Here is a 69,623-nt window from a genome sequence, read left to right on the forward strand (position 1 = left end):
AGGCCAAGGCGGGCAGATCACAAGGTCAAGAGATTGAGACCATCCTGGCCAACATGTTGAAACCCCATCTCTACTAAAAATACAAAAATTAGCTGGGTGTGGTGGCGGGCACCTGTAAGTCCCAGCTACTTGGGATGCTGAGGTAGGAGAATCGCTTGTATCCAGGAGACGGAGGTTGCAGTGAGCCAAGATCACACCACTGCACTCCAGCCTGGCAACAGAGCAAGACTCCATCTCAAATATAAATAAATAAATAATAAGGAAAACACCGAAGTATCGTGAGAATTACCAGATGTCACACAGAGACACAAAGCGAGCACAAGTTGTTGAAAATGGTGCTGATAGACTTTCTTGACACAGGGTTGTCACAGACCTTTAACTTGTGGAAAATGTAATAAAGCAAAGCCCAATAAAACAAAGTCTACCTGTATTTGAAAAGTAAAGTATGTTAAGTACTTTACATGCATTGTCTAATTTAATCACAACAGCCCCATAAAGTAGCTACTATTATTATGCCCATTTCCTAGATGAGGCATATAGACAGAAACCCCAGGCTGCACACCTTACTAAACTGTGTGAGCCTGGATTTGGCTGGGATTTACGTCTACTGTAGAAGCATCCTCGAAGATATTACCTGTCTTTGTGCATTTGTGTTGCTATAAAGAAGAGTTATTTTAAAAAGAGGTTTTTTGTTGTGGTGGCGGGGAGCAGTCTTGCTCTTGTCACCCAGGCTGGATGGAGTGCAGTGGTATGATCATGGTTCACTGTAGCCTTGTCCTCCTACACTAAAGTTGTTCTCCCACCTCAGCATCCTGAGTAGATGGGACTACAAGTGGGTACCACTGCACCTGGCTAATTTTTATTAAAAAAAAATTTGGGGGTGCAGGGCATGTTGGCTTACACCTGTAATCCTAGCAATTTGGGAGGCCGAGGCAGGTGGATCACCTGAGGTCAGGAGTTTGAGACCAGCTTGGGCAACGTGGTGAAATCCCCATCTCTACTAAAAATACAAAAATTACCCAGGCGTGATGACAGATGCCTGTAATCCCAGCTCCTCGGGAGGCTGAGGCAGGAGAATCGCTTGAATCTGGGAGACAGAGGTTGCAGTTAGCCGAAGTTGCACCACTGCACTCCAGCCTGGGCAACAAGAGTGAAACTCTGTCTTAAAAAAAGCAAAAAACAAACAAACAAAAAACCCACTATAAAATACATGACTGAATGAGTGATCAATCCAGGCAAGGGCGTAGTATTCCATAATAAGCACTATTATTGTTAAGCCTCATTTCCGGCTTAACTTTATGGATAACTTTTCTTTCTCCCTTCTACTTCATATTGCTTTACTCCATTTTGAATGGCTTGATAACAACCTAAGATTATTTTTGAAATAAAAATCTCAAACCAGGCACGGTGGCTCATGGCTGTAATCCCAGCACTTTGGGAGGCCAAGGCGGGCAGATCACCTGAGGTCAGGAGTTCAAGACCAGCCTGACCAACATAGAGAAACCCCATCTCTACTAAAAATACAAAATTAGCCAGGTATGGTGGTGCATGCCTGTAATCCCAGCTACTAGGGAGGCTGAGGCAGGAGAATCACTTGAACCCGGGAGGCAGAGGTTGCGGTGAGCTGAGATTGCACCACTGTACTCCAGGCTGGGCAACAACAGCGAAACTCCATCTCAAAAAAAAAAAAAAATCTTGGAGACAGGTGGCCACATACAGTCACCTCTCAGAGAAAAGCAAGCAAATATCTTTAGTCAGTGTATGCCATTTCTAGGTTGCTTTATCTGTAAGGAAGAAATTGAGGTCTAGGACTGTCCTGCCCTCGTGCTTTAATACATACAGATGTAGGGTCATCATCCTCCTGCACGACTTCTGGGACTACCTTTTTGGCCTTTGCTTTCTCATCCTCCCTGCCACTTTCCTCCTATCTTCCTCCTGTGATCTCACACCCCAAAAGCATCTCTATAGTAGCAGATCCACTTGGGAGTGAGTTAAAGCACAGGCTCCCAGAATTCATATCATAGAAAATTAGACTACACAGTCCAGGGGCAGTGGCTCATGCCTGTAATCCCAGCACTTTGGGAGGCCTAGGGGGGCAGTTCGCTTGAGCCCAGGAGTTGGAGACCAGCCTGGGCAACACAATGAGACCTCATCTCTACAAAAAATAAAAAGTTAGCCAGGTGTGGTGGTGCATGCCTGTAGTCTCAGCCACTTGGGAAGTTGAGGTGAGAGGATCATTTGAGCCCAGGAGGTTGAGGCTGCAGTGAGCCGTGATCATGCCACTATACTCCAGCCTGGATGACAGAGTGAGACTGAAGAAAGAAAAGGGAAGGAAAGGGAAGGGAAGGGAAGAGGAGGGGAGGGGAGGGGAGGGAAAGGAAAGGAAAATTATACTACATGGTGAATGACTATACTCAACACAGAGTTTAACAACTGATCAAAATTAAGTTACCTCTAAGGAACTTTTCTTTTCATCGTTAAGATCTAATGGGCACTTGCTTGGATAGACTCAAATTGGTGAAGGATTTTGTACGTACTCAGAAAATCATGGGATGTGCCGTGAAATCACAGGAAAACCTTCTTATGCTCAAAGAAGACTCTCTGCTCTGGTCTGTTATGACTCTAGATAGTTCCCAGTATATTGTAGTGGGTTGAGGCAGACAGGTCCCAGTCCTTCTCAGTAGGAGGGTACTTGGACTAGATGGTTGTGGGATGAAGTTCGATTTGGTAGGTATAACATGACATCAAAAATGAAGGCCATGGCCTGCAAAGTATTGTCCTGAAAATCTTGGCAGCAAGGCATTCCTCCAGGCAAGCAATGACCATAGAGTGACTGGGAATCCCCTGGCAAACATAAAGTAAGTATATCCACAGGTATAATGCTCCTGGTCTTCAGATTGGGGTTCAGGGACAAGTGTTTTTTGTTTTTTGAGACAGAGTTTTGCTCTTGTTGCCCAGGCTGGAGTGCAGTGGCGCAATCTCGGCTCACTGCAACCTCCACCTCCTGAGTTCAAGTGATTCTCCTGCCTCAGCCTCCCAAGTAGCTGGGATTACAGGCGCCCACCACCTTGCCTGGCTGATTTTTTGTATTTTCAGTAGACACTAGGTTTCATCATTTCATCATGTTGGCCAGGCTGGTCTTGAAATCCTGACCTCAGGTGATCCACATGCCTCGGCCTCCCAAAGTGCTGGGACTACAGGCATGAGCCACCACCCCTGGCCCAGGGAGAAGTCTTGAGTAAACGTTCAGCAATGTGTATGGGCAAGAATGAGGTAGAGCTGGGCGTTGTGGTTCAGACCCGTAATCCCAGCACTTTGGGAGGCTGAGGTGGGTGGATCACCTGACATCAGGAGTTCGAGACTAGCCTGGCCAACATGGTGAAACCCCGTCTCTACTGAAAATACAAAAATTAGCTTGGCATGGTGGCACGAGCCTGTAGTTCCAGCTACTTGGGAGGCTGAGGCAGGAGAATCACTTGAACCTGGGAGGCGGACCAAGCTCATACCATTGCACTCCAGCCTGGGCAACAAAAGCGAGACTCCATCTCAAAAAAAAAAGAGAGAGAGAGAGAATGAGGCAGAGCTCATTCCTTAAGGCACTCGTGTGGGCAGGTTCCCAAGACTCAGACATGGTCAGTTAGGGCCAAAGGGGATATGAGACTCCAGAGCAATATCAAAGGTCAGTCCTCAAAAAGGGGACACGAGGCCAAAGCTGGGCCAGCAACTGGGAATTGGGAAAGCACTTCTTACATTTCTCTTGCTTAAGGTGAAGTCCAGTCCTACAAATAAGATCAAGGTTAAGCCTATGTGGACCCAGTGGTGAAGGAAGGCAGGTTGCAAAGGTTGAGAATCAGGGAGAACCAGACAAAGAAGCTGAGATGGTTGCTTCGTCACAAAAAAGGTTGCTACGGGCTCTGGGAAACCCAACACAGTCTGGGTGAGGTGGCTCACACCTGTAATCCCAGCACTTTGGGAGGCTGAGGTGGGCAGATCACCTGAAGCCAGGAGTTCAAGACCAGCCTGGCCAACATGGCGAAACCTTGTTTCTACTAAAAATACAAAAATTAGCTGGGTGCCGTGGCGTGCGCCTGTAATCCCAGCTACTCGGGAGGCTGAGGGCAGAGAATAGCTTGGACCTGGGAGGTGGACGTTACAGTGAGCTGAGATGACGCCACTGTACTCCAGCCTATGTGACACAGTGAGACAAGAGAGGGAGGGAGGGAAGGAAGGAAGGAAGGAAGGAAGGAAGGAAGGAAGGAAGGAAGGAAGGAAACCAGGAAGGAAGCCCAACACGAGTTGTATGAATAGGATTTTTATTAATGGTATCTGGTCTGTGGCTACAATGTTATATTTTGCTATGCTTGACACATTTTTTACCATTGAGATGTTTATGGAAGAAAGTTTGAATTTGCTGCCAGGCATCTACCTGTGCCTTTGAGTGAGCCTTTGGCTCACCTCCATAGAATATTGCCTCACCCAAAACAGCATGCACAGAGGCTCTAGAAGGAGGAAAATAAGGTGGGTCAATACAGTGACCTGTTTCTGGGTAACAGATTATCTGGGGTCTTTCTTTCCCATGAGCTTGTAGCCTTTCAGAGGCTATCTGAGCATAGAATTCACTCTTCCAGTTTTGATCATCCATGCCAACAATAAACAAGAAGGGCCCCTTGGCCTTTTCCAGTGGAATAAGACTTTGGTGATTGCGTTCCTCCAGTGGATTGCTCCAAGTGTCCATAAAAGTGAGAAATCCTGACTTAGTAATTTTTACTTTTCCTAGATCATCAACAAGTTTAGGAATAATCATATCCTTGTAACGTAGAGGAGTTACTGTGTTGGCTACACAGGCATTGATAAGTACAGTGGCTGTGATGCCCTTCAAGAAAGAAGCCATTGAGAGACACAGGTCACCTCCTTTGGAAAATCCAAGAAGCCCAATACTAGGACCTTTCACCTGTTGAGGAAAAAGAGAAGGAAACAAGCTTAGAGTTCACAAATGGAGGACACAGACAGTGATTTTACATTCTCCAAGTAGCTTTCTTTTTTTTTTTTTTTTCTTTTTCGAGATGGAGTCTCGCTCTGTCGCCCGGGCTGGAGTGCAGTGGTGCAATCTTGGCTCACTGCAACTTCCACCTCCTGGGTTCAAGCGATTCCCCTGCCTTAGCCTCCCAAGTAGCTGGGATTACAGGTGCCTGCCACCACGCCTGGCTAATTTTTGTATTTTTAGTAGAGACAGGTTTCACCATGTTGGCCAGGCTGGTCTCAAACTTCTGACCTCAAGTGATCCACCCGCCTTGGCCTCCCAAAGTGCTGGGATTATAGGCATGAGCCACCGTGCCCTGCCAGTAGCTTTCTTAACTATCATTTGCTTTCCTTCCTTATCCAACAATCTGAAAAGTTCAAATATGTCTTCTAATAAGCAAATCAACTGATTTCCTAGTAATGGATCATCCCCTAATATTTATGAGGACTGGGTCAGGGGTATACACAGAGGCCCAGACACCCGATACCTAAATATTTCAAAATTATAAATCAAATAAACAAACTGTTAGACACAGTATATTATTTTCTCCTGCCTTGATAAATATACCACCATAACAATTCATAAGGTCAGGCTCAAATTTAAAATCTTGGAATCCACTGGAGTTCTGTACTGGAACATGACATACAGGAGAGGCCTGCCCCTGGGCCCTGCACCACACTCCTTCTCTTCCATCACTGGCTCCTTCATGGACCTTAAGGGGCCTCTCACACATGTGTGTGGACACCCCAGCCTGCATGTTTAAGGCCTAGGTGTATACACACTGACGAACCCAGAAAAGAGGCTTAGGGCCTGGAAGCAGGATCAGAGCTGTTTGGCAGAGAATTCTGGGGTGCCAGATCCCAAGAGCGTTGGGGGTTATAGGGGAGAGAACCCTGAAGAACATCTTATATCTTAACATTAGAATGTCTGGGTATCTTTAAACTTGGATGATAACAAAGAGTATATATCATTCAATTTTTAGTTACACCAAAATTTTTTGTTGTGGTTGTTGGGTTTTTTTTTTTTGAGATGGGGTTTAATGCTTGTTGCCCAGTCTGGAGTACAATAGTGTAATCTCGACTCACTGCAACCTCTGCCTCCTGGGTTCAAGGAATTATCCTGCCTCAGCCTCCTGAGTAGCTGGGATTACAGGTGTGCACCACCACGCCCAACTAATTTTTGTATTTTTAGTAGAGACGGGGTTTCACCATGTTGGCCAGGTTGGTCTCAAACTCCTGACCTCAGGTGATCTGCCCACCTCAGCCTCCCAAAGTGCTGGGATTACAGACGTCAGCCACCACACCTGGCCAAAATGTTTTAATTAATTGATTATTTCTGTTATCAGATAAGAACTTTCTGTACAAAACCATAATACCATTATCATACCCAACAAAATTAATAATGATTACTTCATATAATCAAATATACCATTCTTATTCAAATGTCTCCAGTTGTCTCAAAAAATATCTCTTTATGGTCATTTTCTCTATATACATTTACATTAATCTTATTAAGGAGGAAAATTGAACTCCAGAGAAAGTAACTGCCTTATTCAGAATCATAAGGCCACTCTGGTAGACACAGAGCCAGAACTCATTTTAGCCCTGTGCTCTTTGAATTTTGGTACACAATTACAAAGACCACTAAATAGTCAAGTCTTAAGGGATTAGAGAGAGATGGGAGAAAATGGAAGTAATAATCCTAGTATAAAAACTTCTTTTGAGACACGGGTCTCACTAAATATTGCCCAGGCTGGTCTTGAACTCCTGGGGTCAAGCAATCCCTCAGCCTCAGCCTCCCAGGTAGCTGGGACTACAGGTGCACATCACCATGCCCAGCTTCCATCCTAGTAACTTTTGAAGGAGACTTGGTATCTCCTGGCATGTTTCTAGTTCCCAGTGTTCTGGCAGGGCTTTTGGATTCAGCCCTGCGTCAGCTCTATCCCCTCTCTTCTACACTCAAGTGATCACCAGAACACACCTCTGGATGCTGCAGCATAAAGTCCACGGCTTCTTCAAAGTACTCCAGACGTACATCATTCAGATCTTCAGGGAGGTCTTCAAATCTGAAATAAGCCAGGGCAAGCACAGCAAAACCGTGTCCGGCCAGGAGGCTGGCCCTGTATTCACAAAGGCCACCACCACTCCCAAACAGATCAATGACCCCAGGAAAGGGCCCCTTGCCTGGAGAACATCACAAATCACAAGGAGCTTTAGATTCTCAAAAGACAGCAAGCAAACAAGTTTTTGAAGCCAAGGAGATTGGTGGCAGACAGATTGGCAGAAAAAGAACAAAATGTCTTATTTTCTCAAACAATAATAATAATATAGAGGGATAAAAAACTGCATATTGGGTACAATGTATACTACTCAGGTGACAGGTGCACTAAAATCTCAGCGTTCATTACTGTACAGTTCGTCCATGTAACCCCAAACCACTTGTACACCAAAAGTTATTGAAGTTAACTTTTTTTTTGACATTCTCACTCTGTCGCCCAGGCTGAAGTGCAGTGACGCAATCTTGGCTCACTGCAACCCCTGCCTCCTGGGTTCAATCAATTCTCCTGCCTCAGCCTCCCAAGTAGCTGGAATTACAGGCATGCACCAGACACCCGGCTAATTTTTTTGTATTTTTAGTAGAGACAGGTTTTGCCATGTTGGCCAGGCTGGTCTTGAACTCCTGACCTTAGGTGATCTGCCCACCTTGGCCTCCCAAAGTGCTGGGATTACAGGCATGAGCCACTGCAACCGGCCTAAACATTTTTAATGATATAAATTATTATCACACCACTGCACTCCAGCCTGGGTGACAGAGCGAGACTCTGTCTCAAAAATAATAGTAATAATAATAATAATAGAAATTATTTTCACAAACAAAAATAAACCAAGTTAGAAATAACATAATGAGGCCAGGCGTGGTGGTTCATGCTTATAATCTCAGTGCTCTGGGAGGTCAAGATCAGAGGATCACTTGAGGCCGGGAATTCAAGACCAGCCTGGGCAACATAACAAGACCCCTGTCTCTACAAAAATTTAAAAAAACTAGTTGGGCATGATGGCACATGCCTATAGTCTTAGCTACTCAGGAGGCAGAGGTGGGAGGATCATCTGAGCCCAAGAGTTCCAGTTTGTGGTGAGCTATGATCACACCACTGCACTGTAGCCTGTAGATCACTGTAACCTTGAATCCCTGGGCTCGAGTGACCCTCCAGCCTCAAGTAGCTACCCTCCCAAATAGCTAGGCCCCATTTTTAACTTTTTGTAGAAACAGGCTCTCACTATGCTGCCTGGGCTAGTCTCGAACTCCTGGCCTCAAGCAAATCTCCCACTGCAATACTCCCACCTTGGCCTCTTCAAGTTCTGGGATTTTAAGTGTGAGCCACTGCACTCAGCCTGTTTTTTTTTTTTTTTTTGCTTGTTTTTTTGTTTTTGTTTCTTTTGAGACAGGGTTTCACTCTTGTTGCCCAGGCTGCAGTGCAATGGTGCGATCTCACCTCACTGCAACCTCTGTCTCCCCCTAGGTTCAAGCGATTCTCCTGCCTCAGCCTCCCAAGTAGTTGGGATTACAGGTATGTGCCACCACATCGGGCAAATTTTGTATTTTTAGTAGAGATGGGGTTTCACCGTGTTGGTCAGGCTGGTCTCAAACTCCCGACCTCAGGTGATCTACCTACCTCAGCCTCCCGAAGTGTTGGGATTACAGGCATGAGCCACTGTGCCCAGCCTTGTTTGTTTCTTTTTGTTTTGTTTGTTTTTTGTTTTCTATCAGACAGAGTCTCTCTCTGTTGCGCAGGCTGGAGTGATGTGGTGTGATCTCGGCTCACTGCAACCTCTGCCTCCCAAGTTCAAGTAATTCTCCTGCCTCAGCCTCCCAAGTAGCTGGGATTACAGGTGCCCGCCACCATGCCCGGCTAATTTTTTGTATTTTTAGTAGAGACGGGGTTTCACCATCTTCGCCGGGCTGGTTTTGAACTCCTGACCTCGTGATCCACCCACCTCGGCCTCCCAAAGTGCTGGGATTAGAGGCATTAGCCACTGCGCCTGGCCACCTTGTTTGTTTTTAATGAAAGGTTTTAGTTGATTCTTGGTCAGTATTTTTTTTTTTTTTTTTTTTTTTGAGACAGGGTCTCGCTCTGTTGCCTAGGCTGAAGTGTAGTGGCATGATCTTGGCTCACTGCAACCTCGGCCTCCCAGGTTCAAGTGATTCTCTCACCTCAGCCTCCCTAGTAGCTGGGACTACATGTGTGAGCCACTATGCCTGGCTAATTTTTTTGTATTATATTATTAGTAGAGGTGGGGTTTTGCCATGTTGGCCAGGCTGGTCTTGAACTCCTGGCCTCAAGTAATCCACCCACCTCAGCCTCCCAAAATGCTAGGATTACAGGAGTAAGCCACTGTGCCTGGCCCAGACACTATGATTTATTGAACTCCTACTATAACCTTGCAAAAGCCTCTAGGAACATGGATATTTAGAAATCTGTAAGACCCAATTCCAGCCCCAGGAATTCACAGTGTAGTGGGCAGCCACGAGTTAAGGCTAAGAATTGCTGCCGGGCGCGGTGGCTCAAGCCTGTAATCCCAGCACTTTGGGAGGCCGAGACGGGCGGATCACGAGGTCAGGAGATCGAGACCATCCTGGCTAACACGGTGAAACCCCGTCTCTACTAAAAAATACAAAAAACCAGCCGGGCGAGGTGGCGGGCGCCTGTAGTCCCAGCTACTCGGGAGGCTGAGGCAGCAGAATGGCATAAACCGGGGAGGCGGAGCTTGCAGTGAGCTGAGATCCCGCCACTGCACTCCAGCCTGGGCCACAGAGCGAGACTCCGTCTCAAAAAAAAAAAAAAAATTGCTGAAGAGCCGTAAAAATAAAGCAAGTTTTCTTGTTTTGGAGAATCATCACAGAATTCAGTTTAAGGATTCTGTGTGCTGTTGCAACTCTAGAATTTTTTGTTGTTGCTGTTTGAGGCAGGGTTTCACTCTGGTGTCCAGGCTGGAATGCAGTGGTGTGATCTCGGCTCACTGCAACCTCTACTTCCTAATATCAAACAATCCTCCCACCTCAGCCTCCCAAGCAGCTGAGACTACAGGCGTGCACCACCATGCCTGCCTCAATTTTTTTTTTTTTTTTTTTTGTAGAGACAGAGTTTCACCATGTTACCCAGGCTAGTATTGAACTCTTGGGCTCAAGTGATCTGCCCACCTCAGCCTCCCAAAGTGCTGGGATTACAGGCTTGAGCCACTGTGCCCGGCTCAGCATTTTTATATGGTAGAGGTTTAAGTCAGGAATTTAGTTAGAAGGGATTAATCAGGAGCCTTCTTTCTGGGCTACCTTTACCTAGCAAATATCTTGTGTTTACTTAGACTAGGGTTCCTCAACCTCAGTAGTACAGACATTTTTTTTTTTTTTTTTTTTTTTTTTGAGACGGAGTCTCGCTCTATCGCCCAGGCTGGAGTGCAGTGGCCGGATCTCAGCTCACCGCAAGCTCCGCCTCCCGGGTTTACGCCATTCTCCTGCCTCAGCCTCCCGAGTAGCTGGGACTACAGGCGCCCGCCACCTCGCCCGGCTAGTTTTTTGTATTTTTTAGTAGAGACGGGGTTTCACCGTGTCAGCCAGGATGGTCTCGATCTCCTGACCTCGTGATCCGCCCGTCTCGGCCTCCCAAAGTGCTGGGATTACAGGCTTGAGCCACCGCGCCCGGCCAGTACAGACATTTTGAGCAAGATAATTCTTTGTTCTGGCGGTTGTCCCGTGCATTGTGGAATGTTTAGCAGCATCCCTAGCCTCTGCCTGCTAGATGCCAATAGCACCTCTCCCTTCAGGTATGACAACCACAAATGTCTCCAGATATTGCCAAATTTCCCCCCAAATCACTGCAGGTTGAGAACCAAGTACAGCATGTTTATGATAGAAGGGAGAGGACTGTCAGACAGTTTTGTGTGTGTTTTTAAACAATTAAAGGGTATTGCCACTATTGTGGATTTTAGCTTCTTTGGAAGTTTGATGTGAACTGAGGCAAAAATCACTCTTGCACATCAGCTTAAGGTTTTGCCCATATCGTATTCAAACAAAACCACATGGCTGGCACATAGTGGCTCTCAATAAATATATAATAAGTTGAATGCACTATTCAGCACAGAGCTAAAGTGGCAGTGCCTCCAGGGAGGGACGTGAAACTTAAAAAGGAAAGACTGGAGCAGCTACTCAGGAGGCTGAGGCGAGAAGATTTGAGCCCAGGAGTTCGAGGCTGCAGTGTCAACTATGATGCAGCCACGGCACTCCAACCTGGGCAACAGTGAGAGCCCAGAGACTCAGAATCCATGACAGACTCTGGAGCAAAGGAAAAAGTTCAGGGATGTTCCACAATCACGTGATTCCCAGGACTGGAAACGGGCAGGTGGGGGTCGCAGAGCTCGACCAAGTTTTGGGCAGACTACTCACCCGGCGGCAGGAAGAGTGCGGCGCGCACCCGGCCCGCGCGCACCGGCTCGCGCCGCATCCCGGGCTGGAGGAAGTCGCGCTGGTTCTCCGCCCGGCACAGCAGCCGACCGGGCTCAGGGTCGTGACCGTCCAGCACTTCCAGCTCCACGGCGAAGGGCGTCCGCACGTCGCGCTTCACCAGCCGCACCAAGGGTTTCTCGGGCTCCAACGCCCAGAGCAGCCCCATGGGCTCTAGCCCCGCGAAGCTGCCGCCCAGCGCGGGCGCGCGCTCCAGGTCCAGCTCGCCGCGGGCGTTGGCGCGGTAGCGCGCGTGGGCCCGGAAGAGCGCGCCCTTCTCGTCGTGCAGGGACGTGCGCAGCGTGACCCGCTGTTCCGGGGCCAGGCCGCGCACGGCGATGCGCACGGGCTCGTCCCAGCAGCAGGGGCCCGCGGGCTCCAGGATCAGTGTCGCTGCCATCCCGACCTGGGTAGAACGGGGACGACTCAGCTCCGCGGAGTCAGTGAGCGGGCCTGGCGGCTTTGCCCAGTGCTGGAAAGGAGTCGAGGGCGGAGCCCTTAACACTACTCCCATTGGTTGGACTTGGGGACAGGCTCCAGGCCGCTGCGTGGAGCGCCTAGAATTTGTGCAAATACACCAGTGTCCCAAATGAAGGAGTATCTGTTGAAATAAGAGTTAATGACCAATCCGGCCGGGCGCAGTGGCTCATGCCTGTAATCCTAGAATTTTGGGAGGCCCAGGTGGGTGGATCACACCTGAGGTTAGGAGTTCCAGACCAGCCTGACCAAAACAATGAAACCCCATCTCTACCAAAAATACAGAATAGCCAGATGTGGTGGCGCATGCCTGTAATCCCGGTTACTTGGGAGGCTGAGGCAGGATAATTGCTTGAACCCAGGAGGCAGAGGTTGCATTGAGCCAAGATCGCACCATTGTACTCCAGCCTGGGCAACAAGGGCAAAACTCCGTCTGGCGGGGGGGGGGGGGGGGGGGGGGAAGAGAGAGAGTTAATGGCTATTCCTGCAATCCAATGTGGTGAGTGTTGAAATAGAGGCACAAAAACCACTGAGAACTAAAGGACTGAGAGAGATGGTTAAAAAATCTAGATGTTGAAAAAGCATCCCAGGTGATTATTCTCAGGTGATCCCTTGGAGAAACATGGTCGTAATCCATCCTTTACCCCTCAGTCCCTTACCAAGCCTTTTTTCCAGAGCTAATGGTACCTGGAGCAAAGCTGATGTTTAGGGAGGCAGACCTAGCCGAGTTCCGGTCTGACCCTGATCCTTAATATTAATACCTGGTGATCTTTAGCAAGAAACATAACCCTCTAAATATCAGTTTTCTTATCTGAAAAGGCTTATTGTGACCATTAAATGGGCTAACGTGTAAAAACACTACACTGACACACCTGTAGGGTTAGTACCCAGTGAAAGTTTTGTTTCTTATCTCATAAATCTAATCACTGGCAGAGTTCCTTTTGGGTTGTGTGCATACAGAGTTCTGGCAATAAGCAAGTGGCACTCTCAGCCTGTGTAATTGAGGAGAGTTTTATAAAGGTACTATCTACAAAGGCATGGGCAAGATTCAGAAACAAAAACAATGAAACAAGTTTCAGTGTAGAACCCTGAATCTGAAGGTTCAAGGGAAGGGGGCAGTCTGATAGGAGATGTAGCTTTTCTAGAAGGAACCTATGGTTTGTGGCAGGAAGGAGGAGACTTGACTCCTCCTATCCTTGGAGGCAGAGGTTGTAGTCCTCCTCCTATCCTCCTAACCTATATCCCTTGACTCTCCTCTTGTTTTTCATTATCTTGCTAATGCCTCTCTTTGGCCAAACCCAACCACATAGCTCAGCCTAGCTGGGAACATAGCAGGATGGAGAAGGAAGAAGAGCATATAGTGATGGCCAGCTCAGTAAACATGTATAAACTGAGCAAAAAGGTATTAGACTATGAAGCAAGTTCACTGTATGCTGGTTACCAACTTGTCTGAGTCCAGTGAGAAAACACATTCATATATTTAATACAACAATTTACATGAACCGGATTTATTACTTACAGATAGGCAGCAAAGAATGACAGAAGCCTAAGAATCATTGGAAACCAGTCCCCCAAGACTCAAGAATGCTGCCTGGGTGACGGAGTCTCATGTGCGTGTGCCCCACTTGCACTGCAGCTGCCCTGAGTTTTGTACTCTGGGGTCATGTGACTGCTGGGCTAAAGCATTGAAAGACATCCTGTTTGTAGGGAGGGGCTGAAATAGAGCCAGGGCTATTCTAGTCAGTCCGTCGGTATCTCAGGATGTTACGGTCCCAGCACATTCTATGCTTAGGAACTACTAGTGAGAAAGGGGAGAACTGAGTCAGTCCAAGGCCAACCAGAGAACTGCCCTGCAGTCCATCCCCAACCCAGATATCTGCTTTAGCAAACCTAGTACATTTCATATGCCCTCCAGACCCCCAGGATCTGGAGGCAGAGGTTTGATCATATTAATATGGCACCTTGATCGGGCACGGTGGCTCATGCCTGTAATACCAGCACTTTGGGAGGCCGTGGGGGGGCGGATAGCTGGGGGTCAGGAGTTTGAGACCAGCCTGGCCAACATGGTGAAACCCTGTCTCTACTAAAAATACAAACATTAGCTGAATGTGGCAGCATGCACCTGTAATCCCAGCTATTCAGGAGGCCGAGGCAGGAGAATTGCTTGAACCCGGGAGGTGGTGATTACAGTGAGCTGAGATCTCGCCACTGCTCTCCAGCCTGAGCAATAGAGCAAGACTCTAAAAAAAAAAAAAAAAAAAAAGCGACACCTTGACTGACACAATCTCAGTGCAACATTATTAAGCCATGGCCAGAATACATTGCACTAGGCCCAGGAGACTACTATCATAAGCGGGATGATCAGGCTTGTTTGGAGCTGTGGCCTACCCCCAGGTCCTATTGATCCAGGTAAGAGGTTGTTGAGAGGTCCAAGAAAGATTCTTTAGGTAGCCACTCTGACTGCAGCCAGTAGGCCTGCTTCCAGATCTCCTCTACCTATGTCTCCACCATGCCTGAGGTGTTTATCCAGGTACGCCAGGAGGTGTTGGCAGTGGCACACTGTGTATGGTACTCCTGTGTATGGTACCAAAAATGTCATAGAGGACCTAAACCTAGAATCAGCCATGACCTGACAGGTTCCTAATAAGCATGGTACAAACTTTTAGGCTACTGGCCCAAAAATGTGTCTTGTACACAGGGGTAATATGCAGAAGCACCCCCGGCATGCCCCATGTCCAGGATCCCATCATCTGCCAACTTTCCAGGTATGACATTGTCCATCCCATGTTTGGCTCACTCCCAGATCACCCACAGAGAAAGAGGCAGCTTTCAGATGCACACTGCCTCATTTTATTCAGCAACCCAGTCATGGCTATGGAGGACTGGTATTCACCAGCCAGTTCTCATTGATGGCATGGTGACATGAGCTCAGTCTCCCCCATACAATCAATATCGTTCACGAAACCTGTACACAGAGGGCTAGCATTACACGTGATATGACTTGGTTGTGTCCCCACCCAAATCTCATCCTGAATTATAGTTCCCATAATCCCCACATGTCCTGGGAGGGACCTGGTGGGAGGAAATTGAATCATGGGGGTGGTTAGTCTCACGTTGTTCTGGTGATAGTGAGTGAGTTCTCATGCGATCTGATGGTTTTATAAAGGCTTTCCCCCTTTTGCTCAGCACTTTTTGTTGCCACCATGTGAAGAAGGACATGTTTGCTTCCCCTTCTGCCATGATTGTAAGTTTCCTGAGGCCTTCTCAACCATGCTGAACTGTGAGTCAATTAAATCTCTTTCCTTTGTAAATTACCCCATCTCGGGTATGTCTTTATTCAGACTAATACAGTAAGTTGGTACCACAGAGAGTGGGGCATCGCTGTAAAGATACCCAAAAATGTGGAAACGACTTTGGAACTGGGTAACAGGCAGAGGTTGGCACCGTTTGCAGGGCTCAGAAGAAGACAAGAAAACTTGGGGAAGTTTGGAACTGCCTAGAGACTTGGAGGGCTCAGAAGTCAGAAAGACGTGAGAAAGTCTGGAAGTCTAGGAAGATAGAGACTCATTAAATGGCTTTCACCAAAATGCTGATGGTGATATGAATAATGAAGTCCAGGCTGAGGTGGTCTCAGATGGAGATGGGGAACTTGCTGGAAACTGAAGTAAAGGTCACTGTTGCTATGCAAAGAGATTGGTGGCATTTTGCCCCTGCCCCAGAGATCTGTGGAACTTTGAACTTGAGAGAGATGACTTAGGGTAACTGGCAGAAGAAATATGTAAGCAGCAAAGCGTTCAAGAGGAAGAAGAGCATAAAAGTTTGGAAAATTTGCAGACTGACTATGCTATGGAAAAGAAAAACCCTGACTGGGCACAGTGGCTTATGCCTGTAATCCCAGCACTTTGGGAGGCCAAGGCAGGTGGATCATGAGGTCAGGAGTTCAAGATCAGCCTGGCCAAGATGGTGAAACCCCGTCTCTACTAAAAATACAAAAATTAGCCAGGTGCGGTGGCAGGTGCCTGTAATCCCAGCTACTCGGGAGGCTGAGACAGGCGAATCGCTTGAACCTGGGAGGCGGAAGTTGCAGTGAGCCCAGATCGCACCACTGTACTCCAGCCTGGACAACAGAGTGAGACTCTGTCTCAAAAGAAAGAAAAAAAAGAAAAAAGAAAACCCTGCCGGGCATGGTGGCTCACGCCTATAATCCGAGTACTTTGGGAGGCTGAGGCGGGTGGGTCACCTGAGTTCAGGAGTTCGAGACCAGCCTGGCGAACGTGGTGAAATCCCGTCTCTACTAGTAATACAAAAATTAACCAGGCATGGTGGTGCATGCCTGTAATCTTAGCTATTGGGAGGCTGAGGCAGGAGAACTGCTTGAACCCTGGAGGCAGAGGTTGCAGCGAGCCCAGATTGCAACATTGCACTCCAGCCTGGGTGACAAGAGTGAAACTCTGTCTCCAAAAAAAAAAAAAAGAAAGAAAGAAAAGAAAAGAAAACCCTATTTTCTGGGGAGAAAATCATGCCGGCTGCAGAAACTTGCATAAGTAATGAGGAACTTAATGATAATCACCAAGACAATGGGGAAAATGTCTCCAGGGCATGTAACAGAACTTCATGGCAGCCCCTCCCATCACAGGCCTGGAGGCCTAGAAGTGAAAAATGATTTATTGGTCTGGGTCTAGAGTTCCCCTGCTGTGCACAGCCTTGTGACTTGGTGCCCTGTGTCCCAGTCACTCCACCTCTGGTTAAAAGGGGCCAAGGTACAGAGATTGGGCCACTGCAGTCCAGCCTGGGTTATAGAGCGAGACTCCATCTCAAAAAAAAAAAAAAAAAGAAACTGGCAAATGAAAAATCTTACAACTACTGGATTTTCTTCTGTCTGTATAGTTGTATATATGTGTTATGTGTGTGATGTTTTCATAAAAGGACTCTAATTAATTGGCTTAAAGAAAAATAAGCACCTGCTGGGCACAGATTACGGCTCCTGCCTGTGATTCCAGCACTTTGGGAGGCCAAGGCAGGCACATCACGAGGTCAAGAGATCCAGACCATCCCGGCCAAAATGGTGAAACCCCGGTCTCTACTAAAAATACAAAAATTAGCTGGGTGTGGTGCCGTGCACCTGTAGTCTCAGCTACTCAGGAAACTGAGGCAGGAGAATCGCTTGAACCTGGGAGGTGGAGGTTGCTGTGAGCCCAGATCGCGCCACTGCACTCCAACCCGGCAACAGAGCAAGACTCTGTCTAAAAAAAAAGAAAAGAAAAATAAGCACTTAGATCAAACGTTTTGAAAGAAAAATAAAAACCATAATGCCTTTTAGTTCACGTGACTTTAGTAGTCTTTGGGAAATAAAAACAGTTTTAAAGATTATTAGTAAAATATGGGAGGCCGAGGCGGGTGGATCACGAGGTCAGGAGATCGAGACCATGCTGGCTAACGTGGTGAAACCCTGTCTATACTAAAAATACAAAAATTAGCAGGGCATGGTGGCGGGCGCCTGTGGTCCCAGCTACTCAGGAGGCTGAGGCTGGAGAATTGCTTGAACCCAGAAGGCAGAGGTTACAGTGAGTCGAGATCGCGCCACTGCACTCCAGCCTGAGTGACAGAGAGAGACTCCATCTCAAAAAAAAAAAAAAAACAAAAAACAAAAAACAAAAAACAGATTATTGGCAAAATACAAATGTCTTCAAAATGTAAACATGTGTTCTAAATTATGTTCAAATATTAAGTTTGCTAAATTATTTAAGGTCATAAACTGCTTCTTTGGCTTTTGAAAATTGTTCAACTTGCCTGCTTTACAGCTTGGTAAGGCCTGGGGCCATATGGAATTAACCATGTCCCTAGCTGTGCTGGAAAGAGTCAGACCTTAATTGCACCTAGTACATAATTAACGTAACTTACCAGGTTTTACATTAAAATTAAAAATTGCTAAGAGTCATCACTGTAACATATAATTAAGGCTACTAAAAATAGTTTTACATGGAAGGTATGTGAGGAGAGTGAAATGTGTTTTTAGTAAAAGATTATAAGAAGGCATGGGAATGTAAATTTTTGTAAAGCTTTAACATATTTAACAGTCTTCCCAAAATCAAATTTCAGCCTCAGAATTGTCTTTTCACATCTCTAAATTTGAGATGCTGCAGAGGGCCCCCGAAGCATTTAAAAGAGAGGTAAACAGGATTATTTGACATGAAGCATTGTCAAAATTTAAAAAAAAAAAAATTACTCTTCTTCAAGTTATATTTTAGTGAATGATATTAATATATGTTCCAAAATTGTATGGAATTTCTAAAGTTCTAATACATCTGAGTATATGCTATCAATCATAATTGTAGCCTGCCAGGATCCCTGGCGGACTGAATAAATGGGGGCAAACGCAGGAATAAAGAAAAGAAACAAAAGAATAGGTTTGGAAGAAGGCGTCAGGAGGCACCCTGCCTCTAGTGGACAAGGGCCCTGAGCTTCACACAGCCCTCTGTGTTTATTAGGCAAAAGACATAGTGAGAAGGCGGGTGGAAGAAGGGGCCAGCTGCTCCGTCTAGAGTAGGCTTGCAAGACTGCATTCTCTAGATGTCCCAGTAAATAACCTCAAGGAGCTCGGCACCAGGAAGCAATTGCCCTCAGCAAACCTTATGGGGCAGGCAACTAAGCGAGTTTGCCCACATTCTGTATTCATGATAAACAGTTTGCTGTTTGATCATATAGCCTCCAGTGGAATGCTAGGTTGGTCATGATCCCTTTGACCTTTTCGGCTCCCAACACATAGTTATGTTGTTAGGCCAGGTGCAGTGGCTCACGCCTGTAATCCCAGCACTTTGGGAGGCCAAGGCGGGCGGATCACAAGGTCAGGAGTTCGAGACCAACATGGCCAACACAGTGAAACCCCATCTCTACTGAAAATACAAAAATTAGCCAGGCATGGTGGCAAGCGCCTGTAGTCCCAGCTACTTAGGAGGCTGAGGCAGGAGAATCGCTTGAACCCAGGAGGCAGAGGTTGCAGTGAGCTGAGATCAGGCCATTACACTCCAGTCTGGGTGACACAGCAAGACTCCGTCTCAAAAAAAACAAAAACAAAAACAAACAAAAAACACGGATCGAGACTGTCTCAAAAAAATGAAATAAGATTTTAAAAAAAGCATAATTGGCCGGGCGCGGTGGCTCACGCCTGTAATCCCAGCACTTTGGGAGGCCGAGGTGGGTGGATCACGAGGTCAGGAGATCGAGACCATCCTGGCTAACATGGTGAAACCCCATCTCTACTAAAAATGCAAAAAATTAGCCGGGCGTGGCGGCGGGCGCCTGTAGTCCCAGCTACTTGGGAGGCTGAGGCAGGAGAATGGCGGGAACCCGGGAGGCGGAGCTTGCAGTGAGCCGAGATTGCACCACTGCACTCCAGACTGGGCGGCTGAGCAAGACTCTGTCTCAAAAAATAAATAAATAAATAAATAAAGCATAATTATATTGTTATCGTAAACCACAGAAATAACCAGATCTCCTTGTCAAAAGTGTTTTAACTATTACTATTTAAAGTCATTTGGATTCCATGGTCTAAGACAAATTACCTGTAAAAACCCGTTGGTTATCAGTGCTATGCACCTAAATTAGAGAAATAGCTGGTATTCAAGAGGACATAAGTCCAGTGTTAAGCATGGACTCATGGAGAACCAGGACGGCTGCCTTGTCCTTCCTGAGTCCCTAAAGATTTTGTTATTAAAAGTTATGCTTTCTATGATTCATCATGGAAAAGACAAAATGATCAAATTTAAATATATATTGGTGTGCTGACTTATAAATTGCTAAAGTAGTTCTTTTTTGAGACAGAGTCTCACTCTGTTGCCCAGGTTGGAGTGCAGTGGCACAATCTCAGTTCATGCAACCTCCGCCTCCCAGGTTCCAGCAATTCTCCTGCTTTAGCCTCCCAAGTAGCGGGGATTACAGGCATGCGCCACCATGCCCAGCTAATGTGTATTTTTAGTAGAGATGGTGATTCACCATGTTGGCCAGGCTGGTCTCGAACTCCTGATCTCAACTGATCTGTCCGCCTCGGCCTCCCAAAGTGCTGGGATCACAGGCATGAGCCACTACACCTGACCTGCTAAAGTAGTTTACAACCAATGTTTGGTTTGTCAAATCCATATTTTTGGGAAGATAGTCAAAGCTTCAGGTACATTTACCTGATAGGTCATTTAAACATTTACAAAAAGATTGCATTTAATTGTCATTTTCTTGTTTTTGGAGAAGAGTCTCGCTCTGTCATCCAGGCTGGAGTGCAGTGGTGCAATCTCGGCTCACTGTAATTTCCACCTCCTGGGTTCAAGCAATTCTTCTGCCTCAGCCTCCTAAGTAGTTGGGATTATAGGCACGCACCAGCACACCTGGCTAATTTTTGTATTTTTAGTAGAGACGGGGTTTCGCCATGTTGGCCAGGCTGGTCTTGAACTCCTGACCTCAGGTGATCCGCCACCTTGACCTCTCAAAGTGCTGGGACTACAGGCGTGAGCCAGCACGCCTGGCTGAGAAGTTCTTAAACAGATTTCTAGAGGTGTATTTTGTCTAGTGGAGTGAAACCCACTGAGATTTTTAGAAAACCCCACAAAGTTTTTAAGAAAATTGTTCTGGCTGGCTGGGCGCAGTAGCTCATGCGGGTAATCCCGGCATTTTAGGAGGCCTAGGCAGGTGGATCACCTGAGGTCAGGAGTTCGACACCAGACTGGCCAACATGGTGAAACCCTGTCTCTACTAAAAATACAAAAATTAGCCAGGCGTGGTGGTGGGCGCCTGTAATCCCAGCTACTTGGGAGGCTGAGGCAGGAGAATCGCTTGAACTCGGAAGGCAGAGGTTGTAGTGAGCTGAGATTACATCATTGCACTCCAGCCTGGGAAACGACAGCAAAACTCAGTCTCAGAAAAAAAAAAAAAAAGAAAATTGTTCTGGCTGAAGAATAACTCCAGTTCCACTGTGAGCTGGAACTTAAAAAGTAGAGAATACAAAATTAAAAGAGAACTTTGAACTCCCCTTTTCCATGTAGGAGGCAGGTTAATTTAATTGCTAATTTATTTTCTTATGGAAAATAAAGGTTTCGACTCAGGAGGCAGAACCAATAACTACAGAGAGCAACTCACAGAGAGTAAATTGAACAATAATGAAGGAATTGGCAGCATGTTCTCAGGTGTGTTTCAGAGTCGCTACAGGCTAGTGACAGCTGTGTGCCACATTTTCCCCATTTTTGAACAGGAGTGTCTATAGGAATTATCTTACACTTCTCCCACCGTTGTATTATGAACATGCTTCTGCGAGGATAGCTAACTTGTTTGTTTCAAAGCTGTTCAGACTGAGAAGAATGATATTCAAGGAGCTATACCCAAGGGACTGTTCTGAGCCTAATCTATACCTGGATCTGATATAAATGATGAAATCTTGGACCTTCAGCCTGAGTGTGATGCTATAATGAAATGAGGGATTTTGCAGGAAGAGGGTTTAGAAGAGAGATGGGTGTATTTTACACGTGGAGGAATGTATGGCCAGAAGGCAGACTTATTTTTCAAAGATGGTTACAATTATTTCCCATTCCACATGCTCTTCTCCAGAACCTTTCCACTCTTCTTTCAAGAGGCAGACTATGCTCTCCTTAAACTTTGGTTAGCCTTTGACTGCCTTGTTCAATAGAGCATGGCAGACTGATAGTATGTATAACAGCTTCCAAGACAGAGCTGAACAAAGGTCAATGCAAGTCTGCCTTACTTGGTGTGCTCACGCTTGGAGACTCTACTTTTATGGCAGGGAGGTTGGTGCTGGCTGTCAACTGGGAACTCAGGAAGGGATATGATTTAGGGGGTTCTCAATTTCTCTCCATCTGGGCCTTCTTGCTAATTACTTGGGCTGAGTTTCAACTCTTCAGTCAAATTGCCCCAGCCCGTGCCACTTGGAACAGTGGTGATCCATTCCTACCAAGTCCTGTCTCATTTGCAGACTCCTGAGAAAAATACATGGTTAGTGTTTTAAGCTGCTGTTTTAGGGTGGTTTGCTACACAACAATAGATAACTGAAACACACTTGAAAACAGTCAGATAAAACAAAAACAATCCATTTTGCTCACAAACCTGCAGTTTGAACAGGGCTTGAGAGGGACATCACTGCTCAGTGGAGGTTATGTGAAGTCTCCACTGAGATTTAAATGGCTGGGGGCTGGAATGATCTGGAGGTGTTTTTCACTTATATGTCTGGCACTTGGGCTGAGATAACTGAGATGCTGACCACAACTGGGACTGTCACAGGAGTGCCTGTGGTTGGCTTATACATGTATTTTAAGCTTCCTCACAGCATCACAGCATCACATCCTCAAGGTTGTCAAACTTCTTTTAGTTTTTTTTTTTTTTGAGACAGAGTTTCGCTGTGTTGCCCATGCTGGAGTGCAGTGGTGTGATCTTGACTCATTGCAACCTCTGCCTCTCAGGTTCAAGAGATTCTCCTGCCTCAGCCTCCTGAGTAGCTGAGATTACAGGTACCCGACATCACACCTGGTTAATTTTTTGTATTTTTAGTAGGAATGGGGTTTCACCATGTTGGTCAGGCTGGTGTCGAACTCTAGACCTCAGGTGATCTGCCCGCCTCGGCCTCTCAAAGTGCTGGGATTATAGGCATGAGCCACGGCACCTGGCCCAAACTTCTTACATAGTGGCTCAAGCTCCAGAGGCAAGTGTTCCTGGCAAACAAAGTGGAATCCTCATGGCCTTATATGCAAAGTCAGGTAGTAGCATCACTGCCGCTCTGCTCTACTGACTGAAACAGTCACAAGTTCATCCAGATTTGAAGGGAGGGGACATAGGTCTCCCATCTCTTGATGAGGGAAATGCCAATGAATTTACAGCTATGTTTTAAAATTACCACAAACAAGCCTGGTGCAGTGGCTAACACCTGTAATCCCAGCACTTTGGGAGGCTGAGGCAGGTGGATCACTTGAGGTCAGGAGTTCAAGACCAGCCTGGCCAATATGGCAAAACCCCATCTCTACTAAAGAAATACAAGGCCAGGTGTGGTGGCTCATGCCTGTAATCCCAGCACTTTGGGAAGCTGAGGTGGATGGATCACGAGGTCAGGAATTTGAGACCAGCCTGGCCAATATGGTAAAACTCTGTCTCTACTAAAAATAGAAAAATTAGCCCAGCATGGTGGCAGGCACCTGTGGTTCCAGCTACTCAAGAGGCTAAGGCAGGAGAATTGCTTGAATCCAGGAGGCAGAGGTTGTGGTGAGCTGAGGTCGCACCATTGCACTCCAGCCTGGGCTACAGAGTGAGACTCCGTCTCAAAAAAAAAAAAAAAAAAAGAAAAGAAAGAAAGAAAAAGAAATACAAAAATTAGCTGGGCGTGCTGGCACATGCCTATAGTCTGAGCTACTTGGGAGGCTGAGGCAGGAGGATCACTTGAACCCGGGAGACAGAGGTTGCAGTGAGCTGAGATTGTGCCACTGCACTCCAGCCTGGCCAACACAGCAGGACTCTGTCTCAAATAAATAAATAAATAATGGCCGGTCGTGGTGGCTCACACCTGTAATCCCAGCACTTTGGGATGCCCAGGCAGGCAGATCACGAGGTCAGGAGATCGAGACCATCCTGGCTAACATGGCAAAACCCTGTCTCTACTAAAAATACAAAAAATTAGCCAGGCGTGGTGGCAGGTGCCACCAGCTACTCAGGAGGCAGAGGCAGGAGAATGGCATGAACCCGGGAGGCGGAGCTTGCAGTGAGCTGAGATTGTGCCACTGCACTCCAGCCTAGGCAACAGAGCGAGACTCCATCTCAAATAAATAAATAAGTAAATAAATAAATAAATAAATAAATAATAAAATTACCATAAACAGTTTTACTGTGATAAGCATGGTTTTTCTTTGTATTTATTCTGCCTGGCATTTACAGTTCTTCTTGAATATGTGGCTTGATGTCTTTTACATCAGTTTTGGAAATTTCTCAGTCATTATCTTTTCAAATACACTTATATTAATAAATGCTAGGTAAGCCGGGCGAGTGGCTCACGCCTGTAATCCCAGTAATTTGGGAGACTGAGGCAGGTGGATCACTTGAGGTCAGGAGTTAGAGACCAGCCCGGCCAGCATAGTGAAACCCCGTCTCTACTAAAAATACAAAAATTAGCCAGGCATGGTGGCGCATGCCTGTAGTCTCAGCTACTGAGGAGGATGAGGCAGGAGAATTGCTTGAACCCAGGAGGCAGAGGTTGCAGTGAGCTGAGATCGTGTCACTGCACTCCAGCCTGGGCAACAGTGATTCTGTCTCAAAAAATAATAATAATAATAATAAATGCTACGTAGTATTGATGTCAAGGAGAGAAAGGAATGATTCCTCCAGGATTACTGCAGTATAATTTTCCAAGGTCTATTTTTTTGAAACAAGGTCTCACTCTGTTGCCCAGGCTAGAGTACAGAGATGCAATCACGGCTCACTGCACCAACCTTGACCTCCTGGGCTCAAGCAATCCTCCCACCTCAGTCTCTCGAGTAGCTGGGACTACAGGTGTGCACCATGTTTGGCTAACTTTTGTAGGGATTGGGTTTTGCCATGTTGCCTAGGCTGGTCATGAAATCCTGCCCCTTTGACTTCCCAAAGTACTGGGATTATAGGTGTGAGCCACTGTACTCGGCCCCAAGGTCTGCTCTTAGAGACAGGAAGTGAGAAGGAAAATAGATCATAGTCATTCACCCTTGGAAGAGAGTATAGACTTAACTATTCTAGAGACAGGTCTCATCTCCTGTCAAAGGATTCTTCTCTGACCTTTATAATGAAAAGGTCAGCTGCCTCTCCTCATATTAACATCCCTCTGCGTGTTTCTGGTCAAAGAAAATTCTACCCTGCTACTGATGGTTGAACAGCAAACATTAGGTGACCATTCTTTCACAGTGATGGAAAAAGTCACCAGCTTTAAAGCTCACCTATGACTCAAAGCATTAACTAAAAAAATCTAGAAGGAAACACAAATGTTAACTGGTGGGAATGCTTTTCACTTATATGTGTCATATGCCTCTTGATCTTCTACAACAAGCAAGTTACATTAGTAAAACTAATGACAAAGCTTATTCAACAAAGTTACGTAAAATACACCATTAATGACAAGGACATGGCTTTAATGTTATCCAGGAGACAGCTGATTCACATAGGGTTACTGAACACTAGAATCTGATCTTGAATCTCTCATATCAACAATAGACAAATGCATTACAATTTGGGGAAAGCTGTTTTCTGGGTACCTCCCAGGTGTTTGCAGAAGAAGGCTAGAATCTGCTTCCAGGCATCTACCTGGGCCTTAGAATGAGCCCTGGGCTCCCCACCCCACATCACATGTTTGTTCACTAATTCGTGAAAGGAAGCTGGGCACAGGGGGAAGTAAGGAGGCTCGATGTAATGCCCAGTCCCAGGGTAACAGATGATCTGGGGTTTTTCCTTTCCATGGGCCTGTAACCGTTCAGAGACTTTTTGGGCATACAACTCACTCCTCCAGTTATGGTCATCCTGACCGACGATGAGCAGGATGGGCCCCTGGGCCTTCTCTACTGGAATCATGCTGGAGTTCTCATACCCTCCTATGAGATCATTCCTTATATCCACGATGTCCATGAGGCCCGAGAAAGCTACCTTGATTCTCCTCAGGTCATAGCCCAATGGTGGAATGCTACTGTGCTTATAGTTGATGCCTTTGTTCCCACTGATCCCAGATCCATTGATGGAAACTGTGGCTGAGACATTCTTCAAGAATGAGGCCATTGAGAGACAAATATCAGCTCCTAAAGAAATGCCCAAAAGCCCAATGCCTGGGCCTTTTACCTGGAAGAAAACAAGAGAGAAGAGTCGAGTAAATAACTTACCAAGACTGGGCGTGGGGGCTCACGCCTGTAATCCCAACACTTTGGGAAGCGGAGGCGGGCGGATCACTTGAGGTCAGGAGTTTGAGACCAGCCTGGCCAACATGGTGGAACCCTGTCTCTATTAAAAGTACAAAAAAAAAAAAATTAGCAGAGTGTGGTGGCATGCACCTCTAATCCCAGTTACCCGGGAGGCTGAGGCAGGAGAATTGCTTGAGCCTGGGAGGCGGAGGTTGCAGTGAGCTGAGATCGTGCCAGTGCGCTCCAGCTCGGGTGACAAAGCGAGACTCTGTCTTTAAAAAAAAAAAAAAAAACTTACCCAATTCAAAAACATTTTTCTAAAATGCAAACAGTGATGCTGCTAGCTTTAATCTGGGAATCATCCACAAGAAAATCAACCTCGGCTGACAGGGGAGTTTCTTCCCATGTGCAGAGTATCTGGCTAACACATGGTAAACAAATCTTAAAATCACTGAAAACCTTGGAAATTGATTTATAAACATTTCAGAGAATTATCCACTAGAGAATGCTGAGCCACGGAGCCCATCAAGTTCAGGACCACATTCAGGTAGGTCTGACTGAAGTCTTCATGTGGCAATGCATCCAATAGTGTGGAACCAATTTCTGTTCCAAGATGTGAATCATTTATCAGATCATTTGCCAATACATATGGCAAATACATATGTATTGGCAAATGATTACAAAGCCAGACTTCAGAGTAAGTAAGTAAGTTCGTTCTTGGCTTCTGAAAGGGGTGGACAAGTTCTGACCAAAATCTTAGAACATACTCTGACATCAGGAAATTAAAATTAAAAAACAAGCATGCAGCCGGGCGCGGTGGCTCAAGCCTATAATCCCAGCACTTTGGGAGGCCAAGATGGGTGGATCACGAGGTCAGCAGATCGAGACCATCCTGGCTAATGCGGTGAAACCCCGTCTCTACTAAAAAATACAAAAAACTAGCCAGGTGAGGTGGCGGGCACCTGTAGTCCCAGCTACTCGGGAGGCTGAGGCAGGAGAATGGCGTAAACCCGGGAGGCGGAGCTTGCAGTGAGCTGAGATCCGGCCACTGCACTCCAGCCTGGGTGACAGAGCGAGACTCCGTCTCAAAAAAAAAAATCATGCAAAGACAATAGATTAGAAATTCAATTTGCAATATACAGATAATATTTAATATTACTAAATAAAATCTCACGTGGATTTTCCAATTAATTCTACACCACAAATTCATCTGACAGAAAAAGTGGAAATAGGCACCTTAAGCCAAGGAAGTCTCCAGAAGAAATCTTTGTGAAAGAGGAACAGAGCAGCATTTCTGCACGTGGTACAGGTTACACTCTCTATGGAGATATTTCTAGGGAGACTGATTAAATAAAGGACATGAAGAGAACCTGGGGATGTTGAAGCATGTAGCATAGGGCTTCTTCGAAGTACTCCACGGATATGTTGTCCATGTTCTTGGGGAGATCTTCAAAGTTATAATAAGCTAGAGCCAACGTAGCAAAGCCATGGCCAGCAAGGAGGCTGGCTCGATATTCCAACAGGCCCCCTCCAATACCAAAGATGTCAATGATCCCTGGGAAGGGTCCAGGTCCTAGAGAACAAAATATTATAAATGTAAGACATTATACAATTTTAAAAATGTGCTTTCCTGGCTGGACACAGTGGTTCATGCTTGTAATCTCAGCACTTTAGGAGGCCAAGGCAGGAGGATCGCTTGAGGCCAGGATTTCAAGACCAGCCTGGACAATGTTGTGAGACCCTTTAAAAAAAAAAAATTAGTTGAGTGTGGTGGTGCATGCCTGTAGTCCTGCCTACTTGGGAGACAATGAAGGGAGGATCACTTGAGCCCTGGAGGTCGAGGCTGCAGTGAGCTGTGACCACACCACTGCACTCCAGCCTGGGCAACAGAGACAGACACTGTCTCAAAAAAAAAAAAAAAAAAAGAAAGAAAAGAAAACAATTGGAATGAAATTTTATGTTCTGTTGCATCAGCCCTCTGGTTTTTAGTGTACTGATATTTCAGATGTCTATGTAGAAAGGGAGGAAAGAAAAATAAATAGCCAGAGATGGTTTTAGGTGAGAAAGGCAGTGGAGTCTGAGGTATGACCTGTGATTAAGCAGGACATGAAGAAGTGGAGAAGAGACTCAGTGTGCCTAGAACACTAAAGAAGGCGACACTGGTAATAGCCTCATTCACTGTCATCATTCTGCCTTAGACAAGTCGGGCTGATGCCTGTAGAGATCTGTAGGGTAGTGATTAATAGCAAAGTGGATAATGTACCTGACGACCTGAACTTGCTTTTTCATCTGCAGAATAACAATACCAACTTCATTGGAATATTATAGAGACTAATAAAATGCAAGTAAAAACCGTAGTACACAGCCTAACAAAAAATTCTTTTTTTCTTTTCATTTTTTTTTGTGACAGAGTCTGGCTCTGTCGCCCAGGCTGGAGTGTAGTGGTGCGATCTCGGCTCACTGCAACCTCTGTCTCTCGGGTTCAAGTGATTCTCGTGCCTCAGCCTCCCGAGTGGCTGGGACTACAGGCGTGTGCCACCATGCTGGACTAATTTTTGTATTTTCAGTAGAGTCGGGGTTTCACCATGTTGGCCAGGCTGGTCTCGAACTACTGATCTCAAGTGATCCGCCCATCTCGGCCTCCAAAGTGCTGGGACTACAGGCGTGAGACACCTCGCCCAGTACCAAATCCTCTATTTTGGTAGAGTGGCCACTGACATAGTCACTGCTAGCTTCTCTGACCTTGCTCCGGAACCAAATCAGTGCTAAATCAGCCCTGGAAAGAAAGCAATGGAGACTCAGGCCACTGACGCTCACACCTCCCGCCAGGATCCCAGCTCACCTGGCGGCAGGAAGAGCGTGGCGCGCACCCGGCCCGCGCGCACCGACTCGCGCCGCACCCCCGGCGGGAGGAAAAGGCGCTCGTGCCACGCCTGGCACAGCAGCCGTCCAGGCTCGGGGTCGTGGCCGTCCAGCACCTCCAACTCCACGACAAAGGGAATTTCTACGTTCCGCTTTAGGAAGCGCCAAAAAGGCTTCTCGGGTTCCAGGGCCCAGAGCAGCCCCATGGGCTCGAGTCCCGCGAAGCTGCCGCCCAGCGCGGGCGCGCGCTCCAGGTCCAGTTCGCCGCGGGCGTCGGCGCAGTAGCGCGCGTGGGCCCAGAAGAGCGCGCCCTTCTCGTCGCGCAGGGACGCGCGGAGCGTGACCCGCTGCTCCGGGGCCAGGCCGCGCACTGCAATGCGCACCGGCTCGTTCCAGCAGCAGCGGCCCGGGGGCTCCAGGATCAGCGTTGCTGACATCTTGGAGCCGGAGCGGGGAATCCAAAGGTCGAGGCACGAGGCCTGTCCAAGATCGTGGCAAGCGCGCCGAATGTCCAGAGGGCGTCCGGCGTCCCCTGGTGCCGGGAGCTGCCGGTGGCTGAGCAGTCCCAGAAAGCGCTTGGGACTTCAGACCGGTTAACGCAGCGCTCCGGACTCGTCTGAGGCAAAAGTAGCCAGGCTCCTCTCCAGGATCGTCTCCTCCGGCCCGGGGGCGCGCAAGGTGTGGCGCCCAACCCACCCCTTAGAAAGTCTCTCTGCCTCACAGCACCCTCGGTTGTTGGAATGAAAGTTGTTGGATGATCGATTTGTGGTGAAACCAGAGGCAAATGAGATCAAGCCAAATTCCAGCCTTTCATGGGTTCCATGGAAGGTTTTGTTTGTTTTTAACTTTTTTTTTTTTTTTGGAAACGGGAGTCTCACTCTGTCGCCCAGAATGGAGTGCAGTGGCGCTTCGGCTCACTGCAACCTCAGCCTCCCGGGTTCAGGCTGTTCTCCTGCCTCAGCCTCCTGAGTAGCTGGGATTACAGGCGTGCGCCACCACGCCCGGCTAATTTTTGTATTTTTAGCAGAGACGGCATTACACCATGTTGGCCAGGCTGGTCTTGAACTCCTGACTTCAAGTGATCCTCCCACCTCAGCCTCCCAAAGTGCTGGGATGACAGGTGTGAGCCACCATGCCAAGCCTCAATGTGATAGGTGGGGACTTGGCGCCGGGGGGAGAACAAGGGGAGGCACAGGACCCCAGAAACTGTCCTGAGCAGGAGGCTTGTGTCCTTGGGGACAGGACACCAGCCCTGGTGCTGACCTGTCCTTGCCCTGACCTGGGCCTGTCCTGCTGGGCCAGGCAGGGGCTATATGGCAAATGAGCCAGATAAGGTGGCCAGGCCATGAGCCAGGAACAGTGGGAGTCAGGAATGCCGGAAAGTGTGTGCCTGGGTGGGGAAACCCTGGATAGGGCCCATGGGGGATGGAAGGGAGCCGGTGGGGGAGCTGCCCACAGAGACAGGCCTGGGTGGCACTCAAGAGGTGTGGGGGTCAGGGCCCCAGACTCATGGCATAAGACAGGCATGGGGTGTTGGGGGTCTGGGTGAGGGTGTTGACAAACTGCCAGGCTGGAGCAGGGGGTGTCTGGAGGGTCCAAGGTGTTATGGGATCAGGAAGTGGGGGACACTGGAGTGTTTATGGGGTGCTAGAACAGCTGTGGGGTGCACTGGTCTAAGTTGGGGGTGACAGTGGTTGGGACGTGGGGAGGTTGATTTGTGTAGACACGGGGGATTGTGGGAATGGGGGCTGGGAGGGTCTCAAAAATGGGGCCCAAGCTCAGGAGCAGGCAAATGAGGATGAGGGAGGGGATGGTGAAGGTTAGAGTAAAGGCTCTGCCTCCTCTGAGCTTGGAGCCTGGGAAAGGGGCCAGGGTGGGTTTATGATGATACAGGCAGTTGTGGAGGCTCCCAGTGGACCCCGGGCAAGGAAGAGGCTGCAGAATGCCCACTGTGCCATTACAGAGCAGTTACACTGAGACAGCAGTGTTTGCGGCACAGAAAGCTTCGTGATCACAGGGCACCTAGCAAGGTGATGGGAGGAAACCCTCAAATCCATCTCCTTGAAGAATTCTGGGCTGGGGTTGTTACCAGTGGAAAGCGTCTGAGTTACTGGTGGCGAATCTGTACAGGTCTGCAGCAACTTCAGTTCTTGCCTCCTCAGAAGAAAGAATTTGACTGAGGGACACAAGGGAGAAAAAGAGACGGAGTTGAGTTTCAGAGCAGGAGTGGAAGTTTATTTAAAAAGTCTTTAGAACATGAAAGAAATGAAAGTTCACTTGGAAGAGACCTGACTGGGCACCTGAAGGTCAAGAGCCCTGTTAAACTGTGATCCTAGGACTTTATAGGCTCGCCTCTTTCTCATGATTCTTCTCTTAGGGTGGGCTGCCCTCATGCTCTGTGCCCTCCTTACCCTTGGGAAGAGAGCATGCACAGTGTATTTAGGAAGATGTATGCATGCCCATCTGAGGCTTTCTTCCCTTTTCCAGTGGAGTGTCCTGGAAAGGTCATACCTTGCCATTTTGCCTGATTTTTTTTTTTTTTTTTGATGGAGATTTGCTCTTGTTGCCCGGGCTAGATTACAATGGCGTGGTCTCAGTTCACTGCAACCTCTACCTCCCGGGGTCAAGTGATTCTCCTGCCTCAGCCTCCTGAGTAGCAGGGAATACAGGTGCGTGCCACCACACCCAGCTAATTTTTGTATTTTTAGTAGAGACGGGGTTTCACCATGTTGGTCAGGCTGTTCTCGAACTCCTGACCTCAGGTGACCCACCCACCCCAGCCTCCCAAAGTGCTGGGATTACAGACGTGAGCCGCCACGCCCGGCCTGCCATTTTGTCTTTTAATGCACATGCCCAGGAAGTTGCTTCTCCCTGGTGCCTGCATTCAATTAACACTTTAATATTAACAGCTGTGGATCATGAGGAGCTGGTCTCACTCTGGCGCTCTGGCATGGACTGCGAATTTTCATTTTTAGAGAGGCAATGTGATAACTGTGGAACCATCACCTGACATTCCTAGTGGGTGAGGGAGAAAAGCCCTCTCCTTCCCTGCTCATGTCTGTCTACCTCTAACAGGGTTTTTAAAGGGATCACGGAGGGTGAAGGGCTAGAAAATTGGGGTCATTGATTGGTTGGGGTAAAGGGGATTAAGTTTTCGGGAGGTGGAAACTGCTTTTTTTTTTTTTTTTTGAGACGGAGTCTCACTCTGTCACCCATGCTGGAGTGAAATGGCGTGATGTCAGCTCACTGTAACTGCTGCCTCCCGGGTTCAAGTGATTCTCCTGCCTCAGCCTCTCAACCTCCAAGTAGCTGGGACTACAGGCACATGCCACCACACTCTGCTAATTTTTGTATTTTTAGTAGAGACGGGGTTTCACTATGTTGGCCAAGCTGGTTTCGAACTCCTGACCTTGTGACCCGCCGGCCTCAGCCTCCCAAAGCACTGGGATTATAGGCGTGAGCCACCGTGCCTGGCCAAAACTGCATTCTTTAGTGAGTTCCTGTGGGGTCCTTCTGACAAGCTGGCATCAGCAGTTTCGTTGGTGGCTGATGTGACACCTCAGTTCTTATCTTCTTGATTTAAAATAATTTAAACGAGACACACAGCGAAAGAAGTGCAGCCTAGAGTAATTTATTGCAAAGGAAAAATTATATTTTGAAAGTTACATGCAGAATGGACAGTATACCATGAGAGAGACAGGATTCAAGGCAGGCTGCTCATAAGGCTGAGCCAGCAGACACTGGCAGTAGGGAGACTCCCTATATGAGAGCCTTACATGATTATCCATAAGGTGGTGGGAAGAGGTGTTGCTAGTAGGCATGTTCTGGATGGTCTTCTGGGTGCACATGCGCAGTAGCTGTACATGCTTGTTCATATGTCACATGTCTCACTAGCATATTACATCTCCACGTAGGGCTGTCTTCCACTATTATAATGAGCAAAATATCCGTTTGAGGACACGTAACATCAAAATGCTCATGCTATCTATGGGGGAAATTCCCAACTGAAGATAGCTTTGCTTGAATGAGCTCAATTACAATGCGAATGCTGAGGCTCACTGTGTTGACTGTACGGGTGCCATGGTCGCTGCATCCCAGAACACGGTCACTTCCTTAACTACCTATCCTGCCTCAGTTTCACTGGTGCGCAGGACCTGAAAGAATATCTCGAATGGAAAAGTTAATGTTTTATAATGTTCAAGCTGTTATCTATAGAGCAGTGAAGGGGAATTATGACCTTGTGACAGGGTCTATGTGACTCTGGAGCAACAGGCAGCAAACAACTCTGATCAAGTGGGTCAGAGAGCAGCTGACCTCATGACCAATGCTGTGTGTGCTACAAGCTGGGCTGATTTCCATGTTGCCCCCTCCCTTCTTCCCTGAGTAATTTTATAAAGTTGATAGGGAAGGTTTCAGTGGGATCTTGGCCAGTCTCATAAAGGAGGCTGTTCTGAGGGGCTGGGAAGGAGGCCTCATGAGAGGAGGAAGGGTTCCCAGGGAAGGGCTTGGGCCAGGGTGCCTGATGCTGGGGTGGAGTGGAGGGCAATATTAGCTTCAGCATGTGCAAAGAAGAAGGCTTGGGGATTCTGAGTGGTTGGGGTGGTACTGTGGGAGGGGGGTCACCTGCAGAGAAGGGGCAACAGGAGGTGGGAGGCCCTGGTAAAGATTCAATTCCCCAAGTGGCCCAGATGCCCTCAAAATGGCTTGCCTCAGGCACTGTCCACCACCAAAAAAATCTCAGCACTCTCTCTTGCTATTTAATCAGATAAAGCCCCAGGATCTGAAGCCCCAGGTTCAGATCCTGCCTTGCCATTGGCTTGCAGGATCTATGATTTTGGCAAATGGCTTTGCCCCCTGCTTCAATTTCTTTTTCTGCAGAATGTGACAGGAATGTTCTCTACTTCCTGGGGATGTTTAAAACGTTAAATAATAATCAGCTCTCCACGTTGTACACTTGAAATATGCCTTTAAAAACCATGCCCATTGGACTTGGGTATTGGTTACGTGGTGTTTCCCTCTAAAATTATTCATGATGGTCAGGTGCAGTGGTGCATGCCTGTAATCCCAGCACTTTGGGAGAGGCCAAGGTGGGAAGATTGCCTGAGCCCAGGAGTTTAAGACCAGCAGGGGCAACATAGGGAGACACCATCTCTCTTTTTTTTTTTTTTTGAGACAGTGTTTCGCCCTTTCGCCCAGGCTGGAGTGCGGTGGCATGATCTTGGCTCACCACAACCTCCACCTTCCGGTTTCAAGTCATTCGCCCACCACAGCGTCCCGAGTAGCTGGGATCACAGGCGCCCGGCACCGCCCCAGCACCACGCCCGGCTATTGTTTGTATTTTTCGTACAAATGGGGTTTCACCATGTTGGCCAAGTTGGTCTCAAACTCCCGACCTCATGAGCCGCTCGCCTGGGCCTCTCAAAGGGTTGGGATTACAGGTGTGAGCCACTGCACCCGGCCTTTTTATTTTTATTTTTTTTGAGACGGTGTTTCCTTCTTATTGCCTAGGCTGGAGTGCAATGGTGTGATCTCAGCTCACTGCAACCTCTGCCTCCTGGGTTCCAGCGATTCTCCTGTCTCAGCCTCCCAAGTAGCTGGGACTACAGGCACATGCCACACCTGGATAATTTTTTTTTTTTTTTTTTTTTTTTTTGAGACAGAGTATCGCTCTGTTGCCCAGGCTAGAGTGCAGTGACACGATCTCGGCTCACTGCAAGCTCCACCTCCCAGGTTCACGCCATTCTCTTGTCTCAGTCTCCCGAGTAGCTGGGACTACAGGAGTCCGCCACCACGCCCCGCTAATTTTTTGTATTTTTAGTAGAGATGGGGTTTCATCATATTGGTCAGGCTGGTCTCCAACTCTTGACCTCAGGTGATCTGCCCGCCTTGGCCTCCCAAAGCGCCGGGATTACGGGCATAAGCCACCGCACCCAACCTCTATTTTAAAATAAATAAATGAATCATTGTGGAGCATGTGAGTTTAATGAACTTTTCTGTATATTTCATAATGTTCACAGTGTACATGGGTTGAAAACGAAAAGAAAGATGCCTGTCAAATAACTAATAAAGACTAACTAGGCTGGGCGCGGTGGCTCAAGCCTGTAATCCCAGCACTTTGGGAGGCCGAGACGGGCGGATCACGAGGTCAGGAGATCGAGACCATCCTGGCTAACACGGTGAAACCCCGTCTCTACTAAAAATACAAAAAACTAGCCGGGCGAGGTGGCGGGCGCCTGTAGTCCCAGCTACTCGGGAGGCTGAGGCAGGAGAATGGCGTAAACCCGGGAGGCGGAGCTTGCAGTGAGCTGAGATCTGGCCACTGCACTCCAGCTTGGGCGACAGAGCAAGACTCCGTCTCAAAAAAAAAAAAAAAAAAAAAAAAGACTAACTAGGCTGGGCCCGGTTGCTCATGCCTGTAATCCAAGCAGTTTGGTAGGCCAGGATGGGCGGATTGCTTGAGACCAGGAGTTTGAGACCAGCCTGGGCAACATGGTGAAACCCTGTCTCTGCAAAAATACAAAAATGAGCTGGGCATGGTGGCATGTCTCTGCAGTCCCAGCTACTCACGGGGCTGAGGTGGGAAGACCACCTGAGTCTTAGAGATTGAGACTGTAGTGAGCCGAGATCATGTCACTGCCACTGCACTTTAGCCTGGGTGACAGAGTTAGATCCTGCCTCAAAAAAAAAAAAAAAGACAAAATGTCAAGAGGCTGATAGGTAACGTGAACCCCTGTGGTGCTTTAAAAATTTTTTCATGTTATTAAAACATTTTTTTTGCCAGGCACGGTGGATCACACCTATAATCCCGGCACTTTGGGAGGCCAAGCTGGGTGGATCACCTGAGGTCAGGAGTTCAAGACCAGCCTGACCAACATGGCAAAACCCCATCTCTACTAAAAATACAAAATTTAGTTGGGCATGCTGGTGGGCGCCTGTAATCTCAACTACTTGGGAGACTGAGGCAGGAGAATCACTTGAACCTAGGAGGGGGAGGTTGCAGTAAGCCGAGATCAAGCCATTGTAGTGTAGCCTGGGCTACACAGTGAGACTCCATCTCAAAAAAAAATTGTTTTTATAAGATAGTGTCCCACTATGTTACCCAGGCTGGTCTTGAACTCCTGCGCTCCAGCAATCCTACTGCCTCAGCCTCCCATGTAGCTGGGATTACAGGCGTGTGCTTCTACACCCACCAACTCATCTGTGGTGCTTCTGAATCTAATATTCACGAGCCCAAATATCTAAGAATGGGCAATAAGGTCCCTAAGGTCTCAAAAGGGCTTCAGCAGACTCAAGTTTGGGATCTAGCATCTACTAATAAACTATTGCACTTTTCTAAGACAGTCATATATTATATAATCGCAAGGGAAAAGATAAAACAGTATGACCTGAAATTCTGTGTTGTGGCCTGGCATCTTGGGGTGGGACTTGGTCAGGCCAGCTATGGGAACTGTCCCAGATTGCATCATCTCTAAGAGTTCTCAGAGCCTCGGGTCATGTGTACTCTAAATGGGGCTCCGTGCCCAGCACTGGCATTCTTGTGGAAGTTTGGACAGACGTGGCACCAGCTGCATTCCTGGGTTGCAGAGTAACACAGGAGGTAGCTTCATCTCAGGATATCAGCTCTCTACTGTAGATCTGGTTATATTCTACTGCTACAAAACCATGAATTCCTTCAGAAAAAAGGTGCCGGAAGCTGGCAGCTGTGGCTCACACCTGTAATTTCAGCACTTTGGGAGGCTGAGGCAGGAGGAATGTCTGAGCTCAGTAATTGAAAACTAGCCTGGGCAACATTGGGAGACCCCATCTGTACAAAAAATTAAAAATTAGCCAGGCATGGTAGTGTATACCTGTGGTCTCAGCTGCTAGGGAGGCTGAGGTGGGAGGATAGCTTAAACCTACAAGGTTGAGGCTGCAGTGAGCCGTGACTGTGCCACCGCACTCCAGCCTGGGCAACAGAGTGAGACCCTGCCTCCAAAAAAAAAAGGAAAGAAAATAAAGGGTTTTTTTCCTTTAAATACAACTAAGGTTTAAGAAAACCAAGTTTATTGTGGAACTATTTATATCAAGGGTTATAAAGATTATCTTTTCTTTTCTTTCTTTTTTTTTTTTTTTGAGACTGTGTCTTACTGTTGCCCGGGGTTGGAGCGCAGTAGCACGATCTTCACTCACTGCAATTTCTGACTCCCGGGTTCAAGCATTTCTCCCACCTCAGCCTCCCAAGTAGCTGGGACTATAGGCATGCGCCACGATGTCTATTTGTTTGTAGAGACAGGGTTTTGCCATGTTGCCCAGGCTTGTCTTGAACTCCTGAGCTCAAGCAATCCACCTGTCTTGGCTTCCCAAAGTGCTGGCATTACAAGTGTGAGCCACCATGCCAAGCCTAAATTGTTTTCACATGTGTCATTGTTAAAATCACTTCTGTAATTCATCTAACTAATGTTTTATCAGCTTTTGAAACAATTAAATCCTGAAGGTCTTTATGTATAAACAGGAACGTAGAATTTATTTGCACTAGGAGAATCCTTATTAATTCAAGAAGATACCAAAGAACTAAATATGTATTTGTTTTGAAAATTTTTAGTGGTTTTATATCTAACTAGTAATCAGTTTATAGGCAAGATGTTAACTTCCATTCTTTTTTTTTTTTTTGAGACGGAGTCTCGCTCTGTCACCCAGGCTGGAGTGCAGTGGCCGGATCTCAGCTCACTGCAAGCTCCGCCTCCCGGGTTCACGCCATTCTCCTGCCTCAGCCTCCCGAGTAGTTGGGACTACAGGCGCCGCCACCTCGCCCGGCTAGTTTTTTGTATTTTTAGTAGAGACAGGGTTTCACCGTGTTAGCCAGGATGGTCTCGATCTCCTGACCTCGTGATCCGCCCGTCTCGGCCTCCCAAAGTGCTGGGATTACAGGCTTGAGCCACCGCGCCCGGCCAACTTCCATTCTTAAAGGAGAAACTCAAATCTGATATACTTTTTATATTATGTGCTTTTCTTCCACAGTAGGTAATCATTTAATTAATTAATTTGTGAGGCAGAGTCTTGCTCTGTTGCCCGGGCTGGAGGGTAGTAGTGCCGTCTCTTCTCACTATAACCTCCACCTCCTGGGTTCAATCAATTCTCCTGCCTCAGCCTCCCGAGTACCTAGGACTACAGGTGCACAACACCATGCCCGGCTTTTTTTTGTATTTTAGTAGAGATGGGGTTTCACCACATTGGCCAGGTTGGTCTCAAACTCCTGACCTCAAGTGATCCACCCACCTCTGCCTGCCAAAGTGCTAAGATTACAGGTGTGAGCCACCATGCCTGGCTCATTTATACTCATTCAGTAAATAACTATTGAACTCCATTCATGTACCAGACACTGTTAACTGATGTTACTCACTTTTCCTTTCAGAACTAAAGCCTTATCAGTTGTGTGTTCAGATAGGAAGAAGAGACTTTTTCCACTTCTTCTGTTTTGTACAGTTACTCCCTTCCCAAACTGATAAAGTGTACAGTTTATAAAAATCTCAAAAACTCATCCTTACTGGTAAAAATTCATTTTAATGAGGGGGAGAAACTTTAAGCAGTTATTAAAAAGGAAACAATGAATACATATACACATACTAAATGTGGCAGATGTTTCCAGGAGAGATTAGCAACAGAGAGGCCACATGATCAAATAAAAATTACAGTTTTGCTGGGATTGTCCCCTCTTGGCCACCCAAGTGTTTGTGGAAGAAAGTCTGGAGTTGTTTCCAAGCATCAACCTGAGCCATGGCATGAGCCCTGGGCTCCCCTCCGAAGATAACAGGACTGCCCACCAAGACATGCAGGGAAGCCCGGCACAGTGGGAAGTAAGGAGGCTCAATATAGTGTCCCGCCCCTGCGTAACAGATGATCTGGGGCTTTCTCCTCCCATGGGCCTGCAAGCGTTTACAGGCCTCATTAGCATAGAACTCACTCTTCCAGTTGTGGTCATCCTGACCTACCAGGAACAGGAAGGTGCTCTCTGCCCTTTCCACAGGAATGAAGCTCTTCTGGTCAGGTCCTTCCAAAGGGCTGTTCAGGATATCCACAATGTCTGCATAGCCATCTTTGGTCACCTTGATGCGATTTCTGTTGACGCCCACAGGGGGCAGGGTCTCACCCTTGTAATGTAAGGTTCCCCCAACATTGGCCACAGAGCCGTTGATGATGACAGCGGCCGTGATGCCCTTCAGGAAAGAGGCCATGGAAAGGCAGAGCTCACCCCCTTTGGAAAATCCAAGCAGCCCAACTCCTGGACCTTTCACCTGAGAAAGGCACAAGGAAAAAGAAGAAGAATGACTCCACAAACAGTGGAATACAGTGAGTTGTGCCCACCCTGGAAGTTACTTGAACCTGAGTCTGAATCTGGGTTCTGCCATTTACCCAGATTTGCAACTTTGGGAATTTACCTCCCCTCTATCTCTTCCTTTCCACAATTTCTCTATCACCACTCATGGTGATAACCATGTGGAAGATCTATCAACCACTCTGGTTTCTCAGTTCCTTAATCTCATATCTCCCATGATCTTTTTCTCTCTCCCACCTGAGCCACCCATTCCCACTGTCATAACTAAACTGAGTCATCATCAACAAGTACATCATTTCATGGCTGGGAGTGGTGGCTCACGCCTATAATGCCAACACTTTGGGAGGCTGAGGCGGGTGGATCACTTGAGGTCAGGAGTTTGAGACCAGCCTGGCCAATATGGTGAAACCCCATCTCTACTACAAATACAAAAATTCACCAGGCAGCAGTGGCATGCACCTGTAGTCCCAGCTACTCGGGAGGCTGAGGCAGGAGAATCGATTGAACCCAGGAGGTGCAGGTTGCAGTAAGCCTAGGTCATGCCATTGTACTCCAGCCTAGTTGACACAGCAAGACTCCATCTCAAAAAAAAAGAAAGAAAAAACATGTTGGAATTTAAAATTGTATAATACCAACTATGAGTATATTTACTAGCAGAAAATATAGTAATATAGAATTGCATAGAAACTGTCTTTAAGAGGCCAAGTGTGGTGGCTCACGCCTGCAATTCCAGCACTCTGGGAGGCTGAGGTGGGCAGATCACTTGAGGTCAGGAGTTTGAGACCAGCCTGGCCAACATGACAAAACCCCATCTCTACTAAAAAAAAAATACAAAAATTAGACCAGGCATAGTGGCTCATGCCTGCAAACCAGCACTTCGGGAGGCCAAGGCGGGTGGATCATTTGAAGTCAGGTGTTCAAGACCAGCCTGACCAATATTGTGAAACCCCACTTCTACTAAAAACACAAAAATTAGCCAGGCATGGTGGCAGGTGCCTGTAATCCCAGCTACTTGGGAAGCTAAGGCACAAGAATCACTTGAACTTGGGATGTGGAGGTTGCAGTAAGCCAAGATCACAACACTGGACTCCAGCCTGGCAACAGAGTGAGACTCCATCTCAAAAAAAAAAAAGACACTGTAAGAAGTGACTAAAAAAGGTAGTGTGTGTTGGGGTAGGGAATGGCTGTCATGAATAAGCCATCTTCTGTGAACACACAGACCATTCAAGAAGAGACCTGATACATCATAGCCCATAAATCTGAGAGAAGAACTAACCTCCGGATGACTGAGCAAGTAGTTCACGGCTTCTTCAAAGTACTCCAGATGGAGGATGTCCATGGTCTTGGGGAGGTCTTCATAGTTATAAAAAGCCAGAGCCATCACAGCAAAACCCTTCCCAGCCAGCAGACTAGCCCGATACTCCAGCAGGCCACCTCCAGTTCCGAACATGTCCACAATCCCAGGAAAGGGCCCAGGTTCTTGGGAACAAACAAAACAAAACAGAAAGCTAAGCTATTCCTGAAACACCTGGATGGTTTCTTATCAAGTTAAAAACACACTTACCATACATGTGACCCAGCAATCCCACTCCTAGGTATCTTCCCACGAGAAATGAAAACCTGTGTTCGTCCAGAAACTTCTGGCAAGTGTTGATAGTGACTTTACTCATTATAGCCAAAGACTGGAAACAACCCATATGTCCTTTGACTGGTGAATGAATCCACTTAATGGTGCACCACCAAGAAACAGCAAGAAAGATTGCTACGTACAAGAGCACAAATGCCTCTCCAGTGCACTCAACAGAATGCACTTATTCAACGGAGACAGACTCAAAAGGGTACTCATTCCGAATGACTCCACCTACTGAATATTTTTACCATTTAAAGGTTTGTATTTCACACAAGAAAAATAAATAACGCAGGCTAGGTGCAGTGGCTCACTCCTGTAATCCCAGCCCTTTGGAAGGCTGAGATGGGTGGATCACCTGACATCAGGAATTCGAGACTAGCCTGGCCAACATGGTGAAACCCCGTCTCTACTAGAAATACAAAAATTAACCTGGTGTGGTGGAGGACACCTGTAATCCCAGCTACTTGTGAGGCTGAGGAGAATCGCTTGAACCCAGGAGGCGGAGGTTGCAGTGAGCTAAGATTGCACCACTGCACTCCAGCCTGGGGGAAAGAGTGAGATGCTGTCTCAAGAGAAAAAAAAAAAAGAATGTAAACACCTTATGGGCAACACTTCAAGAAATAGTTCAGTGCTGATACCCTCAAACCACCAAAGTCCCACAGACCCCTGTGCCCTTTCCTCACTTTCCAGTATCCTGGACTTTCTATGTATCACTCCCTTTGTTTTTATAGTATTACCACTTAGATATGTACCTTAAACAATATTTTATTTTGCCTATTTTTTGAATTGTATCTAAATGGAATGATACTGAATGTGTTCTCCTAGGGTTTGACTGTTTCACTCAACAGTGGTTTGGAGATTCATCCATGTTCTTTTTTTCCTTCTTTTATTTTGAATATCTTGATAGATGTTGATTCTTGTAGCTGTAGTTCAATCACTTTGACTGCTGGAAATATACCTCAGTTTATTAATCTGTTCTATTGTTGATGGACATTTGGGCTGTTTCCAGTTGGCTTTGCTCTTTGCTTTTTTAAATTAACCCAGACTGCTCATCTGCAATGGCTTTCCTCTTATAAGCAATATGTCTCCTGGTGCACATGTACCAGTAGAATAAGATATTTAACTGTGTAAGTTCAGACAAATTGTTTCCCAGAGTAGATGAACATGTTGATTCCTTCTAGCAGTGAGTGTCATTTCCTCCACACACTGGTCAGCAATTGATAATGCTGGCTTCTAAAAGTCTGCCACCTCTGAGGGTGTGAAATGTCCTCTGTTGTTTTATTTTGCATTTATTAATAAGGATAAACATTTCATTTTTACATTGGCTGATTGCTCTTTATGTAATATAAAAGTATCCAATAACCTCAAATTTCCACTGGACAGCAAGAGGCCTTCCTATTGTAAATGCCAATTTACATAAACCTGAACATACTGTGGGAGTTGAAAGAAAAGTTGCAAAAATGAGAAACTTTTAAAGGAACATTTGTGGGCCCCATGCCCCTAGGATCCCAAGAAACCCCAGTGCCCCAGCAGCCATGAGCACAGCCCATGCGTGTGCTGATGGACAGGGACCCCATGCTGGCAGCTTCCAGACGGCCTCCTGCGGGGCTTCAGCCGCCTCTCCTCAGGGAGCTGCCTGTGACACTGTAGCAGCGCCGTAGCTTCCTGGCCTAGAAGCAGTACCGCACCCTGCTGCCGGACCTGGTGGATAAAGTGGCCCATGGGTGTGAGGCCCTAGGCTTTTCCCTAGAGGTGGAGCCCAATCACGGAGGGCCTTGCGAGAGATGAAGCACATGCAAAACACAGAGGTCTTCATACTGCACCAGTCCCTGCCGAAGTATGACCACTGTGTGCCTGAGAAGCACCTGGGTTAGAACAGCACCCGGAGCCCCAGCTTGTGGAGCAAATTATCCTGACAATGGACAAGACCGTGGTCTTTGGGGACTTGCTCACTGATGACAAGGATACCATTCGAGGCCAAGAGGAGAGGCCACAATCAGTACCTGGTCCTACCCTGCACAAGGAGGCGGCTGCCCTCCTGGAGTGACAACAGGAGGGAGATCATAGACAGCAGGCGGGGAACGAGGCAGCAGGAACGAACAGGCCCTGCAGGGGGCAGCATCTGCAGCTGCAGCAAGGGCAGGCAGGCAGGCAGGCACCATAACCTCCGTGCCCTCACAGGCCCAGCCACCTGGCACCTCCTGGCTGCCATGGAAATATAGTGAGAAAATCAGTCGGAATTCTTTTTATTAAAAAGAAAAAAAGTGGCTTCCTGGTCAATACATAAGAACATTAAAAAATTCAAACTACCCTTTTTTTTGGTGGTGGTTGTGGTTGTTTTTTTTTTTTTTTTTACATGGAGTTTCACTCTTTCTTGTCCCCCAGGCTGGAGTGCAATGGTGTGATCTTGGCTCACTGTAACCTCTGCCTCCCAAGTTCCAGCGATTCTCCTGCCTCAGTCTCCTGGCTGTCTGGGACTACAGGCGTTGCACTACCACACCTGGCTAATTTTTGTATTTTTAGTAAAGACAGGGATTTCACCACGTTGGCCAGGCTGGTCTTGAACTCCTGACCTCAGGTGATCCGCCTGCCTCAGCCTCCCAAAGTGCTAGGATTACAGGCGTTAGCCACTGGGCACGGCGCTTTTTTTTTTTTTTTTTTTTTTTTTTTTTGTTGTTGTTGTTTTGTTTTCTTGTTTTTAATATTATAAGTGTCTTTTCCCTTTCCTTACAATTTTATTTATTTATTTTTTTTGAGACGGAGTCTTGCTCTGCTGCCCAGGCTGGAGTACAGTGGTGCGATCTCGGCTCACTGCAAACTCCGCCTCCCAGGTTCAAGTCACTCTCCTGCCTCAGCCTCCTGAGTAGCTGAGACTACAGGCTCCCGCTACCACGCCCAGCTAATTTTTTGTATTTTTAATAGAGACAGGGTTTCACCGTGGTAGCCAGGATGGCCTCGATCTCCTGATCTCGTGACCCGCCCACCTCGGCCTCCCAAAGTGCTGGGATTACAGGCCTGAGCCACCGCTCCCGGCCCTTACAATGTCTTTTAACTGAGCACTAGGTTGAGGGACCTCTCAGTTTTGGAGCGGTAGAGGCACATCCCCAACCAGCTTTCCATTCCATTCCTGTCTCTTCACACTAACCTTCGGAATGTTGGAAGCTACATCCTTTCTCCGTGTGAAAAGGGCAGGCACGAAAAGATAAAAAACAAAAAAGTAAGTGTAACTCCCCTCAGAGGGCCGGGTGCGGTGGCTCACCCTGTAATCCCAGCTCTTAGGGAGGCAGAGGTGGCAGGATAGCTTGAGACCAAGAGTTCGAGACCTGCCTGGGCAATATAGCCCGGCGAGGGGGGTGGGGTGGGAGAGACACACAGTAAGTGAAAAGAGCAGCGGGGAGGCGGGGGGCGAAATACACACACACACACACACACACACACACACAAAGTGAAAAGCACAGGAACAGGGTTGGGCAGACGGGAACAATTAGCAGAGGTGACTCACCTGGCGGTAGGAAAAGAGTCCCGCGCACCCGGCCCGCGCGCACCAGCTGGCGCCGCACCCCCGGCTGGAGGAAGTGCCGCTCCTGCCGCGCCCGGCACAGCAGCCGCCCGGGCTCGGGGTCGTGGCCATCCAGCACCTCTAGCTCCACGGCCAAGGGCGTTCGCACGTCGCGCTTCACCAGCCGCAGCAAGGGTTTCTCGGGCTCCAAGGCCCAGAACAGCCCCATGGGCTCAAGCCCCGCGAAGCTGCCGCCCAGCGCGGGCGCGCGCTCCAGGTCCAACTCGCCGTGGGGGTCGGCGCGGTAGCGCGCGTGGGCCTGGAAAAGCGCGCCCTTCTCGTCTCGCAGGGACGCGCGCAGCGTGACCGGCTGCTCCGGAGCTAGGCCGCGCACGGCGATTCGCACCGGCTCGTCCCAGTAGCAGCGGCCGGCGGGCTCCAGGATCAGCGTTGCTGCCATCCGAGCAGGAACCCTAATGATCCGGCCAACCTGCTTCATCGGTGGAGACCCTAGCAACTGCGCCCAACTCTTCAGGCTCCATGGGTACAGCCGGGACGCTCGAAGGACAGCAGGAGATGAGGCCATTTTAAATTCAGACCTGGGAACAACTGAACGGGGGTGGGGAGAAAGAAGCTTGTTAGAGATCCTCTAAGGCTACCGTCGCAGGCTAAGCGCCCACTAGGGCAGAGCAGTCTGTTAATCTGAGCTGGGAAGGCCAGAGTCCAGCCTATCAGCCCGACCAAATATAGACACACTTGAACTTGCTTAAAGTCTGCTGTGTTGAAACCTCCACTTTATGTTGGAAAGCAACTTCCTAGTTTTGCTTTTCAGAAGCTTGCTGGCCCGCGGAACGGGCAGTCTCGAGGCGCCAAACTCCTGATGGCGAAGAGGAATGCAGGACTGAAGTTGGTTTTGATCACTTTGTTGAATAATTCACTCTCATTACTAATCATAGAGCTTTTCTGTCAAAATCTGCACCATGGTGTTTGGCTTGTGTGTTCTCTGTATATGCCTATCCTCCACATCAATCCCACATCGAAGGGTGCTGGCTTCTTCCTGTCTGACCTCTGAGCTTCATTCCTTACAGGTGTAAAAATAGTCAAATGAGGTAATAGTTATTTCTCAAACTCCTGACTTTGTGATCCGCCTGCCTCAGCCTCCCAAAGTGCTGGGATTTTCAGGCGTGAGCCACCGCGCCCGGCCAGTAGTTATTATCTTCTTACACTGGTTTCTCATTTTTGTTCTACTCAGTCTTAACTGTTTTTTTAAACAGACAGGGTCAGCCAGGTGCAGTGGCTCAGGCCTGTAATGCCAGCACTTTGGCAGGCCAAGGCGGATCACGGGGTCAGGAGATCGAGACCATCCTTGCTAACACGGTGAAACCCCCTCTCTACTAAAAATACAAAAAAGTAGCTGGGCGTGGTGGCGGGCGCCTGTAGTCCCAGCTACTCAGGAGGCTGAGGCAGGAGAATGGCGTGAACCCGGGAGGCAGAGCTTGCAGTGAGTCGAAATCACGCCACTGCACTCCAACCTGGGCGACAGAGCGAGACTACGTCTCCAAAAGAAAAAAAAAGTCTCTCACTACTTTGCCAGCCTGGAGTACAGCAGTGGTTTACCATCACTGCACACTTACAAGCCTCAAACTCCTGGGCTCAAGCCATCTTCCTGCCTCAGCCTCTCAAACACCTCAAGGGACTACGGGCACTCCCCATGCATCGGGCTTTTTTCTACTTTTTCATAAGCTATTGGTTTCAACCATTTTTTTTTTCTTTTTCATCAAACTTAAGCTTTAGACCCCTCCCAAGCCCTTGTACCTGATTTTATAATTTCCTATCTTTGTAATTAGAGAAACCTATAAATGCATAAGCTTCAAACCCACAAAACCTGTGTTTGCCTCTGCTTGTAATACAGCTCTCTTCAAGGTAAGCCTTTTATATCTTGTTCCAAATGCTCATGTGCCATGTCATTAATCATACAATTCCCTGTTTGTTCCAATTACCTTTATATAGGTTCTGTGGCACACGTCAAGTATATTCTGTGCACAGAAGTCTCAGGAACTAAAGAAGGTAAATGATAGTGTGTCTGGAATTGGTTCCTTCCGGTGGGTTCTTGGTCTCACTGACTTCAAGAATGAGTTGCAAACCCTCCCAATGAATGTTACAGTTCTTAAAGATGGTGTGTCCAGAGCTTGTTCCTTCTGATGTTCGAATGTGTCCAGAGTTTCTTCCTTCTGGTGGGTTCGTGGTCTCGCTGACTTCAGGAGTAAAGCCACACACCTTCACAGTGAGTGTTAAGAGCTCACAAAGGCGGGGCACTCCAGAGTTATTTATTCCTCCCTGTGGGTTCCTAGTCTCGCTGGCTTCAGGAGTGAAGCTGCAGACCTTTGCGGTGTTACAGCTCTTAAACACAGTGCCAACCCAAAGAGTGAGCAGGAGCAAGGTTTAGGGCAAGATCGAAAGGACCCCCGGCAGCAAGAAAGAAAAACCCACGCTGCTTGGCGCTACTAGCTGGGCAAACCAATGGTGCAGACGGGCAAGCTTTTATTCCCTTATTTGGCCCCGCCCACATCCTGCTGATTGGCCCATTTTCCAGAGCGCTGACTGGTCTGTTTTACAGAGTTCTTATTGGTCCATTTTACAGAGTGCTGATTGGTCCGTTTTTTACCAGGTGCTGGTTGGTGTGTTTACAAACCTTTAGCTAGACACAGAGTGCTGATTGGTGCGTTTACAATCCTTTAGCTAGACAGAGAAGTTCTCCAAGTCCTCACCTAACCCAGAAGCCCAGCCGGCTTCACCTGTCAATAGTAACTAATTGTTAATACTTACAAGAACCTTATTAGTAAATTAAGGCCCAGATAATTTAACTAATTTTCTGAAGATCACACAGCTAGAAAGTGGAAATTGGGCAAGGTGGCTCATGCCTGCAATCCCGGTTTACTTGGAGGCTGAGGTGGCAGGATTGCTTAAGGCCAGGAGTTTGAGACCAACCTGGACAACATAGCAAGACCCTGTCTCTAAGAAGTAAAAGGGGCCGGGCGGGGTGGCTCACACCTGTAAACCCAGCACTTTGGGAGGCCGAGGCAGGCGGATCATGAGGTCAGGAGATCAACATCATTCTGGCTAACAGTGAAACCCCATCTCTACTGAAAAAAAAGAAATACAAAAAATTAGCCAGGCATGGTGGCAGGCACCTGTAGTCCCAGCTACTTGGGAGGCTGAGGCAGGAGAACGGCGTGAACCCGGGAGGCAGAGCTTGCAGTGAGCCGAGATCGCACCAATGAACTCCAGCCTGGGCGACAGAGCAAGACTCTGTCTCAAAAAAAAAAAAAAAAAGAAAGAAAGTAAAAAGAAAAACGGAGAGGGTTCATACCTTTGAAATCTGATTCTCAAGCCTGGGCTCTGAACAACTGTGCTTCAACTGTCTCTCATAGGTTGGAAAAGAAACTCATATATTGGTGGATGTATAAACTGGTATGACCTTTTCATGGCAAACTATGCAAAAATATTTAAAAGATCCATTCTCTCTGACTCACAGTTCCACGTCTAGGAATTTCTTTTAAGTAAACCTTCATGAATGTGTGTAAATATTTGGCTACAAGGATTACAAGGATGCTTATCATATCATTTTAATAGAGAAAAATTAGAAACAAGTTAGTAATATGAATTTGGTTTAACCAGTTTAATTGTGATGTCATAAAGGAAAGCAGTGTAACCGTTTAAAGTTATATAGCAGAAGAATATATGATGAGCATTTTTCCATGAAACTGATGAAAAAAGGTTAGAGAACAGTATAAATATACTTTTTGCCAAGATATTAGCATATTTTTAAAAAAGACTAGTCAAACACTACCCCAGTAGCTGGGTGCAGTGGTGCATGCCTGTAGTTCCAGCTGTTAGGAGGGAGGCCTAGGCAGGAGATTGCTTGAGCCCAGGAGGAGTTCGATACCAGCTTGGGCAACAGAGCAATACCTCATCTCTTAAAAAAAAAAAAGCAGAATAGATAAGACATGAAAATCAAAGAACACACACATCTAACTACTTCAAACTGTTGTTTCTTGAGCCTTGCAGTTTTATGCATAGTATTTGTTTGTTTGTTTGTTTAAGACGGGTGTCTGTGTTATCCAGGCTGGAGTGCAGTGGTGCAATCATAGCTCACTACAGCCTCAACCTCCCAGGCTTAGGCAGTCCTCCCACCTCAGCCTCCCGAGTACCTGGGACCACAGGCATGCACCACCACACCTGGCTAATTTTTTAGATTGTTTGTACAGACGGGGTCTCCCTATGTTGCCTAGTCTCAAACTCCTGGGCTTAAGCAGTCCTCCCACCTTGGCCTCCCTGAGTGTTGGGATTATAGGCATGAGCCACCCCACACTCAGCCATGTTTCTTTTTTTAATTCTTTTTTTTCTTCAAGACAGAGTCTTGCTCTGTCGCCCAGGCTGGAGTACAGTGGTCTGATCTCACCTCACTGCAACCTCTGGCTCCCGGGTTCCAGCTATTCTCCTGCCTCATCCTCTTGAGTAGCTGGGATTATAGTCACGCACCACGATGGCCAGTGATTTTTGTATTTTTAGTAGAGCTGAGGTTTCACCATGGCGGCGCATCACTTGAGGTTAGGAGTTCAAGAACAGCCTGGCCAAGGTGGTGAAACCCCATCTCTACTAAAAGTACAAAAAGTAGTGGGGTGTAGTGGTGTGACCTGTAATGGGAGGCTGAGACAGGAGAATTGCTTGAAACCAGGAGGCAGAGGTTGCAGTGAGCCGAGATCACACCACTGCACTCCAGCCTGGGCAACAAAGTGAGACTCTATCTCAAAAAGAAAAAAAAAAAAGACAAAAAAAATCCATGAAACCACCATAAATAAGATGCAATTTCACAAAGGTCAGTTTACAAAGAAGGAAATTTAATAAATAGTTGAAGATACCCCCGACTGAACCCACAAGTTCTCTGCGTAGACTCATGGAATTCTAAAGAGTTGGTTGCTTGGAGACTGATAGAAACAGCTTTGGAACCTAAGAAACCAAGGAAGGCTTAAGATGCAGAACCTTGCTTCTCTCTGAGGATGGCCTCATAGGAACCATTTGGAAAGTAATTTTGAAACACTGCTCATTTGCCAGTGTCTGAAAGGTGCTGGATGGTGTCAGCTGGAAGATGAGAGGCAACCTGAGGTAGCTGAAAAAACTTTGGATTAGGTGTGAAAAGGGTCAGTATTACATCAGATACCAACCAGTATGGTGATCTTAATTTTGTCTCTTCTCTCTGGGCCCCAGTTTTGGGATTTATAAAATCAGGACATTAGGCCTAATGCAGTGGCTCATGCCTGTATTCTCAGCATTTTGGGAGGCCAATGTGGGAGGATCGTTTGAGTCCAGGAGTTCAAGACCAGCCTGAGCAACAGAGTGAGACTCTATCTCTACAAAAAAACAAAAAAATTTAACCAAGAGTGGTGCTATGTGCCTATAATCCCAGTTATGTGGGAGGATCGCTTGATCCCAGGAGGTCAAGGCTGCAGTGAGGCCTGATTGTGCCACTGTACTCCCTGCCTCAAAAAAAAAAAAAAAAAAAAAAATCAAGGCATTATACCAGGTCATCTTTACAGCAGAGTTTCCAGAGCAATCTCTAGAGACAGCCATATAGCTGTGTGAGTGCATGGTGAGAAATTAGAAAGTAGAGGGGAAAATGAGGGGAACTTTTTGAGGGCATAAAAGGGAGAAAGGGGGATTTGAAACAAGCCAGGTTAAGCAGCTATTCCCTAATCCCACTCTCTCCACTAACCAGGCTTCCTTCATACACCCCACTGACACCCTTTGGGCTGTGCTTTCTTTAAATGTAATGTGTATTAAACCTGAGAGCTTGTGAAAATGCAGATTTCTAGGTCTCACTTGCAGCGTACTGAATCAACATTCTGGGAGCAGGACACAAGCGCCTGATGCAAAAGGTTCTTTACCGGTATCTATTCCAGGCACAGTCCCAGCATTTTGGGAGGCCGAGGCAGGAAGATCGCTTGAGTCCAGGAGTTTGAAACCAGCCTGGACAACATAGTAAGACCCTGTCTCTACAAAAAAAAAAAGTTTTAAAACATTAGCCAGGCATGGTGGTGGGCACCTGTTGTCCCAGCTACTGAGGACGCTGAGGCAGGAGGATTGCTTGAGCTTGGGAGGCAAGGCTACAGTGAACCATGATTGTGCCACCGCACTCCAGCTTGGGTGACAGAGTGAGGCCCTGTCTCAAAAATAAATAAATAAACAAAAAACTATATCTAACAAACACCACCCCAGAAGCTGACTGCACACTCTTGGACTCCACCTCAGAACTTCAGAATCAAAATCTGTTGGTAGAGATGAAACTATATATATTTTTTAAAGCTTTCAGAAGATACTGATACTAAGGCTTATTTCTTTTTAGTCTTTTCTTTCAAGGCAGTTTCCTCTATTTTAATAACAAGGGAGAATGCAAGGTATTACTCCTTTGAGCACACATTACTCAACCTACTTTGACCACTCGGTGAGGGTAAGGGACTGATGAGCAAACAGAAAAGTAGAACGAAATTTGGAATCTCTGAGATACTACCCATTTGAGTTGAGTTCTGCATTTATAAAATATTAGAGGCAGGAGAGGAATTTAGTCCAACTCCTGCGTTTTCCAGTTGGGGATCTAGGAAGTTCATCAGGTTTTAACTAGAGGCATATGGCCTAACCCTTCCAACCCCATTCCTACCCTTCTAGCCCAAGTGCCTAGAAATGCAGATAATGCTGGTGGGTTGCTCATTCCAGGGCCTGGTCTGCAGTTATGCCAGGATTGACTTATTCAATTTTTTCTGCTGTCTGTGTACAAAAGGACCCAGGACCAGGCACTCTGCTTTTGGTTCTAGAGGGCTATTTATTGGGAGTGGGGTGCTGCCTCATAATGCTGGTCATGTAATGTGTAAGTTTAGATAATAAGGAGCCTCCAAACTCCATTAATAAGTCCTTTCTTCCTTCTCTAAGCACCCTCTCTTTTCATTGCTGAGTGCCCCATACCCCTAAATTCTTCCTGAAGCGCCCAGTGCATCTAACTGTGGGACCCAGAGACTTGCCTTCTAAGGACAACAGTCCATCCTCTAAACTAATAATAACAATTCCTCACACATATATTTTAGTTTGCAAAGAACTTTCATACATGTTTCTAATTTTGAGCTTCATATCAATCAACACTAAATTAGAACAGGTATCAGACTCAATTTTCAGATTGGCAAACTACAGATATTAATTTATTTGCCCGAGGTAACATGACTGGGAAGTGCAGAATTTGGCCTTACACCTGTCCCATGACTCAAAGACAGAAAAAGACAAGCCAGAACAAGCCTCTTTTGATCAGACCTCGTAACATTTTGTTCTGTCCCCATTCCTTTTCAAAACAGACCTATCATGTGTTCCCTTCCTCCTTAATAAGCCATCATATCAGATGATAATAACTATTCCTTAAGGTTTTTTTGTTTCGTTTTGTTTTGTTTTTTTGAGATGAAGTTTCGCTCTTGTCACCTAGGCTGGAGTGCAGGGGCACAGTCTTGGCTCACTGCAACCTCTGCCTCCCAGGTTCAAACGGTTCTGCCTCAGCCTCCTGAGTAGCTGAGATTACGGGCGCCCGCCACCACACCCAGCTAATTTTTTGTATTTTTAGTAGAGATGGGTTTCGCCATGTTGGCCATGCTGGTCTTGAACTCCTGATCTCAGGTGATCTGCCCACCTCAGCCTCCCAATGTTTTGGGTTTACAGGCATGAGCCACCACACCCAGCCTCCTAAAGAATTTATAATAATTGATAATGGTAATATTGTATTTTTTCTGGGATGTTTGCATTGTAACTAAAGATTCTTTGTGTCACAGGCTAAAGGGCATTTATCTCGGGACGTCCTAAATCACTCCTTTTTTTTTTGTGATGGAGTTTCACTCTTGTTACCCAGGCTGGAGTGCAGTGGCACGATCTCGGCTCACTACAACCTCTGCTTGTCAGGTTCAAGCAACTCTCCTGCCTCAGCCTCCCAAGTAGCTAGGATTATAGGCATGTGCCACCATGCCTGGCTAATTTTGTATTTTTAGTAGAGATGGGGTTTCACCATGTTGATCAGGCTGGCTGGTCTCGAACTCCTGACCTTGGGTGATCTGCCCGCCTCAGCCTCCCAAAGTGCTGGGATTACAGGCCTAAGCCACCGCACCTAGCCAATCACTCCTTGTAGGTAGTCATCTGGGGATTAAACCAGTCCTCATCCCATTTTTCAAGTGTTTAGGATCAAATTGCCCCCTGCCATAGAAGCAAAATGTGGACACACTGATGTGTTAGGAATGTAAAATGTTTTAGAAGAATATGCAAAGCAGGAGAATATTAATGTTGTTTTCATTTGACTATTCATATTCAACCAGTGAGGAACTCCTCTTAACAAGAATCTTATAAGACAGGTCTGGTGTTGCCAAAATCTCTCACTTTTTTTTTTAACTAAGAATATCCTTATTTCTCCTTCATGTTTGAAGGCTGTTTTTGCTGAATATAATATTCTAGATTGGAAGTTTTTTTCCTTCAGCACTTTATCACCCCAGTCTCTCGTGGCCTGTAAAGTTTCTGCTGAGAAGTCTGCTACCAGCCATATTGGAGCTCCTTTATGATGTTACTAATATGTCCTTTTTTTCTCTTGCTGCTTTTAGGATCCTTTTTTAGCCTTGACCTTTGAGAGTCTGATTATTATGTGCCTTGAGGTAGTCTTATTAAGGCTGAGTTGGCTTGGTGTTTTATGACCTTCTTATACCTGAATATTCATATCTTTCTCTAGTTTTAGAAAGTTCTCTGTTACTATTTCTTTAAATAAACTTTTTACATTGATCTCTCCCTCTACATTCTTTTAAAGACCGGTAACTTCAACTTGCCCTTCTGAGGCTATTTTCTAGTTCTTGTAGGCATGCTGTCTTTTTTATTCTTTTTTTCCTTTTACTCCTCGGACTGGGTATTTCCTTTTTTATTATTTATTTATTTATTTATTTTTTTTTTTTTTTGAGATGGAGTTTCACTCTTGTTGCCCAGGTTGGAGTGCAGTGGCATGATCTCGGCTCACTGCAACCTCCCCCTCCTGGCTTCAAGCAGTTCTCCTGCCTCAGCCTCCTGGGTAGCTGGGACTACAGGCGCCCGCCACCATGCCTGGCTAATTTTTTGTGTTATTTAGTACAGACTGGGTTTCACTGTGTTAGCCAGGATGGTCTCCATCTCCTGACCTCGTGATCTGCCTGTCTCGGCCTCCCAAAGTGCTGGGATTACAGGCCTGAGCCACTGCACCCGGCCGGAACACAGACAATTTTTAGGGCAGTGAAACTATTCTATATGATACTATAATGGTGGATACATGTCATTATCCATTTGTCCAAAACTATAGATGTAGAACAATCACCAAGAGGGAACTCTAAAGCAAACTAGAGATTTGGGGTGATAATGATATGTCAGTGAAGGTTAATCAGTTGTAACAGGTGGACCATTCTGGTAGGGGATGTTCATAGTGGAGGTGAGGGAACTATGCATGTCTTGCGGGGCACGGGGAGTATATGGGAAATCTCTGTACCTTCTGCTCAATTTTGCTATGAACCTAAAACTGCTTTAAAATATAAGATGTAAGAAAAAAATAAGTAAACCACCCAGATAGCTCAGTTGGTAGAGCATTGGACTTAATCTGAGGGTCCGGGGTTCATGTCCCTGTTCCTTAATTTTTTAAAAAAACTTTTAAATTAAATTAAACACAAAAAAGAAAAGTAAAAAAAAAGAAGAGTAAACTCATTGGATGGAAAATCAAGAGTAGGTCTGGCTTAACATTTGATTGATCCAATGGCTAAATGATGACACCAGGAACCTCTTCTTTCTGTCTTCTCTGTCATTAATAACATCATAAGGTGGCTGTCAGCTAATTGTGACCTCATCCTTTTTTGCTCATATTGAGTAGGAGGGAGAAGATTCAGATTTCTAAGAAAGGTCTAAGTCACATATTTTCTCCTGTCATGGAATGTTGAAATTGGCTTAAACCAAATGGAGATTGCCACCATTGCCCCTGGGATCAGGGTGGAGTTAGCATTCCCTGGAACCCACAGCTGCAGGGGGAGGGGCAATAAAATCAGGAATTCTCCTAAAAGAGAGAAGTGTAATATATGCTGAGCAGGTACCTGACAATATGAGTGTGGCAGAGGAACTTCTCATGACGGTACTGATGGCTTTTTGAAATCCAGGGCAAGAAAGGACACTTTTAAAATTTAGAGAAATAGGCCGGGCTCGGTGGCTCACGCCTGTAAGCTAAAGCGGGCGGATCACTTGAGGTCAGGAGTTCGAGACCAGCCTGGCCAACATGGTGAAACCCCATCTCTATTAAAAATACAAAAATTAGCCAGCGTGGTGGTGTGCACCTGTAATCCCAGCTACTCGAGAGGCTGAGGCAGGAGAATCGCTTGAACCCAGGAAGCAGAGGTTGCAGTGAGCCAAGATCACACCATTGCACTCCAGCTTGGGTGACAAGAACGAAACTCCGTCTCAAAACAAAAACAAAAACAAAAACAAATTAGAGAAATAAAATATGGGTCTAATAAGAGTTATGATTATTAATGGGGCAAATTAAGGAATTTGGAAGTTGGAGATTGACTTTGACAAGACTGTGGTGTATTTAAATTTGAACACAGAATTTGACATAAAATATATGTTGGAAAACAAGAAAATAATTAAGGACATTAGCAGTATTTTGCTGCTAGATAATTCTCCCCCAGTTTATCTTCAATCCTCAAAATCAAGTGGGAATGGGAGGTCCCGTGGAAACAAGTCAGGGGAGATAAGGTAAATCCACTGGTGTTCCTAGCAGAAATTTTACTGATAATCAGAATAGTAATAAGTATTGAAATAAAGCAAAAACAAATGGATGGGCCAGGTGTGGAGGCTCATTCCTGTAATCCTAGCACTTTGGGAGGCCAAGGCGGGCAGATCACTTGAGGCCAGGAGTTCAAGACCAGCCTGCCCAATGTGGCAAAACCCCGTCTCTACTAAAAATGCAAAAAGTAGCCAGGTTGGAGTGCAGTAGTGCAACTTGGGTCACTGCAACCTCCATCTCCTGGGTTGAAGCAATTCTTGTTTCTCAGCCTCTCAAGTAGCTGGGACTACAGGTACCTGCAACCACGCCCAGCTAATTTTTTGTATTTTTAGTACACCTGATCCGCCTGCCTCGGCCTCCCAAAGTGCTGGGATTACAGGCATGAACCACTGAGCCTGACCTCTAAAAAAAATTTTTTTTTTTCTTTTTGAGACGGAGTTTCACTCTTATCTTTTTTTTTTTTTCTTTGAGACGGAGTCTGGCTCTATCACCCAGGCTGGAGTGCAGTGGCCGGATCTCAGCTCACTGCAAGCTCCTCCTCTCGGGTTTACGCCATTCTCCTCCCTCAGCCTCTGGAGTAGCTGGGACTACAGGCGCCCACCACCTCGCCCGGCTAGTTTTTTGTATTTTTTAGTAGAGACGGGGTTTCACCGTGTTAGCCAGGATGGTCTCGATCTCCTGACCTCGTGATCCGCCCGTCTCGGCCTCCCAAAGTGCTGGGATTACAGGCTTGAGCCACCGCGCCCGGCCAGAGTTTCACTCTTGTTGCCCAGGCTGGAGTGCAGTGGCACAATCTCAGCTCACTGCAACCTCTGCCTCCCGGGTTCCAGTGATTCTCCTGCCTCAGCCTTCCTGAGTAGCTGGGATTACAGGCATGTGCCACCACGCCCAACTAATTTTGTATGTTTAGTAGAGACAGGGTTTCTCCATGTTGGTCAGGCTGGTCTCGAACTCCTGACCTCAGCTGATCCAACTGCCTCAGTCTCCCAAACTGCTGGGATTACAGGCGTGAGTCACTGCGCCCAGCCTAAAAAAATTATTTTAAGTAAAAATAAAAAATAAATGTTTTCCATGAGAAAAGAAGAAATCACACTGGTTTGGCAGTTTAAATGTTCTTTTTTTTTTTTTTTTGAGACAGAGTCTTATTGTGTCACCCGGGCTGGAGTGCAGTTGTGTCATCTTGGCTCACTGCAACCTCTGCCTCCCAGGTTCAAGCAATTCTCCTGCCTCAGCCTCCCAAGTAGCTGGGATTACAGGTGCCTGCCACCACGCCTGGCTAATTTTTGTATTTTTAGTAGAGACGAGGTTTCACCATGTTGGCCAGGCTGGTCTGGAACTCCTGACCTCAGGTGATCCACCTGCCTTGGCCTCCCAAAGTGCTGGGGTTACAGGCATCAGCCACCGCGCCCAGCCAGTTTACATGTTCTTACAACTCCAATAAGCTGATTCATTTTTCCCACTACATTTGTTTATTTATTTATTTATTTAGAGACAAGGTCCCGCTTTATCCAGTCTGGTCTTGAATTCCTGGCCTCAAGAGATCCTCCTGCCCTGGCCTCCCAAAGTGTTGGGATTACAGGTGTGAGTCACCTGGTCTGGCCCCCATTTTACTACATAGCTCCCAATTGATGGTTACTTTAAAGTTTGGTCTTCCACAAATATGATTTTTTTTGAGACGGAGTCTTGCTTTGTCGCCCAGGCTGGAGTGCAGTGGCTGGATCTCAGCTCACTGCAACCTCCGCCTCCCGGGTTTAGGCCATTCTCCTGGCTCAGCCTCCTGAGTAGCTGGGACTACAGGCGCCTGTCACCTCGCCTGGCTAGTTTTTTTGTATTTTTTAGTAGAGATGGGGTTTCACCATGTTAGCCAGGATGGTCTCGATCTCCTGAGCTCGTGATCTGCCCGCCTCGGCCTCCCAAAGTGCTGGGATTACAGGCTTGAGCCACCGCGCCCGGCTTTTTTTTTTTTTTTTTTAAGACAGAGTCTCACTCTGTTGCCCAGGCTGGAGTGCAGTGGCACAATTTCAGCTCACTGCAACCTCCGCCTCCTGGGTTCAAGCAATTCTCCTGCCTCAGCCTCCCAAGTAGCTAGGATTACAGACACCTGCCACCACACCTGCCTAATTTTTATATTTTTAGTAGAGGCAGGGTTTCACCACGTTGGCCAGGCTGGTTTCGAACTCCTGACCTCAAGTGATCCACCTCTCTCGGTCTCCCAAACATTATAATAAAAATAATCTTTTTACCATTGATAAAAAGACTTTGGGCTGGGTGCGGTGGCTCACACCTATAATCCCAGTACTTTGGGACTCAGAGGCAGGCAGATTGCTTGAGGTCAGGAGTTTCAGACCAACCTGGCCAACATGGTGAAATCCCATCTCTACTAAAAATACAAAAATTAGCCAGGCGTGGTGGTGGGTGCCTGTGATCCCAGCTGCCAAGACCGCCGCCTGCTCTGAGACTGGAGTAGACATAGGCCTCTGCAGGCTTGTCAAAGAAGGGAGAAAAAGAACAACAAGAGCAATTGAACACATTGATGAGGTGTAAAATGAAATAGACAGACTTAATGAACAAGCCAGTGAGGAGATTTTGAAAGTAGAACAGAAATATAACAAACTCCGCCAACCATTTTTTCAGAAGAGGTCAGAATTGATCGCCAAAATCCCAAATTTTTGGGTAACAACATTTGTCAACCATCCACAAGTGCCTGCACTGTTTGGGGAGGAAGACGAAGAGGCACTGCATTATTTGACCACAGTTGAAGTGACAGAATTTGAAGATATTAAATCAGGTTACAGAACAGATTTTTATTTTGATGAAAATCTTTACTTTGAAAATAAAGTTCTCTCCAAAGAATTTCATCTGAATGAGAGTGGTGGTCCATCTTCAAAGTCCACCGAAATCAAATGGAAATCTGGAAAGGATTTGACTAAATGTTCAAGTCAAACGCAGAATAAAGCCAGCAGGAAGAGGCAGCATGAGGAACCAGAGAGCTTCTTTACCTGGTTTACTGACCATTCTGATGCAGGTGCTGATGAGTTAGGAGAGGTCATCAAAGATGATATTTGGCCAAACCCATTACAGTACTACTTGGTTCCTGATATGGATGATGAAGAAGGAGAAGAAGATGACGATGATGAAGAGGAGGAAGGATTGGAAGATATTGATGAAGAAGGGGATGAGGATGAAGGTGAAGAAGATGAAGATGATGATGAAGGGGAGGAAGGAGAGGAGGATGAAGGAGAAGATGACTAATGGAAAACTGATGGATTCCAACCTTCCTTTTTAAAAATTTTCTCCAGTCCCTGGGAGCAAGTTGCAGTCTTTTTTTTTTTCCTCTTGTGCTCAGTCGCCCTGTTCTTGAGGTCTCTTTTCTCCACTCCATGGTTCTCAACTTATTTGGGGGGAAATACCTTGAGCAGAATACAATGGGAAAAGAGTCTCTACCTCTTTCTGTTCAAAGTTCATTTTTATCTCTTCCTGTCTGAACAAAAACTGTATGGAATCAACACCACCGAGCTCTGTGGGAAGAAAGAAAACCCTGCTGCCTTCGCTCTGCTGGAAGCTGGAGGGTGCTAGGCCCCTGTGTAGTAGTGCATAGGATTCTAGCTTTTTTCCTCCTTTCTCTGTATGTTGGGCTCAGAGAGTACACTGTGTCTCTATGTGAATGTGGACAGTTAGCATTTACCAACATATATCTGTCTACTTTCTCTTGTTTAAAAGAAGAAAAAAAAACGTAAAAAAATGGGGTTATAGAAGGTCAGCAAAGGGTGGGTTTGAGATATTTGGGTGGGTTAAGTGGGCATTTTGACAATATGGCTTCTCCTTTGGCATGTTTAATTGTGATATTTGACAGACATCCTTGCAGTTTAAGATGATACTTTTAAAATAAAGTATCTCCTAATGATGACTTGAGCCCTGCCACTCAATGGGAGAATCAGCAGAACCTGCAGGATCTTATTTGGAATTGACATTCTCTATTGTAATTTTGTTCCTGTTTATTTTTAAATTTTTTGTTTCACTGGAAAGATTATGCTGAGTTTTAAAAGTTAAAAGTGTACAAGTTGCTTTGTTACAATAAAACTAAATATGTACACATGGGGAAAAAAAAAGTTGTTTGTCAGAGGCTGGGCATGGTGGCTCACACCTGTAATCCCAGCACTTTAGGAAGCTGAGGTGGGATCACTTGAGCCCAGGAGTTCAAGACTAGCCTGGGTAACATAGGGAGACCCCATATCTACAAAAAATACACACACACACACACACACACACATTAGGTGGGCATGGTGGTACATCCGTGGTCCCAGTTCCTATGGAGGCTGAGGTGAGAGGATCGCCTGAGCCCAGGAGTTCAAGGCTGCAGTAAACCGTGATTGCACCACTCCACTCCAGCCTGGGCAATAGTAAGAGCCTGTCGAAAAAAACAAAAACAAAAACAAAATACCAGCCAGCACAGTGGCTCACGCCTGTAATCCCAGCACTTCGGGAAGTCAAGGCAGGGGATCATGAGGTCAGGAGATAGAGAGCATGCTGGCTAACACGGTGAAACACCGTCTCTATTAAAAATACAAAACATTAGCCGGGCATGGTGGCGGGTGCCTGTAGTCCCAGCTACTCGGGAGGCTGAGGCAGGAGAATGGCGTGAACCCGGGAGGCAGAGCTTGCAGTGAGCTGAGATCCAGCCACTGCACTCCAGGCTGGGCGACAGAGCGAGACTCCGTCTCAAAAAAAAAAAAAAAAAAAAAAGAAAGTAGAGGGGAAAAATGAGGGGAACTTTTTGAGGGCATAAAAGGGAGAAAGGGGGATTTGAAACAAGCCAGGTTAAGCAGCTATTCCCTAATCCCACTCTCTCCACTAACCAGGCTTCCTTCATACACCCCACTGACACCCTTTGGGCTGTGCTTTCTTTAAATGTAATGTGTATTAAATCTGAGAGCTTGTGAAAATGCAGATTTCTAGGTCTCACTTGCAGCCTACTGAATCAACATTCTGGGAGCAGGACACAAGCGTCTAATACAAAAGGTTCTTTACCCATATCTATTCCAGGCGCAGTCCCAGCATTTCGGGAGGCCAAGGCAGGAAGATCGCTTGAGTCCAGGAGTTTGAAACTAGCTTGTACAACATAGTAAGACCCTGTCTCTACAAAAAAAAGTTTTAAAACATTAGCCAGTCATGGTGGTGGGCACCTGTTGTCCCAGCTACTGAGGACGCTGAGGCAGGAGGATTGCTTGAGCTTGGGAGGCAAGGCTACAGTGAACCATGATTGTGCCACCGCACTCCAGCTTGGGTGACAGAGTGAGGCCCTGTCTCAAAAATAAATAAATAAACAGAAGACTATATCTAACAAACGCCACCCCAGAAGCTGACTGCACACTCTTGGACTCCACCTCAGAACTTTAGAATCAAAACCTGTTGATAAAGATGAGAGTATTATTATTATTATTATTATTATTATTATTTGAGACGGAGTCTTGCTCTGTCGCCCAGGCTGGAGTGCAGTGGCCGGATCTCAGCTCACGCAAGCTCCGCCTCCCGGGTTTACGCCATTCTCCTGCCTCAGCCTCCCGAGTAGCTGGGACTACAGGCGCCCGACACCTCGCCCAGCTAGTTTTTTGTATTTTTTAGTAGAGACGGGGTTTCACCAGGTTAGCCAGGATGGTCTTGATCTCCTGACCTCGTGATCCACCCGTCTCGGCCTCCCAAAGTGCTGGGATTACAGGCTACTCCATAGGCAGAGCAGCCTTTCTGCTTGATTTTTATGATTTCAATCTCTTTTTAAAATTGACAGAATTCTGAATTCCTTCTCTGTGTTATCTCAAAGTCTGAGCTTCTTCAAGACCATGATTTTGAATTCCCTGTCTGGAAAGGTCACATATCTCTGTCACTCCTGGATTATTTAGTCCATTTCCATCCAGGAAAATAAAGTTTTCCTGGATGTTCTCGATGCTGTGGATGGTCATCAATGTCTGGACATTGAAGAGTTAGGTATTTATTCCAGTCTTTACAGTCTGGACTTATTTGTACCCATCCTCCTTGAGAAGGCTTTCTATATATTCAAAGTGGATTAAGTGTTGTGACTTAAGCCTATGGTCTCTGTAGCTGATGTGTACCAGGGGGTGCCCTAAGCCTATGACCCCTGCAACTGTTGCCAACTCCTAGATACTCCTGGATCCTTGGTGGCCTTGGGTAAGATAAGGGAGAATTCCCTGGTTACCCAGGCAACATCTCTCACTTTCTTTCTTGTCTTTCCCCCAATCAGGAACCTCTCCCCCAACTGGGCTGCCTGGAGTTGGGGGAGGGGTGACATGAGCACTCCCCTGGCCACCACAGATGGTAGTGCACTGAGTCACACCTGAAGCTTTGCAGACCAGTACAGTATTGGATCCTGCCCAAGACCTGTGGCCAGAACTGCTTAGTTACCACTGATATTTACTCAAAGTCCAAGGGCACTTTAGTCAGCAGGTGGTGAATCCTGCCAGGATAAATCTGACCCATCAGAGCAGTGGATTCCCTTCTGGCACAGGGTAGGTCTGGAAACGTAGCGTAGGAGGAAAGGCCTGGAATCAAGAGCCTCAGGATTCTGCCTGGTGCTTTATTTTCCTGTGGTTGAGTTGCTACTCAGGCTGCAAGACAAAGTCTCCTGAGTTTGTTCTCCTTGAGTACTCTTCCCTCTCCTTTCCCCAAGCGGAAGGAGTCTCTCCCTGAGCTGTCCTGCCTGGAGTTGGGGGAGGAATGATGCAGGCACTCCCTTGGCCACCACAGCTGGTGTCACTTGGGGTCATACACACCCAGAGTCCCCTGCCTCCATGACCAGTGCAGCTCCAGGGTTTGCCTAAGGAATATAGTCCTTGTGACCTGACTGTCACTTGTGTATTCAGGGCCCCAGGCCACTTTGGTCAGCTGGTGGCAGAACCAGCTGGGGACTCAGGTCTGTCCCACTCCGGCTGAGGATTCTCCTCTGGCCCAGAGCTGATCTAAATGCAGCCTCTGTGGGAGCCAGCAGAATTCTGTTCAGTGTAGTGCTGTGCTGTGACAGGGCAGCAGTGAGTTCCAATGCAAAATCCCACACTCCTCTCCCTCCCCGACATGCACAGATTCTCTCTCCAAGCTGTTGTGCCAGGGGTGAGGGAGGGGGGCATAGGCGATACAGGACTGTCTTTCCCACCCTCTTCAGTGCCTCTTTTCTTGATACGATGTGAAAACCAGGTACTGTGATCACTCATTTTTTGTTTCTTATGAAGATGCTCTTTTAAAAAAAATAAATAAATAAGGAGTCTCACTGTTGCCTGGGCTGGAGCACAGTGGCACTATTTCATCTCATTGGAACCTCTGCTTCCCAGGTTCAAGTGATTCTCCTGCCTCAGCCTCCCAAGTAGCTGGGATTATAGGCCCCCACCACCACACCCAGCTAATTTTGTATTTTTAGTAGAGATGGGGTTTCTCCATGTTGACCAGGCCAGTTTTGAACTCTTGACTTCAAGTGATTCGCCTGCCTCAGCCTCCCAAAGTTCTGGGATTATAGGCGTGAGCCACAGCATCCGGCCTAAAGGTACTTTTCTTGCAGGGACAGTTGTTCAGTTTGGTGTTCCTGCATGGAGACAATCGCTGGAGGGGGCTGTTTGGCCATCTTGCTCCAGCCTTTCCATTTTTAGCCAGTGGGAGTAGCCACTGTTTCCGGAGAAAACATCATCTTGTGACCACCCTCTTTCTCTTAACTTGCCTTCATGAAGACATTGCCTTAATGGTTGTGAAGAGATGAAGCAATTACATTTAGCCTTATGTACAAAAAGTCCTGGAGTGATAGCAATATTAATCATGTGTCACTTAATTTGAGGGAGGTTATTGATTCTGGCCTAATAGCATCTAGATGAAAGTTGAGCCTTCGCTGAGCACTGTAGCTCACACCTGTAATTGCAGCACTTTGAGATGCCAAAGCAGGCAGATTGTTGACCCCAGAAGTTTGAGACCAGCCTGGGCAACATAGTGAGACCCCATCTCTCTTAAAAATAAAAAACAGATAGCTGAGTGTGGTGGTGCATGCACCTGTAGTCCCAGCTACTTGGGAGGCTGAAGTAGGAGGATTACTTGAGCCTAGGACATTGAGGCTGCAGTGAACTATGATCATGCCAGTGCTGTACTCCAGCCTGAGTGACAGAACTACAGCCTGTCTCAAAAAAACAAAACAAAACACACACACACACACACACACACACACACACACACACACACACAAAGAACTTGCCCTTAACAGAAAGAAATACAATATGGTCACTTTTACACATGGAAGACAGTAAGAGAAATCATGCCCTAGGGAGAGAGGCTATGTGCTGGGTGTTAAGGAGGAAAGAGAAACAAGTCAGATCTGGTCTGTGTGGGCACCTTGGACGCAGGGCAGGAGTTGACACTAGCAGGATAGAAAGACATGGAATAATGGTCTCTCCTTCATCCTTATACGTAAGGATGCCTACCTGCTCCTTGGAGAGGCAAGGCCAACAAAGTGAGTGGTAGGTAGTGGTACTTGGGCCATGGCCAGTGTGGCATGGAGGTTAAGTGCTCCAGAGTTGTGATTTAGCAGGCTAGGTTTGAAAGCTGAGTCCTCTGCTTACGGGCTATGTGATCTGAAGCAATTTACCTACCTCTCTGAACCTCAGCTTCTTAAAATAGGAAATGAAGATCATAATATCTTCCCTACATAAAACCCTCAGCAAGGTATTCCAAAACTATCATTATTAGGCCAAGCGAATGCTTCAAAAGGAAAACAAAACTAAACTAAACTAACATTAAATCTAAGCATTTGTTATCTATAATGTTTGCCATGCTAGCTAAAATCTGGAAACAACCCATCCAATAATTCATGAAGAGTCAAAACCATTTACCTATTTGATAAAATACATTACAGCTATTAAATATATATATACATATATATATGTTTTTTTTTTTTTTTTTTTTGAGACGGAGTTTCGCTCTTGTTGCCCAGGCTGGAGTGCAATGGCATGATCTTGGCTCACTGAATCTCCCCCGCCCTGGGTTCAAGTGATTCTCCTGCCTCAGTCTCCCAAGTAGCTGGGATTATAGGCACATGCCACCACACCCGGCTAATTTTTTGTATTTTTAGTAGAGATGGGATTTCACCATGTTGGCCACGCTGGTCTCAAACTCCAGACCTCAGGTGACCCACCCGCCTCGGCCTCCCAAAGTGTTGGGATTACAGGCTCACGCTGCTGTGCCTGGCCTACAGCCATTAAATTTTTTAACAATAAAAACTATGTAGCAATAGGTGTGCTGGATGACTCCGAAAGACAGAAGACATGGGAGACATGGTCACTGGGCAATGGAGTTAGAGTCTCAAATATTTAACAATGCAAGGTGTCGTAGGATTAACAGTTAAAGTAAGTGGTACAGAACAGGAGTAATTTATAAACTTGGGTATGACCTGGTGGCCTGGATAGGTTAAGAAAGAGTTATGGAGCAGGACAAATTGAGCTGGGCCTGGAAATTGGATAGAATGTGTGTCAAGTATGAAAGGCCATTTCATGTAGAGGACACAGAAGGAAGCTCCATTATGTGGAGAGAGGATACTCAGAGAACAGCCAGGAGACTGGACTGGCTCAAGCAGAGGTTACATGCCAGGACAAAGTCATAAACTGAGGCCAAAGTCATGGAGAACACTGAATGCTATGCTGAATAGTCTGAACTTTATGCTATAAGCCTTTCGAATGAAAGAAAGCAACATTTGAAGACAAACTAGAAGCACGGGACACTACTGAAAAGCAGTGATCCCTCACACGGACTTGAGGGTCTGAGCTTTGGGAGCAAGTGTAAGAACCAGAAACAAGGGTCTGATACATGAAATATTTAGGATGTTGTACCATTTTCTTCTTTTGTTTTCTGACTCACATGGCTTTTCCCTACCCCCTTTCCATCTGTTTTTCAAGTTATTCTCTTTCTGAACTGCTATGGCCTACCAATTTCGGCTGCCCTAGAGCTCTCGTCAGTTCCTCCCATTCCCTTAACAGGTGCCGGGTCTCATCTCCAGGCCTTGCCTCTAGGCCAGGCAGTGTGGGAGGAAGCATTTGCTGCAACGCAGTATGACCAGGACCCAGAAAGGAAAGACCGTTCTGCCCCATTGCTTCTATCAGTCACTGCCCCCACGGCTGGGATGGGGCATGATTTTAAACTACTCAAAACTGAAAGGCAAGGAGGAGTGTGCCTCTGTCTCCAGTGTGCCTATGGTCTTCTTCAGCTCACAGTACCATCTACACCGCAAGAGCCAATATTTGAAAATGGCTGCTGCAAACCTTACCTTCTCTCAGGAGGTGGTGTGGCAGCGAGGACTGCCCAGCATTCCTTATAGCCAGTACAGCTTTGACCACCTCTACAACGCCAATGACATCATCCATACTCCCCGGATCAGGAAGGCCCAGCCTCGGAAACCTGTTCGCTTCAAGTTCCTGGGTTCCTCAAGTCCCTTAACAGGAGACACCTCCCTGGCTATGAAGACAGAAAGCTCTGCCAATCCTGAAAAGAAGCTGAAGAAATCAAAGCCAGCCAGCATCGTCCGGGAAGCACCCCGCCCTCTCATCCATCATCCCTGCATGCATCCAGATACGCTGGGTCGGCCACCTTCTCCAGATGTGAACCTGGAGGAAAGAGAAGCCTGGCTTCTGCCTCCTGAGAAGGAGGCCAGAGCGTGGGAGGCCACTGTGCTGGAAAAGCTGAACAAGCGCACAGCCCGATGGATCCAGAACAAGCGTCCTCAAAGGCCTGGGGCATCCCCTAACAAGTGGCAGAGCTTCCTGCGACAGCAGTACGACTGGAGTCACATCCGGGATGAACTTACCTCTGCCAGCGACCTGGAGCTCCTGAAACAGCTGGAGGCAGAAGAGGCAGCAGAGTTTGAGGATCAAAGTGTCATCCTGCCCCCACAGGAAAAGAAGAAACCAGAACTGCTGCTTCCTGTTTACTACAGGTATACCGGCCAGGGACTCAAATGCACCCTTGATAATCCCTGCCTCCCCTTCAGGGACTCCCAGGGGGACTCACACTCCCGATTTTAGAATGCACTCTCCCATCAACTTCATGTTCTCCACCACCGGCCTGCTCCCTGAGAGCTCTGCAAAGTAAGGTTTCTCAATCTGCACTGCTGACATTCTGGGTTGGATAATTTTTGTTGTGGGAACTGCCCTGTTCATTATGGGATGCTAGCAGCATCCCTGGCTTGTACCCACCAGAGCACAACCTCCTAGCTGTGACAACCAAAGATGTCTCAGACACTGCCAAATGTCTCCAACAGGGACAAAGCCATTCCCAGCTGGGAACCACTGCTCTTAAAGGGATTGGTTCTCAACCTTCTCCAGTAGACTTTGCCATCAGACTGCTGGTGTAGTTACCAACCGAGTGCTCCCAGAAATGTATCCTTGGTGGAGTGAGGAAGGCAGGAACCTCATAGCACTGAGGTTTGGTCCTGCCTCACTCTGAATAAGGAACCAGTGTGTCACTGACTCAAAAACTGACTAACTGCAGGACAGAGAACCAGACAACCTGAGAGAAGATGACTACATGTTTCTTAGATTGCTTCCATCTCATTTATAGCTAGAGGAAACACTGGAGCTATTACATTATCCCTGATTTCCAAGAGTGAACTAAAAATCAGTGGAAATCCATTTATTTATTCATTTATTGGACAAATATAAATTATGTTCTTGCTACTTTCCAGGTACTCTGCAAAGTGCTGGGAATACAATGTAAAAGCAATACACACAGACATGTACCTTTAAGGAGCTTACAGCCTGTTCACCACCAGGTAGATGGACATTAAATAACCACACACAGAATAGACAGAATGAGATGACGAAGGAGGTGGGATCCCTTCCCCAAGGCCATGCCGCCTCTAAGGGTATGAATGTTTAAAAAGGGTTATGCTGGAGCACAGCCACTCTGCCATGCTGCTTGGTGGATGCAGAAGGTGTGGATCTTTCAGGAGCCAGGCAGGGTGGCTGTAGACAAGCCCTTCTGACAGCTCCACATTCAACTGGCACCATGGCGACAAGGCTAAAAGTTAAACATTGGTGTTCTGCAATGCTCACGTGTATAGGAGCAGAGCTCAAAGAGGAAAGGGAACAAGCTGTGGATTTAATGGAAAGGGGGATCCACCTCCTGCTCTTTCCCCCTTTTCCCTCCTTTCTCACCCCTGCCAAGATTGCCCAGTTACTTCCAACAAGCAGAGACAGTTGAAATCATGCCTGACGACAAGACCACTGAGGATATCCATGAAAAGAGGAGCCTCTCCCAGCCCCAAACCCAGAGCTACTTTCGCCAGGTGACTCCCCGAGCTGGAAAGTTTGCCTACTCCACAGACAACACCTTTGAACAGGAGATTTACTTTGGTAATAGAGCTGGGCCCCTGTGGTAGGGGCACAGGGGGACATGGGCCAGGGAGGTGGAAGATCACTGGGGGCTGGAAACAGTTGTGGGTATGGAGAGGCCCTGGATGACCCAGGTTTTCATGTTCATGACCCACACCCACACCAGCACAGGAGTCGGGTCGGGGAGTGATAGCTAACAGGGAGGGCACTGCTCTCTCTCCCTGCTTTCTCTATCCCTCCATCTTACTAAAGAGGCAATGAAGGGTGGAACTGTAAAGTAGGCAAGACTTTGGGAACAATCCATCTCTTCTCTGTCCACCCTTCTCCCTTCTCTCACTTCGAGATATGATCCCACCAAGGTGCGATGTTGGAAAAAATCAGGGCTTTGGAGTCAGGCACATTTAAGTTTAAATCCTGGCTCAGTATTTTTTTAGTAAACTTCAGTAAATTACATAATTCCTCTCAGCCACAAGTACCTTATTTGTGAAGTGATGTTAAGAAAAATGCACTTTGAGTAGAGTAGATGAGAAAGCATCTGTAATGCTTCTTGCCCAGTGTCTGTCTAAGGTGTTCAGTAAATGTTCGCCACCTTCTCCTTCCCTACTGCTGTCCCTTAGATGCCTGGGCTTCCGGGATACCCGATCTAGGTCTTTGTGTTCCTAGCTGTTTCTTCTTCCCAAGCCCCATTTTGTTCCTAAACTGCTGCAGCTGAAAGTCTTCTCAAAGTGTTTAACAAAATGACTCTAAGGTATTCATCACTGATGGGATTAATTAGGTGCCTCTTTTTTAGTATCTAGCTTTTCATAAGGGATAAGGCCTCTAAGTGGTTACATAGGTTCTTCTCTTTTCTTTTTCTTTTTCATTTTTTGATACACAGTCTTGCTCTGTCGCCAGGCCGGAGTGCAGTGACACAATCTTGGCTCACTGCAACCTTTGCCTCCACCTCCCAAGTAGGTGGGATTATAAGTGCGCGTCACCACGCCCAGCTAATTTTTGTATTTTTAGTAGAGACGGGGTTTCACCATGTTGGCCAGAATGGTTGCAATCTCTTGACCTTGTGATCTGCCCTCCTCGGCCTCCCAAAGTGCTGGGATTACAGGCGTGAGCCACCGCTCCTGGCCAGTTCTTTTCTTATTTTTGAAATGGTTTCACTCCCATTACCTAGGCTGGAGTGCAGTGGTGCTATCTCCACTGCAACCTCCACCTCTCAGGCTCAATTGATTCTCCTGCCTCAGCCTCCCGAGTAGCTGTACCCAGCTAATTTTTGTATTTTTGTGGAGATGGAGTCTTACAATGTTGCCTAGGCTGGTCTTGAACTCCTGACCATGTGATCCACCCACCTTGGCCTCCCAAAGTGCTGGGATTACAGGTGCGAGCCACCGAACCTAGCCATAGGTTCTGCCTTAGGAAGGAAAGCACCATCCTTGGCTCCCAGGCCTCTAATGAGGTGACTAGCTATGATATTTCTTTCTTTTTTTTTTCCCCCACTGACACTATGGTGACTTATCACTGTGATATTTCCAAGCAATAGTCACCTTCAAGGGATGCCCCAGAGTATGGCAGTCATGGATCCTAGGGGCTTAGATTAGTGCAAACGGAAGTTGGGTCTGATCCTGGTGATTGGGAACCCGGGGAGAAAGGAAAGAGGGAGGTTACAGGGGACTCACTGTTTCTTTGTCTGTTCACAGATGAAGTCCAGATCATCCACCAGATTGGTGCAAAGAGAGACCAGATTGTCCTGGAAAACCTAAATCGGTACAATAAGCAGCTATCTAAGGTCTTCCCTGAAACTCCAGAGAAGTGGAGTGCCCAGGCAATTCCTGAAGCACGTAAGCAGGAAGCTAACAGGGAAGGCAGGGGTTAATAATGGGAATGGGGCTACTTCCCATCATTACCCACTATTCATGTGCTAGAGCTCCCAGTTCATGGGCTGAAGCACCATTAGCATCTAGGCAATCCCCTTTCTACGTACTAAAAATAATCTCACGAAATTATAAAATACTAACTGTAACTAGAAAGAGCCTCACAGGAACATACAATCATTTGAGATCTGATGTAACTTAGGTATAACCAAGTGGTTTAGGGCCAATAGTTACCAATAAGGCAGCTCCTATCTCAATGCTAACAGGGAAAGTGCAGCTAATGGGGAAAGTGCATCAAACTCCTGACCCAGCATTCTGCCCTTTTCCCTGGGGCTGGATTTACCCTCCCACTCCACA

At 46.9% G+C, this 69,623-nt stretch overlaps 4 protein-coding genes and 1 pseudogene across 7 annotated transcripts in view; 2 read left to right on the forward strand and 3 right to left on the reverse strand.

Moving 5' to 3' along the window:
• Positions 1-4,296: 4,296 nt before the first annotated feature.
• On the reverse strand, positions 4,297-11,960 carry ACOT6 (acyl-CoA thioesterase 6). 2 transcript variants are annotated; one of them, XM_023183428.2, is made up of 3 exons: positions 11,459-11,960; positions 7,001-7,203; positions 4,297-4,951 (listed from the first exon to the last, which is right to left on the reverse strand). In XM_023183428.2, exons 1-3 carry the CDS (start codon positions 11,913-11,915, stop codon positions 4,346-4,348), a joined length of 1,266 nt encoding a protein of 421 aa, XP_023039196.1. In that variant the 5' UTR covers positions 11,916-11,960; the 3' UTR covers positions 4,297-4,345. The 2 variants fall into 2 exon arrangements, with proteins under 2 accessions (XP_023039196.1, XP_023039203.1); XM_023183435.1 differs by having other exon boundaries at positions 7,001-7,085; positions 11,459-11,598.
• A 12,429-nt stretch (positions 11,961-24,389) lies between these two features.
• On the reverse strand, positions 24,390-31,043 carry ACOT4 (acyl-CoA thioesterase 4). 2 transcript variants are annotated; one of them, XM_023183414.2, is made up of 4 exons: positions 31,032-31,043; positions 28,724-29,180; positions 27,252-27,454; positions 24,390-25,822 (listed from the first exon to the last, which is right to left on the reverse strand). In XM_023183414.2, the coding sequence occupies exons 2-4, from the start codon at positions 29,178-29,180 to the stop codon at positions 25,217-25,219; spliced, it is 1,266 nt and encodes a 421-aa protein (XP_023039182.2). In that variant the 5' UTR covers positions 31,032-31,043; the 3' UTR covers positions 24,390-25,216. The 2 variants fall into 2 exon arrangements, with proteins under 2 accessions (XP_023039182.2, XP_023039172.2); XM_023183404.2 differs by lacking the exon at positions 31,032-31,043 and having other exon boundaries at positions 25,105-25,822; positions 28,724-29,434.
• Positions 31,044-38,263: 7,220 nt separating this feature from the next.
• On the reverse strand, positions 38,264-65,915 carry LOC111520549 (acyl-coenzyme A thioesterase 1). Of its 2 annotated transcripts, XM_023183377.1 has the most exons (4): positions 65,880-65,915; positions 44,188-44,793; positions 40,332-40,534; positions 38,264-39,014 (listed from the first exon to the last, which is right to left on the reverse strand). In XM_023183377.1, exons 2-4 carry the CDS (start codon positions 44,768-44,770, stop codon positions 38,409-38,411), a joined length of 1,392 nt encoding a protein of 463 aa, XP_023039145.1. In that variant the 5' UTR covers positions 44,771-44,793; positions 65,880-65,915; the 3' UTR covers positions 38,264-38,408. The 2 variants fall into 2 exon arrangements, with proteins under 2 accessions (XP_023039145.1, XP_026311597.1); XM_026455812.1 differs by lacking the exon at positions 65,880-65,915 and having other exon boundaries at positions 44,675-44,726.
• LOC111554994 lies at positions 54,362-58,294 on the forward strand (annotated as a pseudogene).
• HEATR4 (HEAT repeat containing 4) overlaps positions 65,128-69,623 on the forward strand; it is a 43,859-nt gene continuing 39,363 nt past the window's right edge. Inside the window, exons 1-3 of the mRNA XM_023183350.1 lie at positions 65,128-66,008; positions 67,238-67,425; positions 69,093-69,233. Coding sequence (XP_023039118.1) covers positions 65,128-66,008; positions 67,238-67,425; positions 69,093-69,233 — 1,210 coding nt within the window. The remainder of the gene's footprint in view (positions 66,009-67,237; positions 67,426-69,092; positions 69,234-69,623) is intronic.

The sequence above is a fragment of the Piliocolobus tephrosceles genome, chromosome 6 (genome assembly GCF_002776525.5).
Source record: "Piliocolobus tephrosceles isolate RC106 chromosome 6, ASM277652v3, whole genome shotgun sequence".
Classification (NCBI taxonomy): Eukaryota; Metazoa; Chordata; class Mammalia; order Primates; family Cercopithecidae; genus Piliocolobus; species Piliocolobus tephrosceles.

Coding starts and splice junctions, on each gene's coding strand:
- ACOT4 (XM_023183414.2), bottom strand. CDS start 29,180: ATGTCAGCAACGCTGATCCTGGAGCCCCCGGGCCGCTGCTGCTGGAAC. Junction 27,455..28,723: donor CACGCTCTTCCTGCCGCCAG/GTGAGCTGGGAT, acceptor TTTGTTCTCTAG/GACCTGGACCCTTCCCAGGG. Junction 25,823..27,251: donor ACATGCTTCAACATCCCCAG/GTTCTCTTCATG, acceptor GTTTTCTTCCAG/GTAAAAGGCCCAGGCATTGG.
- ACOT6 (XM_023183428.2), bottom strand. CDS start 11,915: ATGGCAGCGACACTGATCCTGGAGCCCGCGGGCCCCTGCTGCTGGGAC. Junction 7,204..11,458: donor CGCACTCTTCCTGCCGCCGG/GTGAGTAGTCTG, acceptor GATGTTCTCCAG/GCAAGGGGCCCTTTCCTGGG. Junction 4,952..7,000: donor TTATGCTGCAGCATCCAGAG/GTGTGTTCTGGT, acceptor TTTCCTCAACAG/GTGAAAGGTCCTAGTATTGG.
- LOC111520549 (XM_023183377.1), bottom strand. CDS start 44,770: ATGGCCTCATCTCCTGCTGTCCTTCGAGCGTCCCGGCTGTACCCATGG. Junction 40,535..44,187: donor GACTCTTTTCCTACCGCCAG/GTGAGTCACCTC, acceptor TTTGTTCCCAAG/AACCTGGGCCCTTTCCTGGG. Junction 39,015..40,331: donor ACTTGCTCAGTCATCCGGAG/GTTAGTTCTTCT, acceptor TGCCTTTCTCAG/GTGAAAGGTCCAGGAGTTGG.